Below are 72,089 nucleotides of genomic sequence, written 5' to 3' on the forward strand. Positions count from 1 at the left end.
GCTTACTCCAGTCCTTAGAAGGATTGCTGGATCTTTGCATACTTGTTAGCATCTTTCAGGATTGACAAAACTTTCTGGTTGTATCACATACAACCTTTCCTCAAGAAAATCGTCGAGGAAACAATGTTTTTTTGACATCCTATCTGCAGGATTTCATAAATAATGCAGTAACTACTAATATAATTCCAACAGACTCTTAGCATCGCTACGAGTGAGAAAATCTCATCGTAGTCAACTCCTTGAACTTGTCGGAAAACATCTTAACGACAAGTCGAGCTTTCTTAATGGTGACACTTACCATCATTGTCCGTCTTCCTTTTAAAATCCATCTGCACCCAATAGCCTTCCGACCATCAAGTAGTTCTTCCAAAGTCTATACTTTGTTTTATACATGGATCCTCTCTCGGATTTTATGGCCTCGAGCCATTCGTCGGAATTTGGGCCCACCATCGTTTCTCCATAGCTCATAGGTTCATTGTTGTCTAGCAACATGACTTCCAAGACAGGATTACGTACCACTCTGAAGTAGTACGCATCCTTGTCGTCCTACGAGGTTTGGTAGTGATTTGATCCGAAGTTTCATGATCACTATCATAAGCTTCCACTTCAATTGGTGTAGGTGCCATAGGAACAACTTCTTGTGCCCTGCTACACACTAGTTGAAGTGACGTTACAATAATCTCATCAAGTCTCCACCATCCTCCCACTCAATTCTTTCGAGAGAAACTTTTCCTCGAGAAAGGACCCGTTTCTAGAAACAATCCCTTTTGCTTCCAGATCTGAAATAGGAGGTATACCCAACTATTTTGGGTATTCTATGAAGATGAATTTATCCGCTTTGGGTTCGAGCTTATCAGCCTGAAACCTTTTCACATAAGCGTCGCAGCCCCAAACTTTTAAGAAACGACAGCTTAGGTTTCTCTAAACCATAGTTCATACGGTGTCGTCTCAACGGAATTGCGTGGTGCCCTATTTAAAGTGAATGCGGTTGTCTCTAATGCCTAACCCATAAACGATAGTGTAATTCGATAAGAGACATCATGGTATGCACCATATCCAATAGGGTGCAGTTATGATGTTCGGACACACCATCACACTATGGTGTTCCAGGCGGTATTAGTCGTGAAACAATTTCCACAATTTCTTAATTGTGTGCCAAACTCGTAACTCAGATATTCATCTCTATGATCATATCACAGACATTTTATCCTCTTGTCACGACGATCTTCAACTTCACTCTGAAATTACTTGAACCTTTCAATAATTCAGACTTGTGTTTCATCAAGTAAATATACTCAGCATCTACTCAAATCATATGTGAAGCAAGAACATAACGATATCCACTGCATGCCTCAGCACTCATTGGACTGCACACATCAAAATTTATTACTTCCAACAAGTTGCTTTCTTGTTCCATCTTACTGAAAACGAGGCCTTTCAGTCATCTTGCCCATGTGGTATGATTTGCATGTCTCAAGTGATTCAAAATCAAGTGAGTCCAAACGATCCATATGTATGGACTTTCTTCATGCATATATACTAATAGACATGGTTCGCATGTCTCAATCTTTTCAAAAACGAGTGAGTCCAAAGATCCATCAACATGGAGCTTCTTCATGCGTTTTATACCAATATGACTCAAATGGCAGTGCCACAAGTATGTGGTACTATCATTACTATCTTATATCTTTTGGCATGATCATGTGTATCACTACGATCGAGATTCAATAAACCATTCATTTTAGGTGCAAGACCATTGAAGGTATTATTCAAATAGACAGAGTAACCATTATTCTCCTTAAATGAATAACCGTATTGCGATAAACATAATCCAATCATGTCTATGCTCAACGCAAACACCAAATAACAATTATTTAGGTTTAACACCAATCTCGATGGTAGAGGGAGCATGCGATGCTTGATCACATCAACCTCGGAAACACTTCCAACACATATCGTCATCTCACCTTTAGCTAGTCTCCGTTTATTCCGTAGCCTTTTATTTCGAGTTACCAATACTTAGCAACCGAACCGGTATCTAATACCCTGGTGCTACTAGGAGTACTAGTAAAGTACACATTAATATAATGTATATCCAATATACTTGTGTCGACCTTGCCTGCCTTCTCATCTACCAAGTATCTAGGGTAGTTCTGCTTCAGTGACCGTTCCCCTCATTACAGAAGCACTTAGTCTCGGGTTTGGGTTCTACCTTGGGTTTCTTCACTAGAGCAGCAACTGATTTGCCGTTTCATGAAGTATCCCTTCTTGCCCTTGCCCTTCTTGAAACTAGTGGTTTTACTAACCATCAACAATTGATGCTCCTACTTGATTTCTACCTTCGCGGTGTCAAACATCGCGAATAGCTCAAGGATCATCATATCTATCCCTGATTTGTTATAGTTCATCACGAAGCTCTCGTAGCTTGGTGGCAGTGACTTTGGAGAACCATCACTATCTCATCTAGAAGATTAACTCCCATTCGATTCAAGCGATTGTAGTACTTAGACAATCTGAGCACATGCTCAACGGTTGAGCTTTTCTCCCTTAGTTTGCAGGCTTAAGAAACTTGTCAGAGGTCTCATACCTCTTGACGTGGGCACGAGCCTAAAATCCCAATTTCAGCTCTTGGAACATCTCATATGTTCCGCGACGTTTCAAAATGTCTTCGGTGCCTCAATTCTAAACCGTTCAACATTACGCACTGAACTATCACGTAGTCATCAAAACGTGTATGTCAGATGTTCGCAACATCCACAAATGACGCTCGAGGTTCAGCACACCGAGCGATGCATTAAGGACATAAGCCTTCTGTGCAGCAATGAGGACAATCCTCAGTATACGGACCCAGTCCGCATAATTGCTACTGTCAACTTTCAACTAAATTTTCTCTAGGAACATATCTTAAACAGTAGAACTAAAGCGTAAGCTACGACATAATTTGCAAAGACCTTTCGACTATGTTCATGATAATTAAGTTCATCTGATTATTTAATGAACTCCCACTCAGATAGACATCCCTCTAGTCATCTAAGTGATACATGATCCGAGTCAACTAGGCCGTGTCCGATCATCACGTGAGACGGATTAGTCATCATCGGTGAACATCTTCATGTTGATCGTATCTTCTATACGACTCATGTTCGACCTTTCGGTCTCTTGTGTTCCGAGGCCATGTCTGTACATGCTAGGCTCGTCAAGTCAACCTAAGTGTTTCGCATGTGTAAATCTGGCTTACACCCATTGTATGCGAATGTTAGAATCTATCACACCCGATCATCACATGGTGCTTCGAAACAACGATCCTTCGCAACGGTGCACAGTTAGGGGGAACACATTCTTGAAATTTTTAGTGAGGGATCATCTTATTTATGCTACCGTCGTTCTAAGCAAATAAGATGTAAACATGACAAACATCACATGCAAATCATAAAGTGACATGATATGGCCAATATCATCTTGCGCCTTTTGATCTCCATCTTCGAGGCGCGGCATCATCACCTTCGTCACCGGCATGACACCATGATCTCCATCATCATGATCTCCATCATCGTGTCTTCATGAAGTTGTCTCGCCAACTATTACTTCTACTACTATGGCTAACGGTTAGCAATAAAGTAAAGTAATTACATGGCGTTTTTCATTGACACGCAGGTCATACAATAAATTAAGACAACTCCTATGGCTCCTGCCGGTTGTCATACTCATCGACATGCAAGTCGTGATTCCTATTACAAGAACATGATCAATCTCATACATCACATATATAATTCATCACATCCTTTTGGCCATATCACATCACATAGCATACCCTGCAAAAACAAGTTAGACGTCCTCTAATTGTTGTTGCATGTTTTACGTGGCTGCTATGGGTTTCTAGCAAGAACATTTCTTACCTATGCAAAAGCCACAACGGTGATATGCCAATTGCTATTTACCCTTCGTAAGGACCCTCTTCATCGAATCTGATCCGACTAAAGTGGGAGAGACAGACACCCGCTAGCCACCTTATGCATCAAGTGCATGTCAGTCGGTGGAACCTGTCTCACGTAAGAGTACGTGTAAGGTCGGTCCGGGCCGCTTCATCCCACAATGCCGCCGAATCAAGATAAGACTAGTAACGGTAAGCAAATTGACCAAATCATCGCCCACAACTACTTTGTGTTCTACTCGTGCATAGAATCTACGCATAGACCTAGCTCATGATGCCACTGTTGGGGAACGTAGCAATAATTCAAAATTTTCCTACATGTCACCAAGATCAATCTAGGAGATGCTAGCAATGAGAGAGAGGGAGTGCATCTTCATACCCTTGAAGATCGCTAAGCGGAAGCGTTACAAGAACACGGTTGATGGAGTCGTACTCGCGGCGATTCAAATCGCGGAAGATCCGATCTAGCGCCGAACGGACGGCGCCTCCGCGTTCAACACACGTACAGCCCGGGGACGTCTCCTCCTTCTTGATCCAGCAAGGGGAGAGGAGAAGTTGAGGGAGAACTCCAGCAGCACGACGACGTGGTGGCAATGGAGCTCGTGGTTCTCCGGCAGAGCTTCGCTAAGCACTATGGAGGAGAAGGAGGAGGTGTATGAGGAGGGAGGGCTGCGCCAGGGAAGAGGTGCGGCTGCCCTCCCACCCCTCCACTATATATAGGGGCAAGGGGAGAGGGGGAGGCGCCCTAGGGTTTCCCCTAGGGGGCGGCGGCCAAGTAGATTGGACCTCCCTAGGGAAAATCCGAGGGAGACTTGCCCCCCAAGCCAAGCAGGTGGAGGCTTGCCTCCCAAGCTAGGTGGAGGCGCCCCACCTCCCCAAGTAACGTGGGAAAGGGTTTGGGGGGCGCACCACCCCTTAGTGGGCTGGTTTGCCCCTTCCCCTTTGGCCCATGAGGCCCTCCAACACTTGCCGGGGCTCCCGAAACACCTTTCGGTCATGCTGGCCATAGCCTGGTACCCCCGGAACACTTCCGGACTCCAATACCCTTCGTCCAATATATCGATCTTCACCGCCGGACCATTCCGGAACTCCTCGTGATGTCCGGGATCTCATCCGGGACTCCGAACAACCTTCGGTAACCACATACTATTTCCCATAACAACTCTAGCGTCACCGAACCTTAAGTGTGTAGACCCTACGGGTTCGGGAACCATGCAGACATGACCGAGACACCTCTCCGGCCAATAACCAATAGCGGGATCTGGATACCCATATTGGCTCCCACATGTTCCACGATAATCTCATCGGATGAACCACGATGTCGGGGATTCAATCAATCCCGTATACAATTCTCTTTGTCTATCGGTATGTTACTTGCCCGAGATTCGATCGTCGGTATCCCAATACCTCGTTCAATCTCGTTACCGGCAAGTCTCTTTACTCGTTCCGTAATGCATGATCCCGTGGCTAGCTCCTTAGTCACATTGAGCTCATTATGATGATGCATTACCGAGTGGGCCCAGAGATACCTCTCCGTCATACGGAGTGACAAATCCCAGTCTCGATTTGTGCCAACCCAACAGACACTTTCGGAGATACCTGTAGTGCACCTTTATAGCCACCCAGTTACGTTGTGACGTTTGGTACACCCAAAGCATTCCTACGGTATCCGGGAGTTGCACAATCTCATGGTCTAAGGAAACGATACTTGACATTAGAAAAGCTCTTAGCAAACGAACTACACGATCTTGTGCTATGCTTAGGATTGGGTCTTGTCCATCACATCATTCTCCTAATGATGTGATCCCGTTATCAATGACATCCAATGTCCATGGTCAGGAAACCATAACCATCTATTGATCAACGAGCTAGTCAACTAGAGGCTTACTAGGGACATGTTGTGGTCTATGTATTCACACATGTATTACGGTTTCCAGTTAATACAATTATAGCATGAACAATAGACAATTATCATGAACAAGGAAATACAATAATAACCATTTTATTATTGCCTCTAGGGCATATTTCCAACAAAGCTTAGGCTCTTGCCACTCCTTATTCCATAATCCATCAAATCTTTACCCAAAACTTAAAAACTTCACAACACAAAACTCAACAGAAAATCTCATGAGCTCCGTTAGTGCAAGTAAACAAACTACCACAATAAAGTACTGTAATGAACTCATTCTTTATTTATATTGGTGTTAAACCTACTTTACTCCAACTTCTCTATGGTTCATACGCCCCGATACTAGCCATAGATTCATCAAAATAAGCAAACAACACACGAAAAGCAGAATCTATCAAAAACAGAACAGTCTGTAGTAATCAGTAACAAACGCAAACTTCTGTAACTCGGAAAAATCTACCAAAATAGGAAGACCTGTATAATTTGTTTATTGATCTACAGCAATTGGAATCAGTATTTTATCACTTTCTGGTGATTTTTAACAATTGTTTTCATGAGCAGAAAGTTTCTGACTTTTTCAGCAAGATCAAATAATTGTTATCCAAGAAGATCCTATAGGTTTAACTTGGCACAAACACTAATTAAAACATAAAACCAAATATAACCAGAGGCTAGATGAATTATTTATTACTAAACAGGAACAAAAAGCAAGGAATAAAAATAAAATTGGGTTGCCTCCCAACAAGCGCTATCGTTTAACGCCCCTAGCTAGGCATAAAAACGAGAATAGATCTAGGTATCATCATCTTTGGTATGCAATCCATAAGTGGCTCTCATAATAGATTCATAAGGTAATTTAATTTTCTTCCTAGGAAAGTGTTCCATGCCTTTCCTTAATGGAAATTGGAATCTAATATTCCCTTCCTTCATATCAATAATTGCACCAATCGTTCTAAGGAAAGGTCTACCAAGAATAATAGGACATGTAGGATTGCAATCTATATCAAGAACAATGAAATCTACGGGCACATAATTCCTATTTGCAACAATAAGAACATCATTAATCCTTCCCATGGGTTTCTTAATGGTGGAATCCGCAAGATGCAAATTTAGAGAACAATCATCAAATTCGCGGAAACCTAATCACACAAAGTTTTTGGAATCGTGGAAACACTAGCACCCAAATCACACAAAGCATAGCATTCATGATCTTTAATTTTAAAATAGTAGGTTCCCACTCATCATAAAGTTTTTTAGGGATAGAAACTTCTAATTCAAGCTTTTCTTCATAAGATTGCATTAAAGTATCAACGATATGTTTAGTAAAAGCTTTATTTTGACTATAAGCATGAGGAGAATTTAGCACGGATTGCAACAAGGAAATACAATCTATCAAAGAGAAATTATCATAATTGAATTCCTTGAAATCCAAAATAGTGGGTTCGTTGCTATCTAAAGTTTTGACCTCTTCAATCCCACTTTTACCAATTTTTGCATCAAGATCTAAAAACTCCGAATCATTGGGATGCCTTTTAACTAAAGTTGACTCATCTACAGTCCCATCATTATCAAGATTCATATTGGAAAACAAATATTTAATAGGGGATACATCAATCACTTTTAGATCTTCATCCTTATTATCATGAAAACTAGAAGAACACGCTTTCACAAAGCAATCCTTTTTAGCACGCATCCTAGCGGTTCTTTATTTGCACTCATCAATGGAAATTCTCATGGCTTTGAGAGACTCATAGATATCATGCTTAGGTGGAATAGATCTAAGTTTCAAGGAATCAACATCAAGAGAAATTCTATCCACGTTCCTAGCCAACTCATCAATCTTAGGCAATTTTTCTTCAAGCAAAGCATTGAAATTCTTTTGCTAAATCATAAATTCTTTAACACTAGTCTCAAAATCAGAGGGCATCTTATTAAAATTTCCATAAGAGTTGTTGTAGGAATTACCATAATTATTAGAGGAATTACTAGGGAACGACCTAGAATTAAAGTTCCCTCTATATGCGTTGTTACCAAAATTGTTCCTACCGACAAAATTCACATCCATAGATTCATTATTATTCTCAATCAAAGTGGACAAAGGCATATCATTAGGATCAGAAGAAAAACTCTTATTAGCAAACAATTTCATAAGTTCATCCATCTTTCCACTCAAAACATTAATTTCTTCAATCGCATGAACGTTTTTACTAGTAGATCTTTCGGTGTGCCATTGAGAATAATTAACCATAATATTACCTAGGAGTTTAGTAGCTTCTCCTAAAGTGATTTCCATAAAAGTGCCTCCCGCGGCCGAATCTAAAAGATTACTAGAAGCAAAATTCAATCCAGCATAAAATTTTTGTATAATCATCCATAAATTCAAACCATGTGTAGGGAAATTACGTATCATTAATTTCATCCTCTCCCAAGCTTGTGCAACATGCTCATGATCAAGTTGCTTAAAATTCATAATATCATTTCTAAGAGAGATGATCTTAGCGGGAGGAAAATATTTAGAGATAAAAGCATCTTTGCACTTATTCCATGAATCAATACTGTTTTTAGGCAAAGAAGAGAACCAAGTTTTAGCACGATCTCTAAGCGAAAACGGAAATAACTTCAATTTAACAATATCATTATCCACATCTTTCTTCTTTTGCATATCACACAAATCAACAAAGTTGTTTAGATGAGTAGCGCCATCTTCACTAGGAAGGCCAGAAAATTGATCTTTCATGACAAGATTCAACAAGGCAGCATTAATTTCACAAGATTCAGCATCGGTAATAGGAGCAATCGGAGTGCTAAGAAAATCGTTGTTGTTGGTATTGGAAAAGTCACACAATTTAGTATTGTCTTGAGCCATTGTGACAAGCAAGCAATCCAACACACAAGCAAACAAGAAGCAAGTGAAAAGAGGCGAACGAAAAAGGGCAAATAAAACGGCAAGGGTGAAGTGGGGGAGAGGAAAACGAGAGGCAAATGGCAAATAATGTAATGCGAGGGATAGGAGTTTGTGATGGGTACTTGGTATGTCTTGACTCGTGCGTAAATCTCCCCGGCAACGGCGCCAGAAATCCTTCTTGCTACCTCTTGAGCATGAGTTGGTTTTCCCTTGAAGAGGAAAGGGTGATGCAGCAAAGTAGCGTAAGTATTTCCCTCAGTTTTTGAGAACCAAGGTATCAATCCTTTAGGAGACTACACGCAACTCCCTAGTACCTGCACAAACAAATAAAAACCTTGCAACCAATGCGATAAAGGGGTTGTCAATCCCTTCACGACCACTTGCAAAAGTGAGATCTGATAGAAATAATAAGAAAATATTTTTGGTATTTTTGTTGTATAGATTGAAAAGTAAAGATTGCAAAATAAACAGCGACAGAAATAGCACGTTAGCGGGAGATTAATATGATGGAAAATAGACCCGAGGGCCATAGGTTTCACTAGTGGCTTCTCTCAAGATAGCAAATTCTACGGTGGGTGAACAAATTACTGTCGAACAATTGATAGAAAAGCGCATTGTTATGAGAATATCTAGGCATGATCATGTATATAGGCATCACGTCCGTGTCAAGTAGACCGAAACGATTCTGCATCTACTACTATTACTCCACACATCGACCGCTATCCAGCATGCATCTAGAGTATTAAGTTCATAAGAACAGAGTAACGCATTAAGCAAGATGACATGATGTAGAGGGATAAAATCAAGCAATATGATATAAACCCCATCTTTTTATCCTCGATGGCAATAATACAATACGTGCCTTGCTGCCCCTACTGTCACTGGGAAAGGACACCGCAAGATTGAACCCAAAGCTAAGCACTACTCCCATTGCAAGAAAGATCAATCTAGTAGGCCAAACCAAACTGATAATTCGAAGAGACTTGCAAAGATATCAAATCATGCATATAAGAATTCAGAGAAGATTCAAATATTGTTCATAGATAAACTTGATCATAAACCCATAATTCATCGAATCTCGATAAACACACCGCAAAAAGTATTACATCGAATAGATCTCCAAGAAGATCGAGGAGAACTTTGTATTGAGATCCAAAGAGAGAGAAGAAGTCATCTAGCTAATAACTATATATGGACCCGAAGGTCTGTGGTAAACTACTCACACATCATCGGAGAGGCTATGGTGTTGATGTAGAAGCCCTCCGTGATCGATTCCCCCTCCGACAGAGCGCCGGAAAAGGCCCCAAGATGGGATCTCACGGGTACAGAAGGTTGCGGCGGTGGAAATAGGGTTTCGTGGTGCTCTTGGATGTTTTCGGGGTATATGAGTATATATAGGCGAAAGAAGTAGGTCGGTGGAGCCGCGAGGGGCCCACGAGGGTGGGGGCGCGCCTACCCTCCCTGGGCGCGCCCTCCTACCTCGTGGCCGCCTCGTTGCTTCCTTGACATCCACTCCAAGTCTCCTGGATTGCGTTTGTTCCAAAAACGACTCTCCCGAAGGTTTCATTCCGTTTGGATTCCGTTTGATAATCCTTTTCTGCGAAACACTGAAATAGGCAAAAAAACAGCAATTTGCACTCGGCCTTTGGTTAGTATGTTAGTCCCAAAAATAATATAAAAGTGTATAATAAAGCCCGTTAAACATCCAAAACAGATAATATAATAGCATGGATGGAACAATCAAAAATTATAGATACGTTGGAGACGTATCAGGATGGTGCGCTGGTGTCTTGTGCCCTGTGTGGGCCTCCGTTTGCGGTGATTCCAACTCCCAAAAATCACATATATTCCAAAATAATTCTCCATGAAATTTTATTGCATTTGGACTTCATTTGATATGGATTTTCTGCGATACAAAAACATGCAAAAAAACAGGAACTGACACTGGGCACTGGATTAATAGGTTAGTCCAATAAATCATATAAAAAGTTGCCAAAAGTATGTAAAACTTGTATAATATTGGCATGAAACAACAAAAACTATAGATACGACGGAGACGTATCAATGCTCCACCACCTCCCCTCCCGGCCCACGCCGTATTCTCCCTCCTCCCAACCCCCCGTCACCCCACGCCACCGGTGCCGCCTTGCTTCCCCCACGGAGCGCTATCTCATTTCCCACAGCCGCGTTGCCACACTGAAGCTTGGATTTTTTTGCCGATCTTCTCTTTGACGATGAGTTGTAGTGGTGCTTGTCAAGAATCAGAGCAGCTGGAGTATACGATACGTTGCCGGGGCACGACAGCGAAGAGCCCTGCGCAGGGAGCCGGAGCACCCATGGGCAGTCCGGTGGCTAGCTTCCGTCGCCGGGAGGCCTTCTTCCTGCCGCTCTATGAGCTCTTCCTCACCTACGGTGGCGTCTTCCACCTCAACTTCGGGGCCAAGGTAAGTGAGCCATCCAACGTACCTTCTTCTTCTTCTTCTTCTTCTTCTTCCTCTTCTTCCTCTTCCTCTTCTTCTTCCTCTTCTTCCTCCTCCTCCAGTCTTACCTCATCGTCTCTAATTGTAACAGTCCAAGTGTGATGCTCCATATTTTGTAACCTTAAACCATCTTGTCATGAGTGGATTCCATGTTGGCATAATTTATGTTGCATCATGATTATTGTTTTGCATGTTTCATTTCCTTTTGTGCACGATGTTCTTCTTTGTGTTGCTTATGCATTGCATCCATCATGCCATGTTATGCTTGTTCCATTTTGCTTGTGTGTGATCACCCCTTCTCTGCCTTCTTGCACTCAAGCATCAATTTTATTCCACCCAAGTCCATATAACCCATGCATGAACATGTCCTTGTTTCTCTTCTTAAATTCTTCAATTTATTTGCAAGTGGAATTTTTTTCTGCTTCAAATAAATGTTCACAATTTCCCTAAATTCTCTAAATAATGTCAAATGCCTCTTCACCAAATTTCAGCCCTTTTGGGAATGTATTGGACATATTCAAAAATGAATTCAAACTTGATTTATTTTTGTCTTAAAATACTAGAGCATTTTATTTAAATTGTGCATTTTATCTCAACAGTCCAGAGATATATTTGTCTCAGCCTCAACACTCTCAAAACTCCCCGTGCTTTTCAATTTGTATTTCTGCTTGAAGAAACTAGAAAGAAAAGAATTGTAGAGAGAGAGAGAGAAGCCCAGCCCAGCAACCCCGCAACCCAGCTCCTGTCGGGCGTGGAATGTTCCTGCATACCAGAGGACGCCGATTTCGAAATGCTTCTAACTTTTTGTGGTGGCTAATAGTGTTGTGACTTATCCCCGATACTGGGTAGAGATAGCACAGATGATCTGACATGATAATTTATACTGATTTTTTTTATTTTTATAGCTCTATTTGAGTTTAGTTTCAGTTAGTTTTTTGATGATACAAAGTACACAATCTTATTTGTTTTCCTCTAATGTATCACAAACATTAAGCACATAACTACTAACAAAGTTGTCTCTTGCACGATTCAAGCAAATATGATTACAAATACTCATTATAAAGTTGAACATTTTTCATGAAAAATATTTTATTTTTAGTTTGAGTTGTTTCTTGAAATGAGTTATTCTAAACATATGCAAGCTTAAATTACAACAAAATCACATCCTTGTACAATAATCTGTGCCACTTAGATATACGACATGATGGTTATATGTGTTATTATTTAAAATTTTAGTATTTGTAAGTATCTTCATATGTCTAATTAATATCCCAATAGAGCTTTCTAGCTACATGAAGATTTCCTAGCCTAGTTTGAAGTATTAGGAAATTACAACGTATGTCCTATCAACGAGTGTCTTCTCCAATGTGCATTTATTCTTATTAGTAGCAATCATATGTTGTCAGGAGGTCGACTATGTTTATAAGGGAGACGGAGTTTGCATATGCCCTTTTGGCGACGATATTGTATTCCGTGTGTTAATAGTTCAATGGTCTAACTCCTCATGTCTCCGCCAACATGGGTGGTTCTCCTTTGGTGGGAATTCAGTAGTATGTGTCTTTGAGAAGGTTGATCATTCCTTGTTCTTCATTTTATTTTGTAAAAGAAGAATAACTTCGTATGCATTCAAATATATGTTCCTCCAATTTGGTCTGTTATTCTAATGACATGATGTCATACAATTCCATGTTGTTTTTTTGGCAAACAGTGAAAGGTCACTTAAAGCTCATGCATTCGTTGGCATCACATCGAACTTCTCCCAAAGGAACATAGATCTAAAAGTTCTACAGTGGTGGTATCTTGATGGAGGAAATTAAGGATTGCGTCATGCAAAAATTAAAAATGGCTTTTGTGTATAGATGATATTCAAGATGGCAATGGGGACGAAAACCGCAAGGTTTTGCTTGCCCATCTCCGTCCCCGTGACAAAAATCCAAGCCTGCCCCGTCCCCATCATCGTACACGGGGACAATTTTTTTTACCATCCCCGTCCCCGTTGGGTTTTCTGTACCCGTGGGGAACCCATTCCCGTGAGCGATAAGAAAAAACATCAACAACATTTCAGAAAAACAACATTTTTGTGGCTAGGCCTAGTGTTTAGATGTTGGAGTGTGGCAGCCTAGCGACTAGAAGTCAAATTTTCGAGAGAGAGCGGCGGGATGATAGGATTTTGGCCAGCCCAGGTCTATTATGAGGGCCAGGTGTCATATATTTCACAGGTTTGGTGGATTGCGGGTGCGGGTAGTATTGGAACTGGTTTGCACCCACAAAACCAGACGGGTTTTAAAATTTACCAAGCAACAACCCCATGGGGATATAAAACTGGCCCATGCCCATCCCTAATAGGGTAAAAACCCGCGGGGATGCGGGTTTCGGGGCCCCATTGCCTTCTTGAGATGATCTTGATATCTGCATCTCTTCTATCCCTTGAGATTGGCACTTCTTGATGCTTCTTTTGACCATGATGAGCTCAGGGGCACTCTTGAGGCGGTCCTTAGGGATGATAGAGGAATTTTCATTATAGGGGGGATGGGAAGATAGACTTGTGCGCAGATATCTTGGAGGCGGAAGGTCGGAAGCCTTGGCGCTCCGATACAGTTTGTCCCTTGTGCAAAGGTTGGGGTGCAATCGCCTCGTTATTAACTTCGACAATCTGAATGTCATTGATACCATGAACCGTGGAGGATGTTCTGCGGATGCAGTGGTGGTGATTTTCGACAACTATTGTCATCTTGCTTGTGATTTTCCTATTTCTAGGTTTGAACATTGTAATAGAGAAGTAAACAAGGTCGCTCACTAACTAGCTAGATTAGCTAAATTTTCTACGACTTTTGATTGGCTCGAGGAACCACCGAATGAAATTGTAACCTTCCTCACAGACGATGTATCTATTTTATCTATTGAATAAAGTGGGTGATGGTTTTTTTTAAAAAGGTGCAACATTTCAAACCCTTATCCATTGTCTACGATAGCATGGCCCACAGGTAGCGCCACATAACAATATTGCTCTGCTAACGACCTTTCAGTCCAAACGAGTTGTAACTTTATGTGCCTTTTATTGTTCATTACCTGGATCGTTCATGTGTGGTCTCAACTAACCCCCCTTGGTAGGGCCACAATGTCGTGATTACATGTATAATTTAAAGTGCAGACAAACCTTCTGTTTTGAATGAAGTGCAAATCCACGTTGCCTATGTCGGTGAGCGAGATGCTGGTCTTCTTTGATTTGAATAAATTTCCATGGATTTGTAGAGGACTCTAATTCTTGAGACCTATGTAGGTCGTTTGATTCACAAGTTTAGAATCCTTATTATTATTTCTTAAATATTTAATATAATTTTTCAAACGCCAACTAGAGGAACCTTTTCACCCTCAGGTGAGTTTCTCAATCGTTGCCACATGAACCGTTTTGATTTCAAAGAAAAAATTCCACTGGCTCAAACCGCTCTAGAGACGTTTTTCAAGATGATCACTATGGTTTCCTAATTCGCTAGTATTTTGCATGCGTGTTGATTTTGTAGGTAAGACTTCTTTGATTCACCTGGGGTCTAAAAGCACGACAATAGAGACAACGATTTTGGAATGACATGCTCATTTGAATCATGCAAGATTTTGATTTGTTTTTGACTGGATCACAGAAAAAACAAAATATTCGTTTCAAGAGGTTTTGAGTGGCCCTATAAAATACTATTCCCTTCGTTCCCAAATATAAGTCTGAGATTCCAACAAGTGACTACATATGGAGCAAAATGAGTGAATCTACACTCTAAAATATGTTTACATACATCCGTATGTTGTAGTCCATTTGAAATGTCTAGAAAAAAGTTATATTTAGAAACGGAGAGAGTAGTACAAACAAAATTGGCGACAATTAATATGGACAAGAGGCAGTAGCGTTTTTCGTATTGCCCTGTTTTTTGAATCTTATAGGGAGTGAAAGGAGTACGTAGATTATAGCCTTTTCTTGGGGGCCAATGTGCAAAAGAGAGCAATCATGCGCAGCCCCCACACCCACAAAAGGTGGCCCCACCCCCACCCCACCGGGCTCACCCTGGAAAACCTCGCCCCTCCCCTGCTGCTCCGCGTCCCCAGAGAGGGAGAGAGAGTCGCAAGTCGCAACCGCCCCCTCGTCAAACCCGCCGACGAAGGGGGAGGACGGCGACGAAGTGCCCGTCGCCTTCAAATCCCCCTCACCCTCGTCTTCTCCCCTCTTCACTCCAACTCCTCCCTCCCTCCCCGCCCCCGTCCAAACCCCCCAACCCTCCTCCACTACTCCTCCTGCCTACCGGGGGACGGATTAATCGGCAGCGGCTAGGCGGCGGCGGCGGTTTTCTGATTCGCTTGCGAGGCGCTGCCGTCTGACCCTCTTCGTGGCGGCGATGGGCCAGGGCGTCGTCGAGATCCAGCCCCGCGAGCTCCAGTTCACCTGTAAGCCTGCGCGCACGATTTCCCCCCCTCTGTGATTACTTATTAATTCCGATCCGTCTCCGGCGACGAATTAGTCCAGCCGGCGCTGCGCGTTCGTGCGCGGCCTCTCGCCCCGCTTGCGCCGATTCGATGTTTCGCACGGCCGCGGATTCGGCCATTTCAGTATGTGCCGCGTAATCCGCAACTCCTTCAGTCGATTGGTGGTTTATTCCGATAGTTTTTTTGGTGTGTGCGTTCGTTCCCTTGGGATTGATTGGACTAGTGTCAAGTGCTATCTAGTTTGTTCTGTGGTTGTGCTGCGATATGGAAGATGGGATTTGATTTGGAAATTGGTGTGACCGAACGGACCAACACCAAGTCCGGAGGTAACAGATTTGTAAACATCAGTTTTATCAGATTAGTTCCACATTTTTCGAGGTTTAGGTAATCTTTTCGTATCCTGAACCTGAGGGCATAAGGAAGGCAGGAATGGATGTATTCTTCTGAGCGAGCCCGGCAGTAGTATTTTGTAAAATAAATGACAGAGTTCTTTCCTGTAATTTTTATATTCAAGCTTGGCTTTGTGTTTCTAAAGCTGTTACGCTACCACCATGTTATTAGTTGGTTGCTGCCTTTCGGTTCGATTGGTTACAGACAGGTAGATTTTGTGATGCTGGTAGTTGTAAAGTCTCTCTCTCGGTAGTTGGCAGTTGGCACATACTCAGCTCAGTGTGAGTAGCTCGCTCACTCCACTGATTGTGATGACACAAATGGGAGCTAAGGCTTACAAAGATTATAAAGTTAGTATCCCACTATGCAATGCAGGACGCGGTGCATTCATTGTTGCACCTGTTAATGTCCTGATGCAGTGATGCACATGCTACTGATAAAAGGAAGTGGGCCGCTAGTGAAATGGAAAATCTTCCCATTAAGTTTTTACTATTGGTTTCCTATAAAATTATGAATCATACAATGTACTCTGTTAATAAGTGCAAATCGAGTGATCTTTAATTCTTCACATTTCAAAATGTCTCAGTGCTGGCACCTACTCTCAGCATATGATTCTAGTGTGGCTACTTCCTACTTGTTGTGCTTATTTTGTTTCATGCAGTTCTGAATTTCTATGCCTATGGTTGATAATCATGTATAATTTGCAGAATGCCCAAAAAAATCTGAGTGAATTTATTTTCAGTATAATATATCAAGTCGCCATTTATCTGGATAAAATTCTGACTTGGTTTTCTCATTTTTTATTTTTGTCAGTTGAGCTGAAGAAGCAGAGTTCATGTTCTGTCCATCTTGTCAACAAATCTGATGAATATGTCGCTTTCAAGGTTTTTGCCCCTTCTTTTTTCCGATGACAATCTTGATAGCTTGATTTAATAGCCTTGTACTGTACATCCGCATGTTGTGCAAAGGCACATTTCAGTTTACTAGGTATGTGTATGTACAATGTAGGGAAAATGCATGATGCATTTATCTCAAAATGGTAAAGTAATACTTATTTATAGTAGCAGAGGGGCCATTTCCGGTTGGTGTCTAAACACTGTCTGTTCTGTTGCTTTTTATTTTCAATTGGATGATCATGGTTTGAGCATAAATGAAACTGCAGCATCTGATCACCATTTTGAAATTGCTAGGTTAAGACAACTTCCCCTAAAAGATACTGCGTCCGACCAAATATTGGAGTTATCCTTCCAAGGGCAACATGTGATTTCACAGGTGTGTACACTACGGCTACTGATCTTATTGATACCTTATAGTGATAGACAACTTGTTGATTTTTAACTACTCTCTAAAGCTGAATTGCTTTTGACTCATTCTGTATTTATGTAAGTGGGCTCATTCTTAGTTAAGTTGCTTTCTCATCTTCTTTTTTGGTTTATGGAATGAACTAAGTTGGTCCATCGCCACCTCGTTCCTCATAAGCACAACACTTAAAAAAAAGAGGAAACGGGTCATCCCACAAAAATCATAGCATGAACACATGATGGACCAACCCATCCGTTCCTTAAAGCAAACATGTCATAATGTGCTTGCTTGTGAGAGAGGGTAGCAATTATACAATTATGTTTGTCTTGCATTCAACTATTCATGCCTTGATTCTGTTTGGTTTCTTCGGTTATATTCCTCTTGATTTGTTTATTTTTATCGCCTCTTAAATGCAGTTACCATGCAAGCACAGCGTACTGCGCCACCAGACATGCAATTAAAAGACAAATTTTTGGTGCAGACCACAGTTGTTCCTCCTGGTACATCAGATGATGACCTCATTCCTGCTTTTGTAAGTAACTAAGCACATAGTTGAGAAACTTTACATGCATAATATTCCTTATATGTTACTTGTCCTCATCTTCTTAACTCTTTTCCACAGTTCTCCAAAGAAACCAATGCATATATTGAGGAAAGTAAATTGAGAGTTGTCCTTGTTGATGCATCTCGTCCTCCTGTGGAGCAACTGATAAATAATGTCCCCAGCACTGATGCGGAAGTTGAGGTTCCGGTGTTAAAAGATACACCAAATGTTCAGAATGAAGTGCCAGCTATGGAGAAAAAGGTTCCTGCCCCCCAGGAGAAAATTTCAGCTGTTGTTCCTAACATACCTTCCCCTGTCAGGGAGTCTCCAATCCTTCAAGAAGTTCCTGTGCTACTGCATGAAGAACCTGCTATTTTGGCAGAATCTCCTCCCCCTCTACAAGACGAATCTCCTCCCTCTCTAAAACATGAATCTCCTCCCCCTATAAAGGATTCGTCTGCAATTACCATTGAACAACTTTCTCCTCTGAAGGAAGAGACTGTAACTTCAAAGGTGTCTCCTCTGGAAGAAACTCTTCCGAAAGAAACTGTTGCCGTAAGTGACCGAGGTTTTTTCAGTGTGCAGAATCATCAATTATCTCATGTAAGTATCCATCCTGTAGTTTTATTTATGCCTATTTTCCCTATCTTTAACTTAATAAGACAAAAAAGAACATAAGGCTTTTAAACATGTTCTGTTACTGTAATGCTGGGTGACAAGATCTTGCACAGCCCCCAAGTGGAACCTAGTTTGAGACTGGCTAGATTTTGATAGAAACCTATATGTTTCTAGCTAAATGGTCTAAAGTATAAATCACTCGGATTTTTTAGTACAGTTGTAGGGGAAAAATTACTGAAAATAATAGCTGGAATCAGCTTAAATTAGTGGCCACAAATTTGTCTAACTTGGTATTACTTTGGGCAAGTGCTGCCTGTATTATCTGACTACCTTGCCCTAGCTAGAAAATCCTGTAGGTTTTTGTAAATGGATTTATTCTCCACGTAAATTAAGCTAGAAACAGTTTTGTAGGGTAAGTTTATTATGCATAATGCACTTTAACTATGATATACCTGGAGATCTCGACACTGCTATAGTCCGGATCTTTTCATTTTCCAGAGACCGAGGTTATTTTAATTGACCTCTTTCTTGTATCGATATGTAACAGGTGACGGAAGATGTTCAGAATCTGAAGTCAAAACTCAACAACCTTGAATCAAAATTGGAAGGGGTAAGTTGACCACCATAAAATGTGTTTGGATCGTTCAAACAAGTTTCTTGATAAGATCCTCATGAGACAATAGAGCTTATGTTGTCTTATTATCTCAGATTGCTTACATTTTGGAGAATTACCCCTCTCACGTGAAACAATATTATACTTCTGTTTTGTAGGCTGAAAAGATGATAATAAAACTGAGAGAAGAGAGCAGGACTACAACCCAGGAGCGGGATAGGCTGCAGCAAGAGATGGTATGACTTGTTCACAGAAACATCTAGATTCTTCTTTTTTCTTCATACAAGCAACATTGTCCAGGTTCCGCTATTCTGCAATAACAGAATATCTTGGTCGTTCAAAACAAAACATTATTTAATGGATTATCAACTGTGGCATAAAACCTGTACATCCTTTGCTGCTCTAGGGATTGGGTTCTAGCCTCTAATTCACAAAGAAGCAGAAAAAACTAAAAGCGCCTTCTTCCAGGCCTTAACCCCCTCCATGTCACAACACAATGTCCCTAATGTCTTAGCAATTACCACGAGGGTCATTCATTGCAGTTATGCAAGACACTACTATGGTCTTTCATGTTAAGCCTTGCACATAAAACAATCCAGGTGGCAGTTCCATGAGTATGTTGTCAGATTTCCGTATGGTATCATGCGTCCTAGATCTGTTTCTTGCAGAAAATAATCTGTTACTCATGACACATTTATTCGAAAAAACTAAAAGTGTTGGTCAAGTAATCTAAATATTAAGTATGTAGGAAACTAAAATAAGTAGTAGCATGCTCCGAAAGAGTCTCAGGACAAAATGTGATTCTTCTTTGTTGAATTCTCTATTTTGTTGAAATATATGGCCACTGTCACTATTGTTTCTCAAGTAGTGTATACCGAGGTATATGTGTTGTGTATTTTGCAGTATTTATCGGATGCTATTTCAGCACACTGCAGACAAATTTGCTCTTGAATTGAATCTGATTCGCTTTGAAATTTCAGATGTTTTTGGTTACTAAACATTGTTTATGACTACCTGTTGATCTGCGTCTATTAGTTTCTAATAACATAAGGCATTGGCTTGGGCAGGTATTTTTAAAGAAGGGAACCCCAAAGAGTCAGCTAGGCTTCCCGTTGCTGTTTGTGGTCTATGTGGCGCTTCTCGGCACATCCCTCGGCTACCTCTTGCGCCTATGAGTTGGAGTATGTTGGAAATCCAAGCCGCTGGGTGCCTCAGTCTTCGCCAAGAGTTGAAGGGCAGCTATATACATAAATCTTGCAGGAGCATCCCTGTTAGCAGCACCATCGTTTGTTATTAATTAGTTTGAGACGGTTTTGAACATACCGGGGTTATTGCCAGTAGCCTGCCTGTATAGAACAGCGTCATTTACATTGTATAGAACCACCCGAAAAAGTGCTTGGGTACTCCTGTGGGCTAATTAACCTTGAGTTTATTCCTCTTGGTGAATTTTTTGCGTGTTTGGGTTCAGTTCTAGGCTTCTAGCGAGAATGAAACAGCGCAATTTTCTGCATTATTTACTCTGGTTAGTGTCGATTTGTGAACTATTGAGTAGTATGTATCAACAAGGTACAAACCTTGATGAATTTCATTCAATCGCTGTAGTGATCTAAACAATCTTATGTTAGTTTACAGAGGGAGTACCAGGTAACTAGGTAATATTGCATCAAGCTTTTAAATAGTGGCCACTACCTCTGCTATTGAGGCCGCTCCACCCTGCAGCTATTATTCCGTGACTTATTGTTCAGCTATAGTTTTTTACTTATATAAATGATGATTCCTTCAATTATGTCATATTTGTTGCCAATGTCTAGAAAAATATATGATATCAAATTTATGAGGGTTTTTACAATTTTGCTATGACGACATGGCACTCGTCCGTAATCCGCATTCCGCAATGTCGACCCCAATCCGCAATCTATCCACAATCTGCTATTTAAAAGCTTGTAGTGCATGCAAAGATCTCGAATGCATCCATGCCAGATGAATTTAAGTAGTGTTGAATGACAGCCCCCAAGTGAGTTCTTCAGCGAGCCAAGGACTGCAGTGCCTTATATGTGGTGGTGGATATGTTTGGCATTCTGTCAGAAGGGTGACGGCGCGCCGCCCGGGCCGGGTGTCCGAAGAGCGGGCCACAGCAATCTTGGAGCAGTAAAAGGCATGTACATAAACATTTCAAATGAATAGAAATACTACAAAACTTATACTTTTTTAATTTTCTGTTTCAGAGGGACCTACAAGGAAGATCTGTTCATGGTGGCTAGGCCCACATTTGATATCTGGGTTTTAGCTGACAGCATGGGAAAAAGAACTCAAAGTTAAATATATTGAAAGCTAATATGTATTCCCTAAAAAATAAGCTAATATGTTGCATTAATTTTCAGTCGAAAAAATATGTTGCATTAATTCTTCTAATTATATTCCGATGTGATGTTTTCATGCCAAACTGCCAAGCATCCTAGTTTAAATCTCAATGCCTTGTACTTTTAGGCCATCAGAGTAGTTTCGGCTAACATGGTGCCTACATGTAGGCAACATCATCACCAGTTCACCACATGTTTCCTACACGATCAATTTTTTAAATTGACGTTCATAAATATTCAAAAATAAAAGAAAAAAACAAACAATGAGAGGAAACTAAGAGAGATGACCAGAAGGCTTTGCCTCCGCGTCACACCACTCGGGGCGACACGGGAGACGACAAAACCCTAGCCGCTGGCTCTTCCTTCCCTCACCCCTCGTTGCCACCTGAGGAGGCCTTGACTTGTCTTTGGTGTTATCTTCTGTGATGGGATTACTGTTAGCTATCTTAATTAGGACATGATATGTACCCAATCACTGTTTAGCTTGATGCTATCTTGTGTGCAATGTGGTTCATAATTTCTGCAGTAGAGAATGTTGGCCCAACCTTTTTCGTACTTTCCTTAATTTCACAACGCCCTGTTCTAGGCAAGAAACATGTTTACATTTGCTTATTGGTTGTCTGTGAAACAACTGTATGCGACAGCCAGACTTAGAATGTTCATATATTTTTGTAATGCTCCCTGGCGTCTATAATTTATCCGTTGCTGTTTGTAGGATGAAGGTGTTGATTACACTCTTAGATCATACTTGACCATGAAATTAAATTGTGTAGAAAGATCACCGGGCGGAGAATTCAAGAACTTAAATTTGTACTGTAATGCAATGCAATAGTAGGCAGGGAGCTCAGAATAGTATCTGCATCTTGGAACCATGCTATCAACCCAATGTTCCATCCGTTTTCCTTGATGCTCTCTTGATGACTGGCAAGAAACATGTTTCAGATTCGCTCAACGGGTGGCCTGCGGAACTGTTGTATGCCGTGGCCAAGGAGGGCTTGCCATTGAGAATAATTAACCATAATATTATATAGGAGTTTCGTAGCTTCTCCTAAAGTAATTCCATAAAAGTACCTCCCGCGGCTGAATCTAAAAGGTTTCTAGAAGCAAAATTCAATCCGGCATAAATTTTTTGTATGATCATCCACAAATTTAAACCATGAGTAGGCACTATTGCAGAACCGAGCTATAGCACCGGTTCGTAAGGCCCTTTAGTGCCGGTTCTGTAACCGGCACTAAAGGGTGGGGACTAAAGGCCCCCCCTTTAGTATCAGTTCTGCATGAACCGCCGCTAAAGGGCCACCACGTGGCACGAGCCAGCGCCTGGGGGCGGGGAGACCTTTCGTACCGGTTTGTAACACCAACCGGTACTAAAAGGTTTGGGGGGTTTTGGGTCCATGATTTCTTTTTTCCTTTAATTTTGTGTTTTCCATTTAATTATTTTTTGTTTGCTGGTATTTTACGATACTACATATTGTATACGTTATGCATATATATAAATATAATTTCTCGTAGAACCGATCATATATTATGATATATATATAATTAGGTATATACAATTCTCCTACATGTTGCCTTCGGAGCCAGTGGCATTTGCCTTGGTGCCTTCGGAGCACGATGACAATTGGGAGTGGTTCATGGGGGCGGTAGCGGGTAATAGTATTCTCCTTTGGGATCTATGACCTGGTCGAGCAAAAATCCCGCTATTTCCTCTTGAAGTGCTCGTATGCGCTCCGTTGGTAGGAGCTGCTCCCGGACCTGACTGAACTGTTAAGAAGGAGATCAATATGCATATATTAGTTGTGTGACTAGATATCGATAATGATGTAAAAATTATGAATAGTGTTCTGGCAAACGTACCCATAGCTGTCTATCAGATTTGTTCCTTTCGGACGCCATCATGCGAATGTTCTCGCAAACGTAGTATGCACACACTTCATTCCCCGGCGCCTACTTCAGGGCCTTTACGAGAATAGAATTTAATCAGATAATAATTAATCAAGCATGATAATTAATGGTATTGAAACAAGAATTAAAGAGATGGTATCTAGCTAGTACTACTTAATTACTTACCTTGGGTCGAAACCAATATAGATTTTTTCGCCATTTGCCCGGAGTCAACTTGATGAACTTTTCCCAAGCCCTGCCCGCCAGCAAAGAAAATGAATAAAAGAGTTATTAAATAGTTGATATCAGGAAATGACGAACTAAAGAGGCCGAGATATAATTAATAATGATTGAAATTATCTGTCGACTATCCCCTTCAAGATGGTTTAGTCACTTTGTTTTTTAAGTACTTCAACTGTTCCTTCTTCAACTTTAATGATTAACAAGATCCAGTAGTAACTGCATGCGCACACGTTTGTATGTCTTAATTAAGCGGGCATGTGCATAACACTCATCAACTACCCTAAACCCTATACACTTAATTATTAACATCTAGCTAGCTAGTAAGCAAAAACAGAATTTGTAGTACAAGACAGTGTGACTCATAGGAAGTTGTAAGGAAGTAGTATATCTTCATTGGTATTGAGGCGCTTCAAGAACTCTAGCATGTTTTTCTCTACATCTGCTTTATACCATTCATATTTCCATGTCTGTTCATTAATGGAATTTGGGTCAATGAACCCAATGCCATAGCGTCCAGCTTTTTTCATTTCATACATCTTCATCCTGCATAATACCATAGAAAAGAATATAGTGAGGATAATTACAGGTAATGATCGATCAATGAGCACTACAGCTAGTTTGAGACTTAAATTACAGAAAGAAATCACTTACAGACAATAGCAACTGACAGATTTGTCAAGTGCTTCTTGATTGAATAACTGAAATAGTTCTGAATACTCAACGGACAGAGCTAGCTTATGAAAGTAATGCTCTTCCTTGACTTTCACCATGAGGGACTCTTGATTGGAACTCTTGGTAATTTTTATGTACCAATCATGCAATTCATACATTCTCGTTGGGAGGTTCTTGACCTCCTCAGGCTCGACCAAAGGTTCGCCGCGGACATATTTCTGTTTTATGTCCTCCTCTCTAAGCGGAGACATGGGCTCAATCTCGAGGAGTTGTCCAACAGTGATACCAAGCATTTCAGCCTGCCTTCTATGCTCGTCGGTTATTACCAGCTGACCGGCGCCGGTACTCTCATGTGTTGGTACAACAAGCGGGGGGGTCGATTGCGCCGCCTGTTCTCCCAGCTGGGGAACGGTTTTCCCACATTTTTGGCCATCTGCTTTGGCTCGAGCTCGAGCTCGACTCCTTCATTTGTCGTGCTCGATGTGCCTTCTTGATTTGGCGCTCATAGTCTGAGTCAACAGGCTTGGGAGCTGGTGCTTTAGCCATACGAATAAAGTGGTCAATCTTATCCTCAGGCACTTTCTCCCTTGGTGGCGGTGGCGGTTTCGGTCCAAAATGGGCGTCCACTTGGGCCTTCACTATGGCTTTGTTTTGCTCCTCGGTCATGTCGTAAGGCCTCTGCGGAAGAGGCGCGAGGCTTGGACCATATTGAAATCGCTTGCCTCCGCCTGTACCTCCTGTACTACCTCGACTTGTACCGCTACGCACTATAGCTGCGGCGGCTCTCTTCCGCGATTGCTGAGGCAGCGGAGACGGCTGACGTGGCTCAGTTGGACCAGGAGGAGTGGCCTAATGCGTTGTCGGACTTGGAGGAGGAGTGGCCTGACGCGTTGTCGGACTTGGAGGAGGAGTGGCCTGACGTGTTGTCGGACTTGAAGCAGGAGGAGTGGCCTGAGGCTGTGCCGGACTTGGAGGGGAGGAGTGGCCTGACGCGTTGGTCGACTTGAAGGAGTTGGACTCTGCGGAGGCGGTGGATGATGACTTGGAGGAATGGGAGTCTGCTGACGCGGTGGCGGACTTCGAGGAGGAGTCGGCTGACGCGGTGTCGGTGGCCTTCGAAAGATGATGCAATCCTTTCTCCATAGGATGATACGATGTATGGCCTCTCCCAGTGTGTGCTCCTCGTCACCTCCAGGAATGTCAAGCTCTAGCCCCGAATATTGGTCCACCACCTCATCAACCATGACACGAGCATAGCCGGCTGGAATTGGGTTGCAATGGAAGGTTGCTTCGGGGGGATTTGTATAAGCAATGGCGTCCGCCACCTTCATAGATATGTTCTTCATTTTGAAGTGTTTCTCACAGTTAGTGTTCTCCATGATGTCATCCATAGGGTATCTATCCAGCAGTGCGTCGCCCGGGGCGGAACCCACGCTGCTTCTCGGCATGGATGGGACGGTGCTATCCAATGCTGGATCATCCGCTAGCTACTGCCGCTGCTGAGACCCCCTTTCCTGGCTAAGTGAGTCGATCTGCTGTTCCTGCCACTGGAATTTGAGTGCCAAGTCCGCGTGCGCTGATTCTAGACCTCGAAGGCGTTCTGCTTCCTGCTTCCTCTGCTCCTTCTCCAGCTTCTTCTTTCTCGCACGGCTTCTGTAGTCGGCGTTCCAGTCCGAAAAGCCCTCATACCACGGAACAACGCCCTTGCCTCGTGTTCTTCCCGGGTGTTCAGGATTTCCCAGGGCACGCGTAAGCTCGTCGTTCTCTCTGTTGGGCGTGAACACCCCCTTTCGAGCATCTTCTATTGCATCAAGTAACTTTTCTTCAGCTCCTTTAAGACATGCCTTCTTTGAAACCTGGCCTGTCTTCGGGTCCAACGCCCCCCATGCGCATAGAACCAAGTTCTGCACCTGGGGGGGCAGCTCAATGTAACTGGAGTGACCTGTGCATCCTGCATCTCTTGCTCAGACTTATCCCACTTAGGCATTGCCACCGTGTAGCCACCTGGCCCCAGCCTATGGAACTGCTCCTTTTTTGCGGCATTGGCCTTGTTTTTTCTCGACCATTCCTTAGATAATTCTGATTCCTTGAATTTCACAAAAGCGGGCCAGTGATCTCTTTGCTTCTGCAGTGTTCCCTTGAATTCTGGAGTCTTCTTTCCTCCTTCGACGTACTTGGTCCATATAGTTTTCTTGTGGGTGTTGAATGCAATTGCCATCTTCCTAAGAGCAGCGTCCTTGACTTTCTGCACATCTGCATCTGTGAAATGATCTGGTAGGGTGAAATGTTCCATGAGAGATTCCCAAAGCGTTGATTTTGCTCTGTCATCGACAAAAGTAAGATCTGGACGTTTCTTTGCTGGCTCTTTCCATTCTTGAATGGAGATCAGGAGTTGGTCCCTCACAAGGCACTGACGAACGAACTTGTTCGCAATGTTCTTAGGCGCACTTGGTTCGCCATTAGTTTTGATGGCATTGATGTTGTACTTTACGCCCTCCTTCAACTTTTTGGCTTGGCCTCGCACTGTCCTGCTGCCTGTAGAAGATTTGCTCGATCCGGAGGGCTGAAAGAAGAAAGATCGATTCGTTAATATATCTTCAAATCATTTAAAACATGTGATGATCACCAGATGCCTGCTTATATAAATATACCTCGCCGGTCACTGTTATTTCAAGATCAACATTTTCTTCGTCATCATAATCATAGTTCATGACTTCATCAATTCGGTCGTCGCGATCGAATATCATATCATCACCCTCCTCGGTATTGTTCAGATATTCGTAGTCGTCATAGTCTTCATTCTGATCATCTGGCCCGCGAGGGGAGCGTATGATCTTGAACAGGGCCCCTTCTCCTTCTCTGCCGGTATTGTCCGCCATAGCTTTTATTTAATTAATCCACAAGAAATATAAAACAATTTAGTATTCAAATTACAATGCATGCATGCAATCAATAAGGAAAAACTGAATCATAGTACATAATATGCATCGTCTCGAATAATATATAATCTCGAATATCATCTCGAATAATATATATATAATCTCGAATACATCACTAGCTAGCTAGCTAGCTAATAAAGATCGAATACTACAGAATAATCTAGGCCACTCGCGGTTCCTGAGGCGCGGGCGGTGGACACCCAAAGAGAAGGAACCATCACATGATCATAGCTTTGGTCATCTCCCCAAAGAACCTGCCAGGTATTGGAGAACCTGACGTCCATAGCAGCCATGTAGCGACGGACGTGCTCGTCCTCCTTCCATGAAGCAGGACGTCGTCGCGAACGGGTCGACAACGAGGATGTGGGCCGGGCATCGTCAAGAACGAATACTATATGCAAACGTAACATTTTTAAAATGATTGGATTGTGATTTCTTATATGCAAAGTCTAAATTTTTATAACTAAAATTATAAGAAACTAAAATAACATCGATCATCGTCTAACAATATGAAATTAATCTAATTCATTTAGCTAAAACTAACATTTCTAAAATTTCTAACATTTCTATATAACTAACATTTCTAAGATTTCTATGACATTAATATATCTAAAACCTTTGACATTATACTATTTGATAGAAAACCTTTGTATAAAAAACTGAAAAAACCTTTGACATTATAACTAACATTTCTATATACTGTTTGACATTAATCTGATCTAATTAATTAATTCATCTAAAACCTTTGTATAAAAAACAGAAAAAACACGAAAAACTAAAAACTAAAAACTAAAAACAGAATCTAGTGCAAAAGATGAACAAAATTGTGTGTGTGTGTGTGTGCGTGCGTGTGTGTGCACCTACGGCGCGGCGGCGCATCGATTGGAGGGAGGAGAGGGGGAAGAGGGGCTCACAGCGCGGGCGAGGGCGAGGTCCAGGCGATGGCGACGACGAGGTCCAAGGCGACGGCGACGGCGAGGCGAGGGGACGACGACGGGGACGGGCCGGCGACGGGGGCGGCGCGGAGTCGACGGGGACGACGCGATGAGGATGGGGGCGGCGCGGAGTCAACGGGGACGGCGCGACGGGGGCAGCGACGGGGCGGCGGCGCGATGTTGAAGCAGAGAGAAGTGGGAGATGAGAAACTGAATTTTTTGAAGTGTTTCTTATATAGGAGGCACCTTTAGTACTGGTTGGAGCCACCAACCGGTACTAAAGGCCTGTTTTGGCCAGGCCAAGCGGCGGGAAGGCGCACCCCTTTAGTACCGGGTGGTGGCACCAACCGGTACTAAAGACCCCACCTTTAATACTGGTTGGAGCCACGACCCGATACTAAAGGGGGTGCGCTGGCGCAGTTGTGGTGCGGAAGTTTAGTCCCACCTTGCCTAGCGAAGAGCGGCCACACCTGTTTAAAAGCCCCGGCGCGGGCGAGGTATCGAACTCCTCTCTATAGCAGGCTTCTGGGCCTAACACTGCCGCTCTGCCCTGTGGGCCTATAGTGCCTTGCGGGCCTGCATCCTGGCCCAACTAGAGGTTGGGTTTCTAGTCGTATGCAGGCCGCTGTGGCCCAGTAGGCGGGCTTTTTTTATTTTCTGCTTTATTTATTTTCTTTTATTTATTTCTGAGTTGTTTTCTGCTGTATTTAGAATTTATTTGTGAATATTTTTTCTTTAGGTAAAATTAGAAACTTTCTGTTAGTGCCAGTAGTTTTCAAATTTGAATAGTTTAAATTTGAATTATTTGAAATTTGTGTGAATTACTAGTTTGTGAATAACTTAACGTTAAAAATAGATTTTTCAGTGATTCTTTTTTCTTATGTTTAATATTATCGTGTTCTATCATTATATTTAATTTGGTAATACTTAGGTTATTTAAAAAATGAAATGCCTTTGTAACAGATGAGTTTTCGTCCGAAACACTGATAATTCGAAAGAGATTGTCCATTTTGTACACGAAGTGCATCTAGTTTTTTCCGTAACCCTCTTTACTTTTTTGCACATGCTATGTGGGTGAAATTATGATACCATGCCAACTTTCAACCTTTTCAGAGTTCATTTGAAGTCTTTTTCAATTTCAGGGTCATTTAGCTAAAAAAAATCAGTAAATGCATGGAAAATAGCAAATGAAGTCAGAAAGGGTTGAAAATTGATGACGCGGCTTTGAATGGTGCATACTGAACGGACAAAATGTTTGGAGTGGTAATAATTAAAAAAATGAAATGCCTTTGTAACAGATGAGTTTTCGTCTGAAACCCTGATACTTCGAAAGAGATTGTCCATTTTGTACACGAAGTGCATCCTTTTTTGCCGTAACCGTCTCAACTTTTTTGCACATGCTATGTGGGTGAAATGATGAAACCATGCCAACTTTCAACCTTTTCAGAGTTCATTTGAAGTGTTTTTCAATTGCAGGGTCCTTTAGCTGAAAAAATCAGTAACTGCATGAAAGAATTTGTTTGCACATAAAATTTCTTCGCGTTTCAAATGCCAAAACACATAAGTACCCTAACTATTACAAAGATTCCCTTCGGTTTGTTCGAAGCGGGACTTTCCAGATATATAAGTCCGGAAACTCACTAGAGAAGGAAGTGATGACAGTGAAGCCGATCACATCCCAGATTGGGATCTTTGGGTGTGAAACTTTTTCTTCGCGTGTGTCCCTTTGCGCCGTAACCATGGACAATCTTCATCATTTAACTGGATGCTCGGGTCAATATTCACTGTGAATGGAGCAATTTCATCAAACTTTTCATAATCTTCTGACATGTCTGTCTTGTCATCCACTCCCACGATGTTTCTTTTCCCTGAAAGAACTATGTGGCGCTTTGGCTCATCTTATGATGCATTCGCTTCCTTATCTTTTCTTTTTCTGGGCTTGGTAGACATGTCCTTCACATAGAAAACCTTCGCCACATCATTGGCTAGGACGAATGGTTCGTCTGCATACACAAGATTGTTGAGATCCACTGTTGTCATTCCGTACTGCGGGTCTTTCGTTACCCCGCCTCGTGTCATATTGACCCATTTGCACCGAAACAAAGGGATATTCAAACCACGTCCATAGAAAAGTTCCCATATGTCCTCTATGTAACCATAATATGTTTCCTTTCCCGTCTTGGTTGGTGCATCAAAGCGGACACCACTGTTTCGGATGGTGCTCTTCTTATCTTGGGCGATCGTGTAAAATGTATTCCCATTTATCTCGTACCCTTTGAAAGTCATTATATTCGAAGATTGTAAACGGGACAGCAAGTACAGGTCATCTTCAATAGCGGCATCATGCATGGCACGTGTCTGCAACTAGCCGGCGAAAGTCCCCATTTGTTCACGTGTAATCCAGTCGTTAGACTGCTCCGGGTGTTTGGAGCGTAGAAAATTCTTGTGTTCCTCCATATACGAAGCCACCAAGGCGGAATTCTGTAGAACCGTGTAGTGTGCTTGAGTGAGAGAATGCCCGTCCATACATATTATTTGATCCCCTCCTAGCGTGCCTTTTCTATCCAGTCTACCCTTATGCCGCGATTCAGGAACACCAATCGGCTTAAGGTCAGGAATAAAGTCAATACAAAACTCAATGACCTCCTCATTTTCATGGCCCTTCGAGATGCTTCCTTTGGCCTAGCACGGCTATGAACATATTTCTTTAAGACTCCCATGAACCTCTCAAAGGGGAACATATTGTGTACAAATACAGGAACCAAAACGTTAATCTCTTTGCATAGGTGAACTAGGACGTGCGTCATGATGTTAAAGAAGGATGGTGGGAACACCAACTCTAAACTGACAAGACATTGCACCAAATCATTCTCTAACCTTGGTATGATTTCTGGACCGATTACCTTCTGAGAGATTGCATTGAGGAATGCACATAGCTTCACAATGGCTAATCGAACGTTTTCCGGTTGAAGCCCCCTCAATGCAACCGGAAGTAGTTGCGTCATAATCACGTGGCAGTCATGAGACTTTAGGTTCTGGAACTTTTTCTCTACCATATTTATTGTTCCCTTTATATTCGACGAGAAGCCAGACGGTACCTTCATACTGAGCAGGCATTCAAAGAAGATTCCCTTCTCTTCTTTGGTTAGAGCGTAGCTGGCATGACCCTGATGTATGCCGTCTTTTCCGTGCATACGTTGCTGGTCCTCCCGTGCCTCCGGTGTATCTTTTGTCTTCCCATACACGCCCAAGAAGTCAGGCAGGGTCACGCAAAGATTCTTCGTCACGTGCATCATGTCGATTGCGGAGCGGACCTCTAGGTCTTTCCAATAGGGCAGGTCCCAAAATATAGATTTCTTCTTCCACATGGGTGCGCGCCCGTCAGCGTCATTCGGAACAGGTTGTCCGCCAGGACCCTTTCCAAAGATTACCTTCAAATCCTTGACCATATCATGTACATCAGCACTAGTACGGTGGCGAGGCTTCGTCCAGTGATCTGCCTCACCTTTGAAATGCTTGCCTTTCTTTCTTACGGGATGCCTGCTCGGAAGAAATCGACGATGTCCTAGGTACACATTCTTCCTACAATTATCCAAATATATACTGTCGGTATCATCTAAACAGTGTGTGCATGCGCGACATCCCTTGTTTGTCTGTCCTGAAAGGTTACTGAGAGCAGGCCAATCATTGATGGTCACGAACAACAACGCCTTTAGGTCAAATTCTTCCTGTTTGTGCTCATCCCACGCACGTACACCTTTTCCATTCCACAGCTGTAAGAGTTCTTCAACTAATGGCCTTAGGTACACATCAATGTCGTTGTCGGGTTGCTTAGGGCCTTGGATGAGCAGCGGCATCATAATGAACTTCCGCTTCATGCACAACCAAGGAGGAAGGTTATACAAACATAGAGTCATAGGCCAGGTGCTATGGCTGCTGCTCTACTCCCCAAAAGGATTAATGCCATCTGCGCTTAGACCAAAGCATACGTTCCTTGCGTCACCTGCAAAATCCTCCCTGTACTTTCTCTCGATTTTTCTCCACTGCGACCCGTCAGCGAGTACTCTCAACTTCCTGTCTTTCTTACGGTCTTCACTGTGCCATCGCATCGCCTTGGCATGCTCTTTGTTTTGGAACAAACGTTTCAACCGTGGTATTATAGGAGCATACCACATCACCTTGGCAGGAAACTTCTTCCTGGGGCGCTCGCCCTCGACATCACCAGGGTCATCGCGGCTGATCTTATAGCGCAATGCATCGCATACCGGGCACGCGTTCAAATCCGCGTACTCACCATGGTAGAGGATGCAGTCATTAGGGCATGCATGTATCTTCTGCAGCTCTAACCCTAGAGGGCAGACAACCTTCTTTGCTTCATACGTACTCTCGGGCAATTCGTTGTCCTTTGGAAGCATATTATTTATCATTACCAGCAACTTTCCAAATCCCTTGTCAGATACACCATTCTCTGCCTTCCATTGCAGCAATTCCAGTGTGGTGCCTAACTTTTTCTTGTCTGCTTCGCAATTCGGGTACAACCATTTCTTGTGATCCTCTAACATCCGCTGCAACTTCTTCTTCTCCTTTTCACTTGCGTAGTTTCTCTTTGCATCGGCAATGGCCTGACCTAGATCATCAGCAGGCTCATCTGATGCCTCTTCTTCAGCTTCTTCCCGCATTGCCGGCTCAGCTTCTTCCCGCATTGCCGGCTCAGCTTCTTCCCCCATTGTTGTACCATCGTATTTAGGGAACCCATGGCCAGGATAGCTGTCGTCATCCTCTTCTTCTTCATTGTCTTCCATCATAACCCCTCTTTCTCCGTGCTTGGTCCAAACATTATAGTGGGGCATGAAACCGGACTCAAATAGGTGGATGTGAATGGTTCTTGAGTTAGAGTAATTGTGACCATTCTTATAGCCAGCACATGGACAAGGCATAAAACCATCCACCCGCTTGTTTGCCTCAGCCGCAAGCACAAAAGTATGCACTCCCTCAACAAACTGGGGAGACCATCGGTCATCGTACATCCATTGCCGGCTCATCTTCATTACAGAGCACCGAATAGACCAAATTAATACAAGTTCATACATAAAGTTCATACAACACTTAAATGCATCATATATACAAATAACTCTCTAGCTAAAGCATTTAAATGCAACAACAAATGCGATCAAGATCGCAACTAAGGAAACAATTGATCCAACAGCATAATGATACCAAGCCTCACTATCAATGGCATATTTTCTTATCTTTCTAATCTTCAAGCGTATTTTCTCCATTTTGATCTTGTGACCATCGACGGCATCGGCAACATGCAACTCCAGTTCCATCTTCTCCCCCTCAATTCTTTTCAATTTTTCTTTCAAATACTCGTTTTCTCTTTCAACTATTTGACCTCTCGACAATAGGGTCGGTTGGAATTTCCGGTTCACATACCTCCTAGATAAAAATATCTATGTCAACTTGATGGGCATAATTTGTCAGAAACACGAAATGCAACAAATAGTTTTAAAAGAGAATATACCACATCCGAATCATAACACGGATGAGGGCCGACGGGGACGGATATCAAAACCATGGCACTATGTATAACAAACAACATACGGGCAAGATAATTATACAAGTAAATATATATCTAAATCACACAAACATGATTTTTTATATAAAAAATATAAGAACAAGAGGCTCACCACAAGGTGGTGCCGGCGACGGGTCGATGCGGACGATCGACGGTGGTTACGACGGAGACGGGAAGGCACTAAGTAAACCACACCTACATATGCAAACTAAGAGTTATTTTGAGCTCAAATTGCATATAAATCAAATAAACTACCACATATAATTCCTCCCAATTACTAAAACCCACAAATTAATCATTATATAAAGCATTGCAAGAGCTAATCTTGTTGGAAATATGCCCTAGAGGCAATAATAAATGGTTATTATTATATTTCTTTGTTCATGATAATTGTCTATTGTTCATGCTATAATTGTATTATCCGGAAATCGTAATACATGTGTGAATGCATAGACCACAACGTGTCCCTAGTAAGCCTCTAGTTGACTAGCTCGTTGATCAACAGATAGTCATGGGTTTCCTGACTATGGACATTGGATGTCATTGATAACGGGATCACATCATTAGGAGAATGATGTGATGGACAAGACCCAATCCTAAGCATAGCACAAAAGATCGTGTAGTTCGTTTGCTAGAGCTTTTCCAATGTCAAGTATCATTTCCTTAGACCATGAGATCGTGCAACTCCTGGATGCCGTAGGAGTGCTTTGGGGGTGCCAAACGTCACAACGTAACTGGGTGACTATAAAGGTACACTACGGGTATCTCTGAAAGTGTCTGTTGGGTTGGCACGGATCGAGACTGGGATTTGTCACTCCGTGTGACGGAGAGGTATCTCTGGGCCCACTCGGTAGTGCATCATCATAATGAGCTCAATGTGACTAAGGAGTTAGTCACGGGATCATGCATTACGGTACGAGTAAAGAGACTTGCCGGTAACGAGATTGAACAAGGTATTGGGATACCGACGATCGAATCTCGGGCAAGTAACATACCGATTGACAAAGGGAATTGCATACGGGATTGATTGAATCCTCGACATCGTGGTTCATCCGATGAGATCATCGTGGAACATGTGGGAGCCAACATGGGTATCCAGATCCCGCTGTTGGTTATTGACCGGGGAGGCGTCTCGGTCATGTCTGCATGTCTCCCGAACCCGCAGGGTCTACACACTTAAGGTTCGGTGACGCTAGGGTTGTAGAGATATTAGTATGCGGAAACCCGAAAGTTGTTCGGAGTCCCGGATGAGATCCCGGACGTCACGAGGAGTTCCGGAATGGTCCGGAGGTGAAGAATTATATATAGGAAGTCTAGTTTTGGCCACCGGGAAAGTTTCGGGGGTTATCGGTATTGTACCGGGACCACCGGAAGGGTCCCGGGGGTCCACCGGGTGGGGCCACCTATCCCGGAGGGCCCCATGGGCTGAAGTGGGAAGGGAACCAGCCCTTAGTGGGATGGGGCGCCCCCCATGGGCCTCCCCCCTGCGCCTAGGGTTGGAAACCCTGGGGTGGGGGGCGCCCCACTTGACTTGGGGGGGAAGTTTCCCCCCCTTGGCCGCCGCCCCCCATAGATGGGATCCAGGCCGGCGCCCCCCCTCCCAGGGGGCCTATATATAGTGGGGGGGGGGGGAGGGACGGCAGCAGCACCACAGCCCCTGGCGCCTCCCTCTCCCCCTGCAACACCTCTCCCTCTCGCAGAAGCTTGGCGAAGCCCTGCCGAGATCCCGCTAAATCCACCACCACGCCGTCGTGCTGCTGGATCTCCATCAACCTCTCCTTCCCCCTTGCTGGATCAAGAAGGAGGAGACGTCGCTGCTCCGTACGTGTGTTGAACGCGGAGGTGCCGTCCGTTCGGCACTCGGTCATCGGTGATTTGGATCACGGCGAGTACGACTCCATCAACCCCGTTCATTGGAACGCTTCCGCTCGCGATCTACAAGGGTATGTAGATGCACTCCTTTCCCCTCGTTGCTAGTATACTCCATAGATGGATCTTGGTGATGCGTAGGAAATTTTAAAATTCTGCTACGATCCCCAACAGTGGCATCATGAGCCAGGCCTATGCGTAGTTACTATGCACGAGTAGAACACAAAGCAGTTGTGGGCGTAGATGTTGTCAATTTTTCTTGCCACTACTAGTCTTATCTTGTTTCGGCGGTATTGTGGGATGAAGCGGCCCGGACCGACCTTACACGTACGCTTACGTGAGACAGGTTCCACCGACTGACGTGCACTAGTTGCATAAGGTGGCTAGCGGGTGTCTGTCTCTCCCACTCTAGTCAGAACGGATTCGATGAAAAGGGTCCTTATGAAGGGTAAATAGAAATTGGCATATCACGTTGTGGTTTTACGTAGGCAAGAAACGTTCTTGCTAGAAACCTATACAAGCCACGTAAAAACTTGCAACAACAATTAGAGGACGTCTAACTTGTCTTTGCAGCATGTGCTATGTGATGTGATATGGCCAGAAGATGTGATGAATGATATATGTGATGTATGAGATTGATCATATTCTTGTAATAGGAATCACGACTTGCATGTCGATGAGTATGACAACCGGCAGGAGCCATAGGAGTTGTCTTTATTTTTTGTATGACCTGCGTGTCATTGAATAACGCCATGTAAATTACTTTACTTTATTGCTAAACGCGTTAGCCATAGAAGTAGAAGTAATCGTTGGCGTGACAACTTCATGAAGACACAATGATGGAGATCATGATGATGGAGATCATGGTGTCATGCCGGTGACGAAGATGATCATGGTGCCCCGAAGATGGAGATCAAAGGAGCAAAATGATATTGGCCATATCATGTCACTATTTGATTGCATGTGATGTTTATCATGTTTTGCATCTTATTTGCTTAGAACGACGGTAGTAAGTAAGACGATCCCTTATAATAATTTCAAGGAAGTGTTCCCCCTAACTGTGCACCGTTGTGAAGGTTCGTTGTTTCAAAGCACCACGTGATGATCGGGTGTGATAGATTCTAACGTTCGCATACAACGGGTGTTGACGAGCCTAGCATGTACAGACATGGCCTCGAAACACACACAATACACTTAGGTTGACTTGACGAGCCTAGCATGTACAGACATGGCCTCGAAACACGGAGGACCGAAAGGTCGAGCATGAGTCGTATAGAAGATACGATCAACATGGAGATGTTCACCGATCTTGACTAGTCCGTCTCACGTGATGATCGGACACGGCCTAGTTAACTCGGATCATGTTTCACTTAGATGACTAGAGGGATGTCTATCTGAGTGGGAGTTCATTGAATAATTTGATTAGATGAACTTAATTATCATGAACTTAGTCTAAAATCTTTACAATATGTCTTGTAGATCAAATGGCCCACGTTGTCCTCAACTTCAACGCGTTCCTAGAGAAAACCAAGCTGAAAGATGATGGCAGCAACTATACGGACTGGGTCCGGAACCTGAGGATCATCCTCATAGCTGCCATGAAAGATTATGTCCTAGAAGCACCACTAGGTGAAGCACCAATCCCGGAGAACCAAGACGTAATGAACGCTTGGCAATCACGTGCTGATGATTACTCCCTCGTTCAGTGCGGCATGCTTTACAGCTTAGAACCGGGTCTCCAAAAGCGTTTTGAGAAACATGGAGCATATGAGATGTTCGAAGAGCTGAAAATGGTTTTCCAAGCTCATGCCCGGGTGGAGAGATATGAAGTCTCTGACAAGTTCTTCAGCTGTAAAATGGAGGAAAATAGTTCTGTTAGTGAGCACATACTCAGAATGTCTGGGTTACACAACCGCTTGTCTCAGCTGGGAGTTAATCTCCCGGATGACGCGGTCATTGACAGAATCCTTCAGTCGCTTCCACCGAGCTACAAGAGCTTTGTGATGAACTTCAATATGCAAGGGTGGAAAAGACCATTCCTGAGGTATATTCAATGCTGAAATCAGTGGAGGTGGAGATCAGAAAGGAACATCAAGTGTTGATGGTGAATTAAACCACTAAGTTCAAGAAGGGCAAGGGTAAGAAGAACTTCAAGAAGGACGGCAAGGGAGTTGCCGCGCCCGGTAAGCCAGTTGCCGGGAAGAAGTCAAAGAATGGACCCAAGCCTGAGACTGAGTGCTTTTATTGCAAGGGAAGTGGTCACTGGAAGCGGAACTGCCCCAAATACTTAGTGGACAAGAAGGCCGGCAACACCAAAGGTATATGTGATATACATGTAATTGATGTGTACCTTACCAGTACTCGTAGTAGCTCCTGGTTATTTGATACCGGTGCGGTTGCTCATATTTGTAACTCAAAACAGGAGCTGCGGAATAAGCGGAGACTGGCGAAGGACGAGGTGACGATGCGCGTCGGGAATGGTTCCAAGGTCGATGTGATCGCCGTCGGCACGCTGCCTCTGCATTTACCTACGGGATTAGTTTTAAACCTCAATAATTGTTATTTAGTGCCAGCTTTGAGCATGAACATTGTATCTGGATCTCGTTTAATGCGAGATGGCTACTCATTTAAATCCGAGAATAATGGTTGTTCTATTTATATGAGAGATATGTTTTATGGTCATGCCCCGCTGGTCAATGGTTTATTCTTGATGAATCTCGAACATGATGTTACACATATTCATAGTGTGAATGCCAAAAGATGTAAAGTTGATAACGATAGTCCCACATACTTGTGGCACTGCCGCCTTGGTCACATTGGTGTCAAGCGCATGAAGAAGCTCCATGCAGATGGACTTTTGGGGTCTCTTGATTACGAATCATTTGACACGTGCGAACCATGCCTCATGGGTAAGATGACCAAGACTCCGTTTTCCGGAACAATGGAGCGAGCAACCAATTTATTGGAAATCATACATACCGATGTGTGCGGTCCAATGAGTGTTGAGGCTCGCGGAGGATATCGTTATGTTCTCACTCTCACTGATGACTTAAGTAGATATGGGTATGTCTACCTAATGAAACACAAGTCTGAAACCTTTGAAAAGTTCAAGGAATTTCAGAGTGAGGTTGAGAATCAACGTGACAGGAAAATAAAGTTCTTACGATCAGATCATGGTGGAGAATATTTAAGTCACAAATTTGGTACGCACTTAAGGAAATGTGGAATCGTTTCACAACTCACGCCCCCTGGAACACCTCAGCGAAATGGTGTGTCCGAACGTCGTAATTGCACTCTATTGGATATGGTGCGATCTATGACGTCTCTTACCGATCTACCGCTCTCATTTTGGGGCTATGCTTTAGAGACTGCCGCATTCACTTTAAATAGGTCTCCGTCGAAATCCGTTGAGACGACACCGTATGAATTATGGTTTGGGAAGAAACCTAAGCTGTCATTTCTAAAAGTTTGGGGATGCGATGCTTATGTCAAGAAACTTCAACCTGAAAAGCTCGAACCCAAATCGGAAAAATGCGTCTTCATAGGATACCCTAAGGAAACCATTGGGTATACCTTCTACCTCAGATCCGAAGGCAAGATCTTCGTTGCCAAGAACGGGTCCTTTCTGGAGAAAGAGTTTCTCTCGAAAGAAATGAGTGGGAGGAAAGTGGAACTTGATAAGGTGATAGTCACCCCTTCCGAACCGGAAAGTAGCGCAGCGCGGGAAGATGTTCCTGTGGTGCCTACACCGACTGGGGAGGAAGTTAATGATGATGATCATGAAGCTTCGGATCAAGTTACTGCTGAACTTCGTAGGTCCACAAGGACACGTTCGCACCAGAGTGGTACGACAACCCTGTCCTGGAAATCATGTTGTTAGACAACGGTGAACCTTCGAACTATGAAGAAGCGATGACGGGCCCGGATTCCGACAAATGGCTAGAAGCCATGAAATCCGAGATAGGATCCATGTATGAAAACGAAGTATGGACTTTGACTGACTTGCCCGATGATCGGCGAGCCATAGAAAATAAATGGATCTTTAAGAAGAAGACAAACGCGGATGGTAATGTGACCATCTATAAGGCTCGACTTGTCGCTAAGGGTTATCAACAAGTTCAAGGGGTTGACTACGATGAGACTTTCTCACCCGTAGCGAAGTTGAAGTCCGTCCGAATCATGTTAGCAATTGCCGCATACTATGATTATGAGATATGGCAGATGGACGTCAAAACGGCATTCCTTAACGGCTTCCTTAAGGAAGAATTGTATATGATGCAGCCGGAAGGTTTTGTCGATCCTAAGAATGCTAACAAAGTATGCAAGCTCCAGCGCTCAATCTATGGGCTGGTGCAAGCATCTCGGAGTTGGAACATTCGCTTTGATGAGATGATCAAAGCGTTTGGGTTTACACAGACTTATGGAGAAGCTTGTATTTACAAGAAAGTGAGTGGGAGCTCTGTAGCATTTCTCATATTATATGTGGATGACATACTATTGATGGGAAATGATATAGAATTCTTGGAAAGTATAAAGGCCTACTTGAATAAGTGTTTTTCAATGAAGGACCTTGGAGAAGCTGCTTATATATTAGGCATCAAGATCTATAGAGATAGATCAAGACGCCTCATTGGTCTTTCACAGAGTACGTACCTTGACAAGATATTGAAGAAGTTCAATATGGATCAGTCCAAGAAGGGGTTCTTGCCTGTATTGCAAGGTGTGCAATTGAGCACGGCTCAATGCCCGACCACGGCAGAAGATAGAGAAAAGATGAGTGTCATCCCCTATGCCTCGGCCATAGGGTCTATTATGTATGCCATGCTGTGTACCAGACCTGATGTAAACCTTGCCGTAAGTTTGGTAGGAAGGTACCAAAGTAATCCCGGCATGGAACACTGGACAGCGGTCAAGAATATCCTGAAGTACCTGAAGAGGACTAAGGATATGTTTCTCGTTTATGGAGGTGACGAAGAGCTCGTCGTAAAGGGTTACGTCGACGCTAGCTTCGACACAGATCTGGATGACTCGAAGTCACAAACCGGATACGTGTATATTTTGAATGGAGGGGCAGTAAGCTGGTGCAGTTGCAAGCAAAGCGTCGTGGCGGGATCTACATGTGAAGCGGAGTACATGGCGGCCTCAGAGGCAGCACAGGAAGCAGTCTGGATAAAGGAGTTCATTACCGACCTAGGGGTGATTCCCAATGCGTCGGGCCCGATGACTCTCTTCTGTGACAACGCTGGAGCTATAGCCCTTGCCAAGGAGCCCAGGTTTCACAGGAAGACCAGGCATATCAAGCGTCGCTTCAACTCCATTCGTGAAAGTGTTCAGAATGGAGACATAGATATTTGTAAAGTACATACGGACCTGAATGTAGCAGATCCGTTGACTAAACCTCTCCCTAGAGCAAAACATGATCAACACCAGAACGCTATGGGTGTTCGATTCATCACAATGTAACTAGATTATTGACTCTAGTGCAAGTGGGAGAAGGTTGGAAATATGCCCTAGAGGCAATAATAAATGGTTATTATTATATTTCTTTGTTCATGATAATTGTCTATTGTTCATGCTATAATTGTATTATCCGGAAATCGTAATACATGTGTGAATGCATAGACCACAATGTGTCCCTAGTAAGCCTCTAGTTGACTAGCTCGTTGATCAACAGATAGTCATGGGTTTCCTGACTATGGACATTGGATGTCATTGATAACGGGATCACATCATTAGGAGAATGATGTGATGGACAAGACCCAATCCTAAGCATAGCACAAAAGATCGTGTAGTTCGTTTGCTAGAGCTTTTCCAATGTCAAGTATCATTTCCTTAGACCATGAGATCGTGCAACTCCCGGATGCCGTAGGAGTGCTTTGGGTGTGCCAAACGTCACAACATAACTGGGTGACTATAAAGGTACACTACGGGTATCTCTGAAAGTGTCTGTTGGGTTGGCACGGATCGAGACTGGGATTTGTCACTCCGTGTGACGGAGAGGTATGTCTGGGCCCACTCAGTAGTGCATCATCATAATGAGCTCAATGTGACTAAGGAGTTAGTCACGGGATCATGCATTACGGTACGAGTAAAGAGACTTGCCGGTAACGAGATTGAACAAGGTATTGGGATACGGACGATCGAATCTCGGGCAAGTAACATACCGATTGACAAAGGGAATTGCATACGGGATTGATTGAATCCTCGACATCGTGGTTCATCCGATGAGATCATCGTGGAACATGTGGAAGCCAACATGGGTATCCAGATCCCGCTATTGGTTATTGACCGGAGAGGCGTCTCGGTCATGTCTGCATGTCTCCCGAACCCGTAGGGTCTATACACTTAAGGTTCGGTGACGCTAGGGTTGTAGAGATATTAGTATGCGGAAACCTGAAAGTTGTTCGGAGTCCCGGATGAGATCCCGGACGTCACGAGGAGTTCCGTAATGGTCCGGAGGTGAAGAATTATATATAGGAAGTCCAGTTTTGGCCACCGGGAAAGTTTCGAGGGTTATCGGTATTGTACCGGGACCACCGGAAGGGTCCCGGGGGTCCATCGGGTGGGGCCACCTATCCCGGAGGGCCCCATGGGCTGAAGTGGGAAGGGAACCAGCCCTTAGTGGGCTGGGGCGCCCCCCATGGGCCTCCCCCCTGCGCCTAGGGTTGGAAACCTTGGGGTGGGGGGGCGCCCCACTTGACTTGGGGGGGGGGGGGGGGGAAGTTTCCCCCCTTGGCCGCCGCCCCCCCATAGATGGGATCCAGGCCGGTGCCCCCCTCCCAGGTGGCCTATATATAGTGGGGGGAGGGAGGGCAGCAGCACCACAGCCCCTGGCGCCTCCCTCTCCCCCTGCAACACCTCTCCCTCTCGTAGAAGCTTGGCGAAGCCATGCCGAGATCCCGCTACATCCACCACCACGCCGTCGTGCTGCTGGATCTCCATCAACCTCTCCTTCCCCCTTGCTGGATCAAGAAGGAGGAGATGTCGCTGCTCCGTACGTGTGTTGAACGCGGAGGTGCCGTCCGTTCGGCACTCGGTCATCGGTGATTTGGATCACGGCGAGTACGACTCCATCAACCCCGTTCATTGGAACGCCTCCGCTCGCGATCTACAAGGGTATGTAGATGCACTCCTTTCCCCTCGTTGCTAGTATACTCCATAGATGGATCTTGGTGATGCATAGGAAATTTTAAAATTCTGCTACGATCCCCAACAAATCTAGCAATGAGAGATGAAAGGACAAAGTTGCTAACCTTTGTGATCACTTGAATGGATGGGGGCCTTCAAATCTTGACAAAATTTGGGCAAAATGTGTGATGAGCTCGAGGAGGGGAAGAAACAGAGAGGAGAGGGGAAAGGGGAAGAACAGGGCGAGCTCGATCGTGGGTGGACGAAGGGTTTATATAGGACGACCTTTCGTACCGGTTCGTGCCACGAACCGGTACTAAAGGTGCTGGAGGGGCCCCAGACTGACAACATCCTGCCACCACTCTCATTCGTAACGGTTCGTGGCACGAACCGGTGCTAAAGGTTCGCCACGAACCGGTACTACTGAGAGCGGCCCGCCTAGCCGTGCCGGCTCAAATACAAACCGGGACTAATGAGGTGAACATTAGACCCTTTTTCTACTAGTGAGGGTAATTTCGTATCATCAATTTCATCCTCTCCCAAGATTGTGCAACATGTTGATGATCAAGTTGCTTAAAATTTATAATATCGTTCCTAAGGGAGATGATCTTAGCGGGAGGAAAATACTTGGAAATAAAAGCATCTTTACACTTATTCCATGAATCAATACTATTTCTAGGCAAAGATGAAAACCAAGTTTTAGCGCGATCTCATAGTGAGAACAGAAATAGCTTCAATTTAACAATATCATTATCCACATCTTTCTTCTTTCACATATCACACAACTCAATGAAATTATTTAGATGGGATGCGACATCTTCACTAGGAAGGCCGGAAAATTGATCTTTCATAACAAGATTAAGCAAAGCGGCATTAATTTCATAAGATTCCGCACTAGTGGTGGGATCAATCGGAGTACTAATAAAATCATTATTATTAGTATTGGAAAAGTCACACAATTTGGTATTCTCTTGGGTCATCGTGACAAAGTAAGGAATCTAACACACGAGCAAACAAAAAGCAAACGAAAAGACGAACGGAAGAAGGGCGAATAAAAAGGCAACTCTTTCCGAAAATCGTTTTAGAAGTGGGGGAGAGGAAAATGAGAGGCAAATGGCGAATAATGTAATGCGAGAGATGAGAGTTTTATGATGGGTACTTGGTAGGCTTGACGTAGATCTCCCCGGCAACGGTGCTAGAAATTCTTCCTGCTACTTCTTGAGCTTGCGTTGGTTTTTCCCTCAAAGATGAAAGGGTGATGCAGCACAGTAGAGATAAGTATTTCCCTTAGGTAAGAACAAAGGTATCAATCCAATAGCAGAAACAACAAGTCCCCGATAGATGTACCTACACAAACAATCAAAGACTTGCACCCAACGTGATAAAGGGGTTGTCAATCCCTTCACGGTCACTTGCAAAGGTGAGATCTAATAGAGATAAATAAAACTAAACAAAAGATAAAATATTTTTGGGTTTTTTGGTTTATAGATCTGAAAAATAAAAGATTGCAAAATAGTAGATCGGAAACTAATATGATGGAAAATAGACCCGGTGGCCATATGTTTCACTAGAGGCTTCTCTCATGAGGGCAAATAATACGGTGGGTGAACAAATTACTGTCGAACAATTGATAGAAAAGCGCAAAGTTATGACGATATCCAAGGCAATGATTATGAAATATAGGCATCACGGCTGTGTCAAGTAGACCGAGTCCTGCCTGCATCTACTACTATTACTCCACACATCGACCGCTATCCAGTATGCATCTAGAGTATTAAGTTCATAAGGAACGGAGTAACGCCTTAAGTAAGACGACATGATGTAGAGGAATTAACTGAAGCAATATGACAAAAATCCCATCTTTTTATCCTCGATGGCAACAATTCAATACGTGTCTCGCTACCCTTACTCTGTCATTGGGTGAAATCACGCAAGATTGAACCCAAAGCTAAGCACCTCTCCCATTGCAAGAAAAACCAATCTAGTTGGCCAAACCAAACCGATAATTCAGAGAAGATTCAAATAATATTCATAGATAAGCTGATCATAAATCCACAATTCATCGGATCTCAACAAACACACCGCAAAAGAGTATTACATTGGATAGATCTCCAAGAACATCGAGGAGAACATGGTATTGAGAATCAAAGAGAGCGAAGAAGTCATCTAGCTACTAGCTATGGACCCGTAGGTCTGGGTAGACTACTCACGCTTCATGGAAGGGCAATAGAGTTGATGTAGACGTCCTCCGTGATCGAATCCCTCTCTGGCAGGATGCCGGAAAAGGCCCCAAGATGGGATCTCACGGGAACAGAAGGTTGCGGTGGTGGAAAAAGTGTTTTCGTGGATGCTTCTGAGGGTTTTGGAATATATGTGAATATATAGGAGAAAGATCTAGGTCAGGAGGTCACCGAGGGGTCCGCAAGGTAGGGGGCGCCCCCCCTAGGGCGTGCCCTCCACCCTTACCGCCGCCTCGTGGCTCTTCTGACTTGCACTCCAAGTCCCCTGGGTGTGTCTTCTGGTCCAAAAAAAATCATCATGAAGTTTTATTCCGTTTGGACTTTGTTTAGTATTCCTTTTCTGCGAAGCTCAAAAACAAGGAAACCAGAAACTGGCACTGGGCTCTAGGTTAATAGGTTAGTCCCAAAAATAATATAAAATAGCATATGAATGCATAAAACATCCAAAACAGATAATATAATAGCATGGAATAATAAAAATATATAGATACGTTGGAGACGTATCACCCACCTCTGCCGCTTGCTTGTCACCCCCACGCCCAAGTCCGTCGTCGTCGTCGTCGAGGACATAGACTGCTCTCTAGACCTCTCAGACCACAAGAAGAACTTTGGCGGCCAACGAGGACAACACACAGTTGGCGATCTGTCCCCGGCCGCCATGTCAGCCATGCCGATGATCGGGTGCAAGTTAGTAAGCCTCTCCGATGTCCTCAAATTGGTGGATTTTCTCTAGTGGTCCTGCGTCAGCGAGCATCCAATGATCTTCACCACCAACAACCCGGAGCGGCTGGACCCGGCGCTGCTCCTCCCGGGCTGCATGGACCGCAACATTGAGCTCGGCTACTGCTCAGCTCGCCCTCCGCGCTCCGTGTGCTCGCCAAGAACTACCTTGGTGTTGGCAAGGACCGCGACGACGAGCCTGACACGGTGGTGGACGTCCTCATGACTGAGGCCGAGGGCCTGCTCTCCACCGACGTGCGCATCACGCTGGTCAACATCGGCGGGGTCTTCATGGGCTTGACGGAGCAGGCCCTCTGCCGTCCTGAGGAGGCTCATCGGCGAGATGCGCGGCAGGAGAGACATGTTGGTCGCCAACACGGTGCTGTCTGGTGCATTGAAAGAGGAGAAGATGAAGTGAGCCAGACCAGATACTGAGATTGACCAGTAGTACGTGGTTTGTTGCAGCATTGGCCGAAGAATTTCCGAAGGAATTAATTTCAATAGTTCCATGATATCAACACCAGTTCGATCGATGTACGTGTTCATGTCATTGCTACTTGTTGAGTTTGCGTTGGTTTTTCCCTTGAAGAGGAAAGAGTGGTGCAGCAAAGTAGAGATAAGTATTTCCCTCAGTTAAGAACGAAGGTATCAATCTAGTAGGAGGAACACCCAAATGTCCAATAGTTGCACCTACACCGCATGCCAAGGGTTTTTGGGATGAAGCTCAGCGGTGGTTTGATTTCAAGTTACCTCGACTACATCCTGAGACATGGGCGCGAGACATTCTTTGTGACCCAATGTTCACTGATCAGGTCCAGGCGAAGATAGTGTCAGTTATGTGGATTGTTTGGCATTCATGTAACAAACGGACACATGATGAAGAAGGACCCAATCCGGCCAATGCGCTCAAGATCATCCGAGAGAACCTGGCCCTATTGGAACTACCAAAGGAGAAGGCCTTGGCTCTTCCCGGGTATGGGTGGCGCCCCCCTGATGGTGCTTGTGTGAAAATAAATACCGATGCTGGAATTGACAGCGGTCTGGAGAAAGGAGGGGCGGGCGGTGTAGATCGCTCTTTGTCGGGCTTCCTTGGAGCATGGTGTAAGCCTCACGCGGGCGTCACAGACCCTCTGATCGCCGAAGCGCTCTCTTTGCGTGACGGTGTGATATATGCTACACTTCGAGGTTTGCAAGATGTCGTGATGGAGACGGACTGCCTGGAGGTGGTAGACCTCTGGAACACTTGCCACAACTCACGTTCTGTTGTGGCACCGATTCTTATGGAAATTGGGGAGTTGTCGTTTAGTTTTAACTCTTTTAGTATTCAACATGTTTCTAGATCTTCCAACCTTCCGGCTCATCTTTGCGCCAAGCGAGCCTGTTCGCTGCAAGTGACCGAGGCTTGGACAGATAATGTACCTTCGTTCCTGGTTGGTAGCCTCATGGCGGACTGTGCCAGGTGTGCTTTTGTTGAATAAAGATACCCAAATTCCAACGCAAAAAACAAACAAACAAACACTTGCACCAAACGTGAAAAAGGGGTTGTCAATCCCTTCATGGTTAATTGCAAGGATGAGATCTGATAGAGATAGGTATAAAAGATAAACAAAAGTGCAAAATAAAGTAAAGGTAAATAAATCGCAGCAAGGTATTTTTGGGTTTTTGGTTTTATAGATCTCAAAATATATGATAAGAAATAGACCCGGGGGCCATATTTTTCACTAGAGACTTCTCTCTTGAAAGAACACATACGGTGGGTAAGCAAATTTCTATTGAGCAATTGATAGAAACATGCAAAGTTATGATGATATCCAAGGCAATGATCATAAATATAGGCATCACGTCTGTGACAAGTAGACCGACTCCTGCCTCCATCTACTACTATTACTCCACACATCGATCGCTATCCAGCATGCATCTAGTGTATAAAGTTAACAAGAATGGAGTAACGCCTTAATGAAGATGACATGATGTAGAGGGATAGATCCAAGAAATATGGTGTAAACCCCATCTTTTTATCCTTAATGGAAACAATAGAAATACGTGCCTCGCCACCCCTACTGTCACTGGGTGAAGACACCGCAAGATTGAACCCATCACAAAGCACCTCTCCCATTGCAAGATAAATCAATCTAGTTGGCCAAACCAAATCAATAGATCGGAGAGAAATACAAAGCTATCTTAGTCATGCATAAAAGAGTTCGGAGAAGACTCAAATGATATTATAATCTTATCATAAATCCACAATTCATCGGATCTCAACAAACACACTGCAAAAGAATATTACATAGGATAGAACTCCAAGAACATCGAGGAGAACATTGTATTGAAGATCATAGAGAGAAAATAAGTCATCTAGCTACTAGCTATGGACCCGTAGATCTATGGTAAACAACTCACACATCATCAGAAGGGCAGCAAGGTTGATGTAGAAGCGCTTCGTGATCGAATCCCCCCCGACATAGTGCCAGAAAAGGCCCAAAGATGGGATCTCACGAGAACAGAAGCTGAGATTAGGGTTAGAGGTGCCACGGTGGGCCCGCAAGCTCATAAGGCATGCCCCAGGGGGCGCGCCTAGAGAGCTTGTGGCCCATACGTGGCTCTTCTGACCTCCTCCCGAAGCTTTCTGGGTATCTTTTGGTCCAAGAAAAATCGTCAAAAAATTTCGTTCTGTTTAGACTCCGTTTGGTATTGGTTTTCTGTAAAAGTCAAAAATAAGGAAAAAACAACAACTGGCACTTGGCACTAGGTTAATAGTTAGTCCAAAAAATGATATAAAATAGCAAAATAATGCATATAAAACATTCAAGATGGATAATATAATAGCATGGAACAATAAAAAATTATAGATACGTTGGAAACGTATCAGTCATCATGTTGCGGGATTTGCATATAGTGAAAGGTTGGTACATAAATTACTTGTTTCGGATGTACTATGGCATCTGCATTATTCCAGTCTAGTAAATCCCCTTTCTGTGTTGAAAGTTCTGTTGAAAGTTATTACAATGTCTATTCAATCAAAAATAGTTCTCAGGATCTAATGTTGTCGAATTTGTGTGCAATCTAGATTATCTACTTCTGTGAAGCTCGGAAGGATACATCCATCTATTTTTAGCACCTTTATCTTTTGTATTTACCTTTTAGCAATTAACCAACAATTAAATATGGAAGCACTATAGCATTGTCTGGTCAAAATAAAAATAGCTTCTACATGTTGTACTTTTTTCCCATGATTTAAACTGGCTGTCCTGATCATAGGTGATGTGAAATCATTTTAGAAAATAGGCATCCAATATGGGTTGGGATTTTGTAATATTGGATTGACAAAATATGCACTTGATTTTTGGGGAATCTAATGTTATCTTCTCTTCTTTGTGTGTATGCTCATTAGGGGCTGTTTAAGCTAACTTCTATGGTAACCTTTCTTAGATAGATCATTTGAACCTTTGCCTATCATATGTTTTATTTCAGCAGAAATATTCCATATGTTTTATTTCTTTTCCATCTTTGCATGGGAACTGTTTCAAATGCTCACCCGAGGCTATTTATGAAGTTTATCTGTTAAGAAATAAGGTCGATTATTTATCACATTTTTCTGTTAAGAAATATGATTTGTTGTCACCAGCCTATGTATGAAGAAGGTTTCATAAATTGTTACACCGATATTTCTTTCAGTAGAAGAACCTTTTGTCAATTTGTTACACAGCAGATGGGATCATTCACCAGCAGACTCAAGCCGAAGTAGCTAAAGGGGACACATATGTGTGATGCACTGAAGAGAATGATATCTCTACAATCTGGACGTTGCCCAGATTGCCGAGATCATAGCAGAAAGAAAAACTTGGTAAGGTGTCCCTTTCATGTCAATCCTTGTTAGAAGGGATGCAACCAGTTAGTAGCCATATACTCCCTCCGTTCCTAAATATTTGTCTTTCTAGAGATATCAACAAGTGACTACATACAAAGCAAAATGGGTGAATCTAGTAAAATATGTCTACATACATCCGTATGTTGTAACCATTTGAAATGCCTAGAAAGACAGATATTTAGGAACGGAGGGAGTAGATGGTTCAATTGATTGCAAAGTTTTTTGCATAACCTTGACCTGGATTTTGACTTCTAGGATATACTGTAGCCGCAAAATATTAACACTCGACAAATTAAGCTGAGCCAAAATTAAAGTTTTGAGTCACAGGAGAGAAAGATGGAGAGGGAGAGGGGGAGTGTGTGTGTGTGTGTGTGTGTGTGAGAGAGAGAGAGAGAGAGAGAGAGAGAGAGAGAGATAATAGGGTGGGACATAGGAGGGTGGGACAGAGTTGGGGAGCGAGAGACATATATAGGATGTGAAAGAGAGGATGTAAGAAGAGAGGGAGACTAACGTATTACAATGATAGAGATATGTCCGATAAAGAGAGCTTTAGTGTGCAATATAGTACAAGTGCACCCTTACGTGTTTGAAATTCAAAGTTTTTGTTCACGGAGGTGGAAGGGGGAATTGCAAGACGAATCTTTCACTAACTGAGGTGGCAAACGGGGACCGGGGTTGCGGCGATTGTTGATGGAGAAAGAAGATGTTGGGTGATTTATTGATTAAAAAGTAAACTATAGAAGTGCATGAAAAATTTTTAGGTATACATTTTTTTGCTAAAAGATTCTGATCTATTCCAAAAGTCCATCAGAAGTACAAATAACCTCAAACATAATTAAAGTTACATCGAGGTCTCTAGATTATCTAACGACCATTGCTGTTGTCAGATGTGCCACCGACGCGCCACTATCGCCGCTCCCCTACCGGAGCTGGTTGCTGATAACAGTCCGGAACTCTTCGTGCACGTGCCAGAAAGGACCAACGCCCTGGAGCCACAATCGTCGTTGTTAAATTCTTGAATAGATCTGTAGCAATTGACATCAAATCCCATCGTCGCGCACGGACGACAAGAAACCCTAACCTCGTCGCCCTAAGGAGACATCAGGAATCTACATCATCCATCGACTATGCCTATTAACCTAAACTACTAGCTGGAGCGACACCTAGATGGGAGGCGAATCCATAGGCTCGCCATAGAAGTCTGGAGGGGAGAGTTTCCCCTAGCCACAGAGGGAAGGGGAGAAATTATCGGAAAGTTGTATGTATCTAGACATACGTTAACTTGATTAAAGTCGAACAACCAAACTAATATATGCCCTATTGCAACGCACGAGAAATATTATTTTCCATGTGAAATCTATATGCTAATTATATATATTGCTTGTGCATGATGCAAATGAAGCTAAAGATAATATTCCTGACCTTGTATAGAAATATCTTAAGCGCATCAAATAGATATTAGTTTGTAACATATATTTTTTGGATCATTTCTCTCTATATACACATCCTCGAGTTACATTGCATATAAGTGGATTTTAATTATTTTCTTATTGTTCCAGGCTACCTTTTATATACATATGAAATTGGAAATGCACTATATTTATAGGCTCTCAATGTACACATCCTCGACTTACATTATAGGCGAAGTGGATTTTGATTATTTTTTGATAGTTCCAGGCTATCTTTTCTATACATACCAAATTGAAATGCTTTATATTTATAGGTGTAATCAGAAAAATATATATCTACAAAATTTGATATGCATTGTATTCATAAGTGCACTTGTAAAAAAAAAGTAAAAGCCCGTGGCAACGCACGGGCGTTCTACTAGTAATCTAATATGTTCAACATTTTTGTAGTGAGTGCATATTTTTGTAGTGCTTGGATCCAAGTAGTTGTACTGTTATTGTTTAGTCTGTATTTTTTTAATCTTTTTGTAATTCTAGAGCATATCTTGTATTCTTTTACTTCTTTGAGATGGAAGGTCTTAATGACGTAGGCACTAATAAAACTCTAGATTTATCCCACATAGTACTTCACCAAAATATTTTAAATTTTCAATATTTTTTTGCCTTTCTCCTGTTTTAGAAGGTATTTCATGGAAAAAAAAATCAAGCTGACACGGGCCGGCGTGCCTAAGCGTGCTGCTGGCCGTCCCACTTACCTCTCGTGTCGTGCTTGGGCTGCTGCCTGCAGCACGTGGGCCGGCACGGCACGGCCTGACTATTAATCATGCCCTGGCGCGCTGTGCCGTGCCAGGCGCGCCGTGCCGTGCCAGGCACGTCTACGATGGGCCGGGCCGGCCCGTTTGGCCAGCTCTGTTTTGATCTACCCCATTGGATAAGCGCCCCTAAATGTTTGGACCATGTGGTCTGTACACTTTTTGCCATCCAATTGGGTAGATCGAACGTCCGTGGAGCAGTCCGATTGTCCAAAATCTCACCAAGCATAGGCAAACTTGTAGGAGGTTTGGGGGAGTCTGGGCACGCTGTGGACACGTCAACTCAACCTCGGTCCCCACCACAACCCCACTTTTCTCCTTCTCCCATCTTTATCCTCTCTTTATTGGACATGGGATGGACATTTGATGGATACTGTTGGATCGTCAGCTCCCCTGAAGCTCTTCACGGACATGTCCGGACGTATCCACCGACATTTTGCATGTATGGTTTGATGCACTACGTCGATGATGTTCTAAGGCATGTTTGGTAGCATGCACCATTTTTTGCCACTTCGTATATGTGGCTCACCTTGGACAGGCTGAGCAAATGCAGGTTGAAAACTAAATGCAGTCATCGCCGCCTCGCTCCTTGTTTTTGGCCGCTGAATGAAGGAAAATGGGGTCGCCATCGTTACTCCAGTTGCACTCCCCTCGGCTTGGCCTGGAGAAAGGGGAGAAAACACTCGCACAAGGGTAAAAATCCCCAACCTGGGCACGGCCGATGGGCTTCTATTAGTCGCCTCCGCATCGAATGTGCTTCCCACCGCCGCAGCGAATGTTGCCTCGAATACTGAGGGCGGTTCAATGGCCACTGACCGTGGCGTGCAGATTGAGAAAGGTGCCCAGATAGGCGACATGAGGTCAATGCCCTACCAGGTCAGGCCAACGACCCACAGATCCTAGATTTGGTTGTTGTCAGTGAGGAGTGGGATGACGCGGATACGAGCCGGCCATTCGAGAAACCGTCTGGGCGGTGAGAGAGAGAGAGATAGGGAGTATGGTGTGGATGAGAGTGGGCGGTGATGGGAGCGTCTCCCGCGCTTCCAACGCGTGCAGGCGAGAGGCACACATGGCTCTCACGAGCGTGGCACGGAAAAAACGGCCCCTCAACCTGGCCCGAGAGTGCTTTAAGCTTCTTGCAACAGAGAAAGCCCAACCAACCAAACGCTTGACTTTTGGGCCGCGTGGGCCTTATTGGTCCTACTGCCGACTACCAAACATGCCCTAATATTTCCAATTGATTGATGCTCAATTTTTTTATTTTATTTTTTGCAATTGATTCTTGACAGAAACCCCTCAGAAAAAAAGAAAGATTGTTGACAGGAAGGAACAAGGAAGTGTGCTCCGTTCCCCTCGCCTCCTCGGCCACTTCCCCGCCGGCTTGCTCCGTTCTCCGTCGCTCTGGTTTAGTTGATCTGCTTTTCTGGTAACTAATTGATCTTTCTGTTCGTCATTTCTTGATCGATTGTTGCAATGTTTTGTCCTTTTTCCTCACCCGCAATGTGTTCCCCTTTTGCCAGCGAGGATTAGGGCATTGGATTGGATTCTGCAGTTAAAATTCCGTCCTTGAGATCCGGAATCGAGCGAGCAGCAATGGCGGCCGCCCCCGCTGAAGTTCTTCCGCCGGCCAATTGGTGGAAAAAGGACCCCAATTGCCTGGAAACCTCACCGGTCCATCCGGCCAATGCGGTGACCGCAGACTGGCCCTCGCTCCCAGACGATATCATCCGCCGCATCGCCGACTCCTTCCTCGCCGCCAACGACCTAGATTGGTACATGGATCTGCGCGCCGTCTGCCACAACTGGCGCTCCGCCACCGACGACCCCAGGAACAACACCTCTGACCCCCGGTTCCTCCCATGCCGCTGGATCATCCTCGACGAGGTCTTCGAGAGCGACACGCGCCGCCTCTTGGTCAACACCGCCACCGGCCGGTTCCTCCATAAGGAGCTCCCGGCGCTCCGCGGCTACCACGTCGTCGCCACCACTCTATGCGGCCCCTTCGTCATGGCCGACAGGAGCGCTCCTCACGCCGCTCGTGTCTTCAACCCTCTCACCGGCGATATCATCCGTTTCACGGCGCCCATGCCGCTCGAGGTGCAGGTCACCGCCGCCGTCTGCTTTGACTTCTCTTGGCCCTTGCTCGCCTTGTTCTGCGACTCATGTTGCAAGATGTACATAGTCAGTCCACACAGTTCTCACTCCCAAGACTATGTCTTTGATCCTAGAGTTTACAGTTTCTTCCGGAGGGCGGTCGGAGGTGGTTTGGTCGGCCGTTGGTGGGAATTAGCCAGAACAACTGACTTTGCTCTCAAGATCTGCAAAGTGGGGCTGTCACTTGGCGTCAATCTGTTGAAGTTTTTTTGTGGTGATCCTACTGAGATCGGACTTGCAAACGATGCCCGGTGTTTCGCAATGGAATTTATTGGACAGATGCTGATCATCGTCAAGGGACAACAATTCTTCCAGATTTTAAGAGTCAAAACCGAGAGCAGCGAGCTTTTGCATGTGGAGAGCATCTGCAACCATGCCATCTTCATTGGTCATCATAGGAGCCTTGCTGTGGATGCTCACATGTTTCCATCAATAGAGGCAAACTGTATCTACTACACTGAACACCAGGTTTCGTCTGCCCACATCTGGAAGTACAACATCAAGGACCGAAAAGCAGAAAGGATCTCAGAAGCCGTCGATTTTGTGAAGCCGGACAAGCAGTTTGTCCTGCTCGGCGACCGTCCTTCCACGCTCATCCAGCTTCTGTCGAGCTACACCATCAGCACCCGGGATTCTGAACTGGCTGGTGCAGTTAAACTTGATGATTGAGCCTATGGTATGCATTGCTGAGAAAGGGTTGTTCTTTTCTAGGTTGCTTATTTTGGTTATGCCTTCACTTGTTCTAGGCAAGAATCTACTCCCTCTGTCCCATAATATAAGAGTGTTTTTAACATTGTCAAAAACACTCTTATATTATGGGACGGAGGGAGTAGGTTGTATCTTTCTATGATGGAACTACTCTTAGCTATCTTAATTAAGACATGGTGTGTACCCAATGGTACACTGTTTAGCTTGATGTTGTTATTGGGTGCAATGTGGTTGCCAATTTCTGCAGCAGATAATGTCATCTCAACCTCCCCCCCCCCCCCCCCCCCCCCCCCCTCTATATTTTGCCCTGCAAGCGAATCTATGAATATATGACGTGCCTCATTGTTCTCCATAGGCTTTGTAATTTAGCAATGTCCTGTTCTAGGATCTATTTATTTGGGAATGCTCCTTCGCAGTCTATGATTCACCCCTTGTACTCTTTCTTTTTGTAGCTTGTTCATTGTTGGATTTCTGGGTATTGCTGCAGAATGGCAACAATTTGTAGCACAACGGCTGTTGGGGACTTTAGATCTTCTTTGCAGCTCACCATGGCTATTAAGAACTTAAGATGTTCTTTGCTTATAAAAAAATTCCGACATAATTTATGGTTGCTGTTTCTAGATGGGTCCTGTAGATTCAGCTGTTCACATATTTTTGCCTGGAAGTTGTTTTATTTTAGCACACACTGTATGTAATTTGGAGGATACAGGTGTTGATTACACTAACATACCATGAAGTTTAATTATGTTGAATGCTCATCGGCCAGAGATTGCAGCCAAAAATCAATAACTTAATTCTGTAGCGTCAATGGAAGACAATAGTTGGCAGGGAGTTCAGAATAGTAGCTGCAACTTGGAATATAGACCAGATTGACCAGTGTGTGAGAGTGACCATGGAACGGCCAGTACAAGCACATCCTGTGAGGCATGGGTTCCCGTGCGGCCCTGGTAGTTGGGGGCCTTGGTGACTTCTTCGGCTCCTGCCGTCCTGATAAGTTGCGTCTTCAGCTATGTAGGGAAAAATAGAACTTGACAATGTTTGCCGGAGAAATCATGAATTTCAATTATCATCTTAAGCATACACTAATTCTTTTGAGAAAGAAAATCATGCACTAGTCGTATAGGTTTGCTCCTCTTAAGGTTCCTTTCTTTCCGAGGCTGAGACTCGGAACAAATGCTTCTTCTGCATCTTCTGAGGTCTGAGCTACACCATCAATGACCCAGATTCTCAAATGGCCTTGCAACAAATGTTATAAGCTTCTGACAGATATTCTTTTGACTTTGAGGACAGTGATCTCGATGGCAAACACATGTTAATGTTATAAGGTTTCCTGTTTCGTTAATTTGGCTTTGCCTTGACTTGTTCCGGGCAAGAAATAGGTTGACTCTGAATTAGATCACATGCCTTAACTAGGACTTGATATCAACGCAATATTCCATCCCTTTTGAATGATGCTCTCTCGCGTACGTCTTTGTGCACTCGTTACACTGCTGTTTGCTGCTTAATTTCTGGCATTAGAAATCGTTGGCTCAGCGCTCAGCTGCGCCAACTTCTGAGTTTTGCTCCTGTTAATTTTTCGTTGTCTTGCCCTAGGCAAGAAAGAGGTTTCAGGTTGACTGTGGAAATGTTGTATGTCGCAGCCAGGCAGGGCTTAGAACAGGTTATGAATGCATGGACCACAGAGCAGATCTGAGAAGACGTCTATTTTGTGAAGCAGGACTGGCAGTTTGTCCTGGTCAGCGACCGTCCTTTCACGATCATCCAGCTTCTGTCGAGCTACACCATCAGTATCGGGTTTTCTGAACTGGTCTTACAGCAGACCACATGAGGCGCTGATGAACTGGATGACATTTGAGCCTATGGTATGCATTGCTAAGTAAGGGTTCCTGTTTTTTTATAGGTTGTTATTTTGGTTATGCCTTGACTCGTTCTGAGCAAAACTCTAGGTTGTATCGTCTGTGATGGGGTTATCGTTAGGACATGATATGTACCCAGTGCTCCACTGTTTAGCTTGATGCTATCTTATGTGCAATGTGGTTCTTCATTTCTGGGCAATGCTCAGCCTCCCCGCCCCCCCTTTCCATATTCTCCATAAGCTTTGTAATTTTGCGATCCCCTGTCTTAGGCAAGAAACAGGTTTTACATTTGCTTACCGGTTGTCTGTGGCCGTTGTTGGATTTCTGGGCATTGCTGCAGAATGGTATGCCAAAATTTGTAGCACAACTGTTGTTGGGAACTTTGGCTGTGCTTTTCAGCTCACCATGGCTGCTAAGAACTTAAGATGTGCTTTGCTTATAAAAAGTATATTCAGACACAATTTATGGTTGTTGTTTCTAGAGGGATTTTTGTAGATTCAGCTGTTCACATATTTTTGTCTGAAAGGTGTTTTATTTTAGCACACATTGTATGTTGTTCAGAGTATACAGGTGTTGATTACACTAACATTAGATCATGTCATACCATGAAACTAAATTTTGTAGAATGATCATCGGCCAGAGATTGCAGTCAAGAATCAACAAGTCAGATTTGTACTGTTGATGTAAGGCAAATAGTTGGCAGGGAGTTCAGGATGGTAGCTGCAACTTGGGACATAGTCCAGACTTACATGGAACGTCCGGTGCAAGCACATCCTGTGAGGCCTGTGTTCCCGGGTGGCCTTGGTGACTTCTTCGGGTCCTGGTAAGTTGGATCTTCAGCTAACTAACCACAGTTTAGCTACACTTCAGTCGACTGATCCGAGCCGCTGCGGAGGGGGCTCGCCGGAGAGGCTACCCCAGTATCTATCTTAGGGTTTAGGGTGGGGGCGGTGGTGGCCGGCGGTGGTGGGGACCGGTGGTGGGGCGGCGGCGTGGGGATTCGCCGGAGAAAAAGCTCAGCGCGGAGGGCCTAGAGGGATGGCCGAGGCGGCAGAGGACCGGCGGTGGGGAGTTGTTCCGGGGAGGGCGGGGCGGCGAGGCGGCGTGGGAGCGCCGCCGGCCGCGGGCGGTGGGGGCCGACGGTTCGGCCGGTGGTGGCTGGCGGCTCAAGAGGAGATGGAGGTTGAAGAAGCACAGTTGAGAAAATCGACTGACCACGAATAAAAAAGTCGGCTGACTGATTTCTAGCCATTCCCAACTAACCAAAAATTAGACTTCGCAACGTTTGCCAGAGAGATCATCAATTTCAACTAACATCTCAAGCGTGGGTGAATGACTTGCTGGGCAGGAGGCCCTAGTTCGTACATCTTCATCGCCGGTCTCTACGACTGAGCTTTCGGCGCGGCGACCAGACGATGCGCCCCAGCGCACGACAGCGGTCCCAGCGGCGGTGATCTGTGGGCATGGGGCTCCTGGTTCACCGCTGCGCAGTCTAGTTTCTCGGTCGCCGCTGTCTTCGCCACCACCGGCAGCTTCCGGAGAGATTGTACTGGAGGAGGGGACGTTGGGTGGAGGCTCAGGCGGCGCCGTGCTGCCCCCATCCCCTTCACCAGGATTTGTCAGTATGGGCGAGCGCGGGGTGACGGCCCAGTCCTTGCGGGATTGGACTACTGATGAGGTGATTGCGTTTGGTGGGCACCAGGACCCGGTGTCGGCTGGCAGGCGTGTCAGTGACCGGATTCAGGACCAACGAGATGCTGACGACTTCTAGATGGGGAGCGCTATGAGAGCCGCCAAGCTTCGGGACGTCGATACTGCTACATGTATGACAGTTAATTAGCAGTGTTTTATTATGCATTTTTCTAAGCATGAGATCATTAGTAAGGCACATGATATAGGAGTCTCACATGGGTCTAACGGGAAAGGAATTGCTAAATTGGTTAATCATATTTTAGACTTAGAGGCTAAGAGAGCTTCCGAGTTGATCCGAGAGTTAGCGGCTGTTAGACCTATATCGGATGATGATATTAATATTTTGGGCATATCTACGCTAGAGAAATTTTGTGATGGATTGTTACCTCCTTCGGATGCCGAAGGAGAGGCATGAGAGATGGAGTCCGACGGACTTGTTGACTCTCCGACTCTGGTGTCGGATGTACAACAGACCACAAACCGTGTAGACAAGGGGATGGTACTTGATAAACCTAAACGTTTCTGGAAGAGGAAGATTTATCCAACGTCGGCTGTCCGTACACTAGTGCAGAACCGGGCTATAACACCGGTTCGTAAGGGCCTTTAGTGCCGGTTCTGTAACCGGCACTAAAGGGTGGGGACTAAAGGTCCCCTTTTAGTACCGGTTCAGCACGAACCGCCGCTAAAGGGCCACCACGTGGCACGAGCCAGGGCCGGGTGTGGGGAGACCTTTAGTACCGGTTGGTAATACCAACCGGTACTAATTTTTTTGGGGGGTTTTGGTTTATTATTTATTTTTTTGTTTGCTGGTATTTTATGATAGTACATATTGTACACATTATGCATATATATAAATAAAATTTCGCATAGAACCGATATATATATATATATATATATATATATATATATATATATATATATATATATATATATCATCGAATGTCTCACAACCACACCATTATTCACACATACACATGTATACATATATATAGTTTTTCCTACATGTTGCCTTCAGAACCAGTGGCATTTGCCTTGGTGCCTTCGGAGCACGATGACAATTGGGAGCGGTTCATTGGGGCGGTAGCTTGTAGTAGAATTCCCCTTTGGGATCTATGACCTAGTCGAGCAAAAATCCCGCTATTTCCTCTTGAAGTGCTCGTGTGCGCTCCTCTGGTAGGAGCTCCTCCCGCACCAATTCGAACTGTTAAGAATGAGATCAATATGCATGTGTATTAGTTATGTGACTAGATATCGATAATGATGTAAAAATTGTGAATATTGTTCTGTCAAACGTACCCATAGCTATCTATCAGTTTTGGTCCTTTCGGACGTCATCATGCGAATGTTCTCAAAAACGTAGTATGCACACACATCAGTCCCTGGCGCCTGCTTCAGGGCCTTTACGAGAATGAAATTTAATTAGATAATAATTAATCAAGCATGATAATTAATGATATTGAAATTAGAATTAAAGAGATGCATGGTAGCTAGCTAGTACTTCTTAATTAATTATACCTTGGGTCGAAACCAATACAGCTTTTCTCTCCATTCGCCTGGAACCTCTTTCGAATTCCTGATCTTTTCCCAAGCCTTGCCCGCCGGCAAAGAAAATGAATAAACGAGTTATTAAATAGTTGATATCAGGAAATGACGAACTAAAGAGGCCGACATATAGTTAATAATGATTGAAATTACCTGTCGACTATCCCCTTCACGATTGTGTAGTCTTTTTTTTTAAGTAGTGAGTCCAGTACTTCAACTGTTCCTTCGTCAACTTTAATGATTAACAAGATCCACTAGTAGAAAAGGGGGCTTTTGTAAAGGCCGTCCACGTGGACGCAGCCTGGAGCTCCACCTTTAGTCCCGGTTGGTGGAAATTTTATGATTTTTTTTGCGAATTTTTTTTATTTTTTTTATTTTTAAATTTCTAAATTATTTTAACCTCTAATCTCTAATCACCACCCCTCATCACTGCTCAATTTATCCTCTAATCTCTAATCACCCCTCATCATTCCAAATCATCTAACTTCCCCGTTTCCAAGTCTGCACTTGTTGTTTTCCTGACAATAGTAAGATGTCAATTCTATTAACCCTCAGGAATTTAGCTTGAGCATGAAGTGACACATTTCACTGTTTGAGTTTGAAACTATTGTTTTAAAAAACAATAATTATTTAGTAACACTAATATTTCTGGAATAATTAGTTTGACCATTGTTTGACCACTGTTTGACCACAGTTTGACCAGATTTGACCAAAATTCAAAAAACTGAAATAATTATTTAGTAACACTAATATTCTAGAATAATTAGTTTGACCATTGTTTGACCACAGTTTGACCACAGTTTGAAATTTTTTGCCTCTCCAAATCTTAAAAGCCCCGTATCTTTTTTCTGTTAGGTTTTTGAGGATTTTGAAAATGTTTAACGGGGTTCCCCCGGTTTAATTCGGATGTAACTTTTCGAGTAGATGATTTTTCATATAAAAAACTTTTTCATCCGAGTTCGTATGCAAAAGTTATGCCCATTTTAAGAAATTCCAGAGAGATTTTGCAAATAAAGTCAAAATTCATATTTGTTAATTTTCCCAACAACTAGACCACCTATCACATGGGAAACTTATTTTATTTTATTTTTTTACATTTCCATCATTTTCTTTTGTTTTTCTAAAACTGAAAAGGCGGTCGGGGGGGGGGGGGGGGGGTAGAGTTTGATGGGCCCTTTAGTACCGGTTCGTGCCATGAACCGGTACTAATGCCTCAAAGCCCATTAGTACCGGTTGGTGGCACCAACCGGGACTAAAGGACTAACCTTTAGTCCCGGTTGGTGCCACCAACCGGTACTAATGGGCATCGCACCCTTTAGTCCCGGTTCGTGGCACCAACCGGGACTAAAGGGCCCAGGTGAACCGGGACTAATGCCTTAGCCGCACGAACCGGGACCAATGCTCACATTAGTCCCGGTTCGTGACTGAACCGGGACTAATGTGAATATTGCCCTGTGACGAAAACCCTGTTTTGTACTAGTGATCCAATGGTAACTGCATGCACACACGTTTGCATGTCTTAATTAAGCGGGCATGTGCATAACACTCATCAACTATCCTAAACCCTATACACTTAATTATTAACATCTAGCTAGCTAGTAAGTAAAAACAGAATTTGTAGTACAAGACAGTGTGACTCACAGGAAGTTGTAAGGAAGTAGTAATCTTCATAGATATTGAGGCGCTTCAAGAACTCTAGCATGTTTTTGTCTACTTCTGTTTTATACCGTGGATATTTCCATGTTTGTTCATTAATGGTATTTGGGTCAATGAACCCAATGCCATAGCGTCCACCTTTTTTTCATTTCATACATCTTCATCCTCCATAATACCACATACAAGAATATAGTGAGGATAATTACAGGTAATGATCGATCAATGAGCACTACAGATAGCTTGAGACTTAAATTACAGAAAGAAATCACTTACAGACAATAGCAACTGACGAGAGATTTGTCGAGTGCGTCTTGATTGAATAACTGAAATAGTTCTGAATACTCAACGACCAGAGCTAGGTTATGGAAGTAATACTCTTCCTTGACTTTCACCATGAGGGACGCTCGATTGGTACTCTTGGTAATTTTTATGTACCAATCATGCAATTCATACATTCTTGTTGCGAGGTTCTTGACCTCCTCAGGCTTGACCAAAGGTTGGCCACAGACATATTTTCGTTTTATGTCCTGGGGTCTAAGCAGAGGAATGGGCTCAATCTCGAGGAGTTGTCCAACAGTGATACCGAGCATTTCAGCCTGCCTTCTATGCTCGTCAGTTATTACCAGCTGACCGACGCCGGTACTCTCATGTGTTGGTACAACAAGCGGGGGGATCGATTGCGCCGCCTGTTCTCCTAGCTGGGGAACGGTTTTCCCGCATTTTTGGCCAGCTGCTTGGCTCGAGCTCGAGCTCGACTCCTTTTGTCGTGCTCAATGTGCCTTCCTGATTTGGCGCTCATAGTCTGAGTCAACAGGCTTGGGAGCTGGTGCTTTAGCCATACGAATAAAGTGGTCAATCTTATCCTCGGGCACTTTCTCCCTTGGCGGCGGTGGCAGTTTGGGTCCAAAATGGGCGTCCACTTGGGCCTTCACTATGACTTCGTTTTGCTCCTTGGTCATGTCGTAAGGCCTCTGCGGAAGAGGCACGAGGCTTGGACCATATTGAAATCGCTTGCCTCCGCCTGTACCTCCTGTACTACCTCGACTTGTAGCACTACGCACCATAGCTGCGGCGGCTCTCTTCCGCGATTGTTGAGGCAGCGGAGACGACTGACGCGGTGTCGGACTTGTAGGAGGAGTGGCACACGTTGGTGGACTTGGAGGAGGAGGAGTGGCCTCACGCGTTGGCTGAGTTAAAGCAGGAGGAGTGGCCTCACGTGTTGGCTGGGTTGAAGCAGGAGGAGTGGCCTCACGCGTTGGCTGAGTTGAAGCAGGAGGAGTGGCCTGAAGCTGTGCCGGACTTGGAGGAGCGTGAGTCGTCTGCTCCTCGTCACCTCCTGGAATGTCAAGCTCTAGCTGACGCGGTGTCGGTGGCCTTCGAAAGATGATGCAATCCTTTCTCCATAGGATGATACGATGTATGGTCTCTCCCAGTGTGTGCTCCTCGTCACCTCCAGAAATGTCAAGCTGTAGCCACGAATATTGGTCCACCACCTCAACCACGACACGAGCATAGCTGGCGGGAATCGTTCTGCAATGGTAGGTTGCTCCGGGGGGATTTGTATAAGCAACGACGTCCGCCGCCTTCACGTATATGTTCTTTATTTTGAAGTGTAGCTCACAGTTAGTGTTCTCCATGATGTCATCCACAGGGTATGTATCCAGCAGTGCGTCGCCCGGGGCGGAACCCACGCTGATTCTCGGCATGGATGGGACGGTGCTATCCAATGATGGATCATCCGCTAGCTGCGGCCGCTGCTGAGACTCCCTTTCCTGGCTAAGCGAGTCGAGCTGCTGCTGCTGCCGCTGCAATTTGAGTGCCAAGTCCGCGTGCGCTGATTCTAGGCCTTGAAGGCGTTCTGCTTCCTGCTTCCTCTGCTCGTCCTCCAGCTTCTTCTTCTTCTCCTCCTCCATCTTCCTTCTTGCACGGCTTCTGTAGTCGGCATTCCACTCAGAAAAGTCCTCATACCACGGAACGACGCCCTTGCCTCGTGTTCTTCCCGGGTGTTCAGGATTTCCCAGGGCGCACGTAAGCTCGTCGTTCTCTCTATTGGGCGTGAACACCCCCTTTTCGAGCTTCTTCTATTGCTTCAACTAACTTAACATCGGCTCCTTTAAGACATGCCTTCTTCGAAACCTCGCCTGTCTTCGGGTCTAACGCCCCCATGCGCATAGAACCAAGTTCTGCACCTGGGGGCCAGCTCAATGTAACTGGAGTGACCTGTGCAGCCAGCATCTCTTGCTCAGACTTATCCCACTTAGGCATTGCCACCGCGTAGCCACCTGGCCCCAGCCTATGGAATTGCTTTTTTTGCGGCATTGGCCTTGTTTTTTCTGGACCGTTCCTTAGATAATTCTGATTCCTTGAATTTCATGAAATCGTACCAGTGTTCTCTTTGGTTCTCCAGTGTTCCCTTGAATTCTGGAGTCTTCTTTCCTGCTTTGACGCAGTTATTCCATATAGTTTTCTTGTGGTTGTTGAATGCAATTGCCATCTTCCTAACAGCAGCGTCCTTGACTTTCTCCACATCTGCAGCTGTGAAATGATCTGGTAGGGTGAAATGTTCAATGAGATTTTCCCAAAGCGCAGTTTTTGCTCTGTCGTCGACAAAAGTAAGATCTGGACGGGGCTTTGATGGCTCTTTCCATTCTTGAAGGGAGATCGGGAGTTTGTCCTTCACAAGAACTCCGCACTGACGAACGAACTTGTTCGCAATGTTCTTAGGCGCTATTGGTTCGCCATTAGTTTTGATGGCATCGATGTTGTACTTTACGCCCTCCTTCAACTTTTTGCCCTGGGCTCGCACTCTGCCTGTAGAAGATTTGCTCGATCCGGAGGGCTGAAAGAAGAAAGATCGATTCGTTAATATATCTTCAAATCATTTAAAACATGTGATGATCACCAGATGCCTGCTTATATAAATATACCTCGCCGGTCTCTGTTATTTCAAGATCAACATTTTCTTCGCCATCATAATCATTAATTTCTTCGCCATCATAATCAAAGTCGTCATCCATGACTTCATCAATTCAGTCGTCGCGATCGAATATCATATCATCACCCTCCCTGGTATTGTTCAGATATTGGGAGCCGTCATCTTCTTCATTTCGATCATCTGGCGTGCGAGGGGAGCGTATGATCTCGAACAGGGCCTCTTCTCCCTCTCTGCCGGTATTGTCCACCATAGCTTTTATTTAACTAATATAGAAGAAACTTAAAACAATTTAGTATTCAAATTACAATGCATGCATGCAATCAATAAGGAAATCCTGAATCATAGTACATAATATGCATCATCTCGAATACATCGTCTCGAATATTATATATCGAATACATCACTAGCTAGCTAGCTAATAAAGATCGAATACTACAGAATAATCTAGGCCACTCGCGGTTCCTGAGGCGCGGGCGGTGGACACCCAAAGAGAAGGAACCATCACAGGATCATAGCTCCTGAGGCGCGGGCGGCGATGGGGACGGGGGCGGCGGCGACGATGATGGACGGCAATGGGGACGGACGGCGACGGGGGCGGCGACGACGGGGCAGAGGAGAAGAAGCAGAGGGAGAACGAACTGACGAATTTCTTTGAAGTGTTTTCTTATATAGAACCTACCTTTAGTACCGGTTGGGGCCACTAACCGATACTAAAGGTCTGTTTTGGCCAGGCGAAGCGGCGGGAAGCGCACCCCCTTTAGTACCGGGTGGTGGCTACAACCGGTACTAAAGACACGGTACTAAAGGGGGTGCGCTGGCGCAGGTGCGGTGCGGGCAAGTTTAGTCCCACCTCGCTAGCCGAGGGGCGCCCGCACCTGTTTAAAAGCCCCGGCGCGGCTGATCTCTCGAACTCCTCTCTATAGCAGGCTTCTGGGCCTAACTCTGCCTCTCTGCCCTGTGGGCCTACTTGGCCCTGCGGGCCTGCATCCTGGCCCAACTACAGGTTGGGTTACTAGTCGTATCCAGGCCGATGTGGCCCAGTAGGTGGGCTTTTTTATTTAGTTTTTGTCTCAAAAAAATTAGTTTTTTTCTTTTCTACTTTATTTATTTTCATTTATTTATTTTTGAATATTTTTTCTTTAGGTACAAAAAATTACAAACTTTCTGTTAGTGCCAGTAGTTTTCAAATTTGAATAGTTTAAATTTGAATTATTTGACGTACTAATTTGTAGACGAAGTGCATCCAGTTATTTAGTTTTTGTCTCAAAAAAATTAGTTTTTTCTTTTCTACTTTATTTATTTTCATTTATTTATTTCTGAATATTTTTTCTTTAGGTACAAAAAATTACAAACTTTCTGTTAGTGCCAGTAGTTTTCATTTGAATAGTTTAAATTTGAATTATTTGACGAACTACTTTGTAGACGAAATGCATCCAGTTATTTAGTTTTTGTCTAAAAAAATTAGTTTTTTTTTCTACTTTATTTATTTTCATTTATTTATTTCTGAATATTTTTTCTTTAGATACAAAAAATTACAAACTTTCTGCTAGTGCCAGTAGGTTTCAAATTTGAATAGTTTAAATTTGAATTATTTGACGAACTAATTTGTAGACGAAATGCATCTAGTTATTTTGTTTTTGTCTCAAAAAAGATTTAGTTTTTTTCTACTTTATTTATTTTCATTTATTTATTTTTGAATATTTTTTCTTTAAGTACAAAAAATTACAAACTTTCTGTTAGTGCCAGTAGTTTTCAAATTTGAATAGTTTAAATTTAAATTATTTGACGAACTAATTTGTAGACGAAGTGCATCCAGTTATTTAGTTTTTGTCTCAAAAAAATTTAGTTTTTTTCTACTTTATTTATTTTCATTTATTTATTTCTGAATATTTTTTATTTAGGTACAAAAAATTACAAACTTTCTGTTAGTGCCGGTAGTTTTCAAATTTGAATAGTTTAAATTTGAATTTTTTGACGAACTAATTTGTAGACGAAGTGCATCCAGGTTTTGCACATAAAATTTCTTCGCATTTCAAATACCAAAACACATAAGTACCCTAACTATTACAAAGATTCCCTCCGGTTTGTTCAAAGCGGCACTTTCCAGATATATAAGTCCGGAAAGTCACTACAGAAGAAAGTGATGACGGTGAAGCCTATCACATCCCAGAGTGGGATCTTTGGGTGTGAAACTTTTTCTTCGCGTGTGTCCCTTTGCGCCGTAACCATGGACAATCTTCATCATTTAACTGGATGCTCGGATCAATATTCACTGCGAATGGAGCAATTTCATCAAACTTTTCATAATCTTCTGACATGTCTGTCTTGTCATCCACTCCCACGATGTTTCTTTTCCCTGAAAGAACTATGTGGCGCTTTGGCTCATCGTATGATGCATTCGCTTCCTTATCTTTTCTTTTTCTCGGCCTGGTAGACATGTCTTTCACATAGAAAACTTGCGCCACATCATTGGCTAGGACGAATGGTTCGTCTGCATACGCAAGATTGTTGAGATTCACTGTTGTCATTCCGTACTGCGGGTCTTCCGTTACCCCGCCTCGTGTCATATTGACCCATTTGCACCGAAACAAAGGGACCTTCAAACCACCTCCATAGTTAAGTTCCCATATGTCCTCTATGTAACCATAATATGTTTCCTTTCCCGTGTTGTTTGTTGCATCAAAGCGGACACCACTGTTTTGGTTGGTGCTCTTCTTATCTTGGGCGATCGTGTAAAATGTATTCTCATTTATCCCGTACCCTTTGAAAGTCATTATATTCGAAGATGGTAACTGGGACAGCAAGTACAGGTCAGCTTCAATATCGCCATAATGCATGGCACGTGTCTGCAACCAACCGGCGAAAGTCCCCGTTTGTTCACGTGTAATCCAGTCGTCAGACTGCTCCGGGTGTTTGGAGTGTAGAAAATTCTTGTGTTCCTCCATATACGGAGCCACCAAGGCGGAATTCTGTGGAACTGTGTAGTGTGCTTCAGTGAGAGAATGCCCGTCCATACATATTATTTGATCCCCTCCTAGCGTGCCTTTTCCATCCAGTCTGCCCTTATGCCGCGATTCAGGAACACCAATCGGCTTAAGGTCAGGAATAAAGTCAATACAAAACTCAATGACCTCCTCATATTCATGGCCCTTCAAGATGCTTCCTTCTGGCCTAGCACGGTTATGAACATATTTCTTCAAGACTCCCATGAACCTCTCAAAGGGGAACATATTGTGTAAAAATACAGGACCCAAAACGTTAATCTCTTCGCAAAGGTGAACTAGGACGTGCGTCAAGATGTTGACGAAGGATGGTGCGAACACCAACTCGAAACTGACAAGACATTGCACCAAATCATTCTGTAACCTTGGTATGATTTCTGGATCGATTACCTTCTGAGAGATTGCATTGAGGAATGCACATAGCTTCGCAATGGCTTATCGAACGTTTTCCGGTAGAATCCCCCTCAATGTAACCGGAAGCAGTTGCGTCATAATCACGTGGCAGTCATGAGACCTTAGGTTCTGGAACTTGTTCTCTGCCATATTTATTATTCCCTTTATATTCGACGAGAAGCCAGACGGTACCTTCATACTTAGCAGGCATTCAAAGAAGATTTCCTTCTCTTCTTTGGTAAGAGCATAGCTGGCATGACCCTGATGTATGCCGTCTTTTCCGTGCATATGTTGCTGGTCCTCCCGTGCCTCCGGTGTATCTTTGGTCTTCCCATACACGCCCAAGAAGCCAAGCAGGGTCACGCAAAGATTCTTCGTCACGTGCATCACGGCGATTGCGGAGCGGACCTCTAGGTCTTTCCAATAGGGCAGGTCCCAAAATATAGATTTCTTCTTCCACATGGGTGCACGTCCGTAAGCGTCCTTCGGAACAGGTTGTCCGCCAGGACCCTTTCCAAAGATTACCTTCAAATCCTTGACCATATCATGTACATCAGCACCAGTACGGTGGCGAGGCTTCGTCCGGTGATACGCCTCACCTTTGAAATGCTTGGCTTTCTTTCTTACGGGATGCCCGCTCGGAAGAAATCGACGATGTCCCAGGTACACATTCTTCCTACAACTATCCAAATATATACTATCGGTATCATCCAAACTGTGCGTGCATCCGCGGTATCCCTTGTTTGTCTGTCTTGAAAGGTTATCGAGAGCAGGCCATGTAGGAGATATGCCCTAGAGGCAATAATAAATGTTATTGATTATCTCCCTATTCATAATTATGTTTATGTTCCATGCTATAACTGCTGTGGTTCCCGAGCCCGTATATCCATAAAGGCTCTGGGGAGAACCCATATGCACGTGTGGAATAATAAACGGTAAAATGTATTCCTAGTCATGCCTCTAAGACTAGCTCAAGTGTTGCATGATGATTATGTTTTCCTAGTCGTGCCAAGCAACTTTGAGGGCACAATGTCAGGAAGGACCTTTGTGTTGAATCGACCCGAATTGATGTTATGCTATGAGATACATTCGTCACAAGTTAATGGTTTATAACACAGAGATAGTTAATGTTTGCATAATTCCTTAGACCATGAGAGTATCGAGTTTCTTCATGCTTGCTTCATGAACTTTGGGGTTTGTTAAACGTCATCCGTAACTGGATGGCTATTACGGCGGCTTACGGGTTCATGGGAAAGTATGTTAAGTAACTTGATAGCTCGAGATTGGGATTTTCTCCTCCGACGATGGAGAGATATACTCAGGCCCTCTCGGTGTTACGGTATCCATCATCGTCTGGCCAGACACTTTGTGATTTGATCACGGGGATGCCGGAACACGATAATGAGAAAAGAGAACAATATCGGTAACGAGGTAACTAGCATAGTGGACAAGTTGTTGATCCACGGGAATGCCAACATGTCTCACCTCGGGTATTTGTAACATATCGCGAAGCAACTGGAATAGCACACGGCAACTGGAGGTTCACTCGAATATTTATTCGTGTGGGTATAGGGGTCAATATGGGTGTCCACGGCTCCGATGTTGATCATTGATCGGAAAGGGTTCCAGTCATGTCTATACTTCACTGAACCTATAGGGTCACACGCTTAAGGGTCATCTATCTGCTGAATACTAGACAGGGAGTCTGAGAGAAAATCACCGAAAAAGTTTCGGACACCGGAAAAGTTCCGGACAGCGGAAAAGTTCCGCAGAGAGAGGTCACCGGATGAGTTCCGGTGAAACTGAAAAGTTGTTTCAGGGGATACCATAAAGTCAAATTGGTTTCAGCACATGCCTGATAATTCTTGGAGGGTGCCAGAATCATTCTGGAAGCTTTCTGCAATTTTCCGGGATAATAACCGGATATGCTCCGGAGCTGCCGGAACCACTTCAGATGCTTTTCGCAGATGAAAATCACTAAACCGGAATTGTTTCGGAATGCGTTGAAAATAATTTTGGTGGGTACTGGAAATGTTCTAAGCCCACACAAATATTTTCAGTTCGAACGGACGCTGAAAAATGTCCTCGTGAATAGTGAAAATCAGCTTTATGGTTACTTTATGGAAAGCCACCTTTTGGGGCTTTGCTCCAAAAGATCTTGGGGATAACATGGATGGATAGGAGCCATTTTTTGGGCCCCTCATGGGGGTGTTGGCCGGCCACATGGGGTATCCCCCCTTGGGGACCCTCTTGTTCATTGGTTTCACTCCTAGGTCCTTGTGGAAGGACTTCATTCATGTGCATTTTGGGTTTTTGTGTGAAACTACCCTACCCCTTGGGATTTCCTATAAATAGAGGTGGAGGGGCAGCCCTCCACACTCACTCTTTCTCACATACATGCCATTGCAATGATCTGGCTTCTTCTCTCCCTCCCAGCGAAATAGTTTCGTAGAGCCGAAAGGTTGTCTGGGTTCCGGCAGGAACTAGTTCTGGACGGCGAAGCCCTGCCGGATAGCTGACACCGTATGTGTGCAACTCTGTAGAGAGCTCGTAGTTTCGATCTTAGTGCCCTGAGGGGCTGTTCGAGAGTGCCCCCGAAGGGCTGTCCAAGTGACGGTCCGAGTTCTGTGGGTCCTCCCGGAGGGCTGTCCGAGTGACCGTTCGAGTTTCGAAGGTCCTCCCAGAGGGCTGTCCGTATGGCGGATGAGGGTATACATCCTCGCGGTTGGGAGGTTGTAAATCCTAGCTGCGGGGATCTGCACCGCCGATCGTCATCGACTCTACTTCCGCTGCGCTACGAGTCGGTAACGAAAACGATCAAACCTTGTATGCAGTCTTCATAGTGGTCCTGGGCTGGTGCGTAGGTCGGAATTTTTTTGTTTTCTGCTGCGTTACCCTACAGGCCAATCATTGATGGTCATGAACAGCAACGCCTTTTGGTCAAATTCTTCCTGTTTGTGCTCATCCCACACACGTACACCTTTTCCATTCCACAACTGTAATAGTTCTTCAACTAATGGCCTTAGGTACACATCAATGTCGTTGCCGGGTTGCTTAGGGCCTTGGATGAGCACTGGCATCATAATGAACTTCCGCTTCATGCACAACCAAGGAGGAAGGTTATACAAACATAGAGTCACAGGCCACATGCTATGGTTGCTGCTCTGCTCCCCAAAAGGATTAATGCCATCTGCGCTTAGACCAAACCACACGTTCCTTGGGTCACCTACAAACTCCTCCCTGTACTTTCTCTCGAGTTTTATCCACTGCGACCCGTCAGCGGGTACTCTCAACTTTCCGTCTTTCTTACGCTCTTTGTTTTGGAACAAACGTTTCAACCGTGGTATTATAGGAGCATACCACATCACCTTGGCAGAAATCTTCTTCTTGGGGCGCTCGCCCTCGACATCACCAGGCTCATCGCGGCTGATCTTATAGCGCAATGCACCGCATACCGGGCACGCGTTCAAATCCTCGTACTCACCGCGGTAGAGGATGCAGTCATTAGGGCATGCATGTATCTTCTGCACCTCTAACCCTAGAGGGTAGACAACCTTCTTTGCTTCGTACGTACTCTCGGGCAATTCATTGTCCTTTGGAAGCATATTCTTTATCATTACCAGCAACTTTCCAAATCCCTTGTCAGATACACCATTCTCTGCCTTCTATTGCAGCAATTCCAGTGTGGTGCCCAGCTTTTTCTTGTCACCTTCGCAATTCGGGTACAACAATTTCTTGTGATCCTCTAACATGTGTTGCAACCTCTTCTTCTCCTTTTCACTTGCGTAGTTTCTCTTTGCATCAGCAATGGCCCGACCTAGATCATCAGCGGGCTCATCTGATGCCTCTTCTTCAGCTTCTTCCCGCATGGCTGGCTCAGCTTCTTCCCCCATTGTTGTATCATCGTATTCAGGGAACCCATGGCCAGGATAGCTATCGTCGTCCTCTTCTTCTTCATTGTCTTCCATCATAACCCCTCTTTCTCCATGCTTGATCCAAACATTATAGTGAGGCATGAAACCGGACTCAAACAGGTGGACGTGAATGGTTCTTGAGTTAGAGTAATTGTAATCATTCTTACAGCCAACACATGGAAAAGGCATAAAACCATCCGCCCGCTTGTTTGCCCGAGCCGCAATCAGAAAGTATGCACGCCATCAACGAACTGGGAGAGCATCGGTCATCGTACATCCATTGCCGGCGCATCTTCATTACACACCACTGAATAGACGAAATTAATACAAGTTCATACAACACTTAAATGCAACATACAAATAACTCTCTAGCTAAAGCATTTAAATGCAACAACAAATGCGATCAAGATCACAACTAAGG

General features: G+C 44.1%; 2 protein-coding genes across 2 annotated transcripts; both read left to right on the forward strand.

Annotated features, from left to right (window-relative positions):
- The first annotated feature begins 15,267 nt into the window (after positions 1-15,267).
- Positions 15,268-20,605, forward strand: LOC109762229 (uncharacterized). The gene is made up of 8 exons (XM_020321049.4): positions 15,268-15,653; positions 16,896-16,966; positions 17,273-17,354; positions 17,801-17,916; positions 18,007-18,531; positions 19,094-19,156; positions 19,318-19,395; positions 20,227-20,605. Exons 1-8 carry the CDS (start codon positions 15,605-15,607, stop codon positions 20,332-20,334), a joined length of 1,092 nt encoding a protein of 363 aa, XP_020176638.1. The 5' UTR covers positions 15,268-15,604; the 3' UTR covers positions 20,335-20,605.
- Positions 20,606-52,938: 32,333 nt separating this feature from the next.
- LOC109737799 (uncharacterized) lies at positions 52,939-54,919 on the forward strand. Its single transcript, XM_040403057.2, has 2 exons — positions 52,939-53,242; positions 53,337-54,919. The coding sequence occupies exon 2, from the start codon at positions 53,410-53,412 to the stop codon at positions 54,637-54,639; it is 1,230 nt and encodes a 409-aa protein (XP_040258991.1). The 5' UTR covers positions 52,939-53,242; positions 53,337-53,409; the 3' UTR covers positions 54,640-54,919.
- Positions 54,920-72,089: the final 17,170 nt, after the last annotated feature.

This window comes from Aegilops tauschii, chromosome 3, assembly GCF_002575655.3.
Source record: "Aegilops tauschii subsp. strangulata cultivar AL8/78 chromosome 3, Aet v6.0, whole genome shotgun sequence".
Taxonomy (NCBI): Eukaryota; Viridiplantae; Streptophyta; class Magnoliopsida; order Poales; family Poaceae; genus Aegilops; species Aegilops tauschii.

Excerpts from the sequence above, each read along its gene's own strand:
- LOC109762229 (XM_020321049.4), top strand. The coding sequence starts at position 15,605 with ATGGGCCAGGGCGTCGTCGAGATCCAGCCCCGCGAGCTCCAGTTCACC. Across the intron at positions 17,355-17,800 it reads GGCAACATGTGATTTCACAG|TTACCATGCAAGCACAGCGT; the intron begins GTGTGTACACTA and ends TCTTAAATGCAG. Across the intron at positions 19,396-20,226 it reads ATAGGCTGCAGCAAGAGATG|GTATTTTTAAAGAAGGGAAC; the intron begins GTATGACTTGTT and ends TGGCTTGGGCAG.
- LOC109737799 (XM_040403057.2), top strand. The coding sequence starts at position 53,410 with ATGGCGGCCGCCCCCGCTGAAGTTCTTCCGCCGGCCAATTGGTGGAAA.